This window comes from Chlamydomonas reinhardtii, chromosome 16 (genome assembly GCF_000002595.2).
Source record: "Chlamydomonas reinhardtii strain CC-503 cw92 mt+ chromosome 16, whole genome shotgun sequence".
NCBI lineage: Eukaryota > Viridiplantae > Chlorophyta > Chlorophyceae > Chlamydomonadales > Chlamydomonadaceae > Chlamydomonas > Chlamydomonas reinhardtii.
The window spans coordinates 3176334-3238588 of record NC_057019.1 but is presented as its reverse complement, the minus strand read 5'-3'; the positions used below and the strand labels follow the sequence as shown (position 1 = coordinate 3238588).

The following is a 62255-nucleotide window of genomic DNA, read 5'->3' as shown; positions in this document are numbered from 1 at the left end:
GTGGGGGTGGTTGGTGGCGGTTTTCGAGGTGTTTGTTTTCGGTTTTTCTTTTCTTCTCTTCTCTTCTTGCCCTGTCAGGGTTCTGGTCTCGGGGACCAGGCTGCTTTCAGGCAGCAGGGGGGCAGCGCGTCTGCCCCTGTTCAACCTTGTAAGGATGATTCCTCAAAAACTCATGCTGGACCCGTGCTGCCCCCCCCGCGGCGGCACCCCAGAGGCTGCACAGGCTGCGGTTGAGCGGCTGCCTGTGCAGCCTCTGGGGTGCCGCCGGCGGGAGGGCAGCACGGGTCCAGCATGAGTGCCTGCGACGACAGCAGCCATGGCCTGTGTGTGTGGGGGGGCACCGCCGCACCGCGGCCGTTGCGCCCACCCGCGCCGCCGCCGCCTACGGCCCTCATCTTAAACACCCAATCCCCACGCCAGTGCTGGTGGAACCGCCTGCTGCCTGTTGAGCGGCTGCCTGTGCAGCCTCTGGGGTGCCGCCGGTGGGGGGCAGCACGGGTCCAGCATGAGTGCCTGCGACGACAGCAGCCATGGCCTGTGTGTGTGGGGGGGCACCGCCGCACCGCGGCCGTTGCGCCCACCCGCGCCGCCGCCGCCTACGGCCCTCATCTTAAACACCCAATCCCACGCCAGTGCTGGTGGAACCGCCTGCTGCCTGTTGAGCGGCTGCCTGTGCAGCCTCTGGGGTGCCGCCGGCGGGGGGGCAGCACGGGTCCAGCATGAGTGCCTGCGACGACAGCAGCTATGGCCTGTGTGTGTGTGTGTGGGGGGGGGGGGGCACCGCCGCACCGCTGCCGTTGCGCCCACCCGCGCCGCCGCCGCCTTCGGTCCTCATCTTAAACACCCAATCCCACGCCAGTGCTGGTGGAACCGCCTGCTGCCTGTTGAGCGGCTGCCTGTGCAGCCTCTGGGGTGCCGCCGGTGGGGGGCAGCACGGGTCCAGCGTGAGCGCCGGCAGCGACAGCAGCCATGGCCTGTGGGGGGCCACCGCCGCACCGCCGCCGTTGCGCCCACCCGCGCCGCCGCCGCCTACGGCCCTCATCTTAAGCACCCAATCCCACGCCAGTGCTGGTGGACCCACCTTTTGCCTGTTGAGCGGCTGCCTGTGCAGCCGCTGGGGTGCCGCCGGCGGGGGGCAGCACGGGTCCAGCATGAGTGCCTGCGACGACAGCAGCCATGGCCTGTGGGGGGCCACCGCCGCACCGCCGCCGTTGCGCCCACCCGCGCCGCCGCCGCCTACGGCCCTCATTTTAAGTACCCAATCCCACGCCAGCGCTTGCGGAACTGCCTGCTGCGGTTGAGCGACTGCCTGTGCAGCCTCTGGGGTGCCGCCGGCGGGGGGGCAGCACGGGTCCAGCATGAGTGCCGGCGACGACAGCAGCCATGGCCTGTGTGTGTGTGTGTGGGGGGGGGGGGGCACCGCCGCACCGCTGCCATTGTGCCCACCCGCGCCGCCGCCGCCTACGGCCCTCATCTTAAGTACCCAATCCCACGCCAGCACTGGTGGAACTGGGGTCCAGTGGCAGGGGTGCGTCTGGTGGCTGAGCGGAGAGCAGCCAGGCCAAGTTAGGCAGCCGCTCAACCGCATGCAGCAGGTGATTTCACCAGCACTGGTGTTGGATTGGGTGTTTGAGATGAGGACCATAGAAGGGGCTTTAGTTTGGGGGTGGCCTGCAGGGACTTGGGGCCTGGGCCTCTGTCATCCCCAGTGGAGGGCTAGCTGTGTTTGGGTCAGGTGTGGGGTCCCGTGGGTGGCCCTGGGGGGCCAGACAGTGTTTGGTTTTCTTGTGTTTTCTGCTTCTGGTTCCAGATGGCGGTTCCTTTATTTTGCTGTTGCCTTGGGCGGGGGTTTGTTTAGTGTTTTGCAGAGTTTCTGTTTGCTTTTCCTTGTTTGGTTTGTGTGCCCCCTAGGGGCTGCTTTTGCTTGGGGCAATTCGTTTCCCTTTGCCGGATTTGGATTTGGAATGAGAGGGAGAGGTGCTTCCCAGGCGGTTCCGTGGTGGTTTTGGTGCTTGTCAGGGTGGCCTCTTCTTGAGTCCCTGCTTGGTCCCTGCTGGTGTGTTGTGCTACAGACTTCTTTTCTTCTGCTGCTGCTTTGTGTGGGCTGTGGGTGTTGAGGGTTGCCTGGTGGGTGCTTGCCTTGCTTGCCTCTCTGCAACGTCCACATCAGAAAAGAAATAGGCAGCTCATCTTGAAGCTGTGCCAAGACCGCAATGTGGCCTGCAGGCACAAAGCCAATGGAGAGGCTGGTGTCCGAGGCCCCCAGGCCCCGCAGGTACTGCAGGAGTCGCCCTCCAAACAGGTTGCTGCCAAAGGCTGCCAGCTCACATCAGGAAGGTGGTTCTGGAAGGTGGCAAGGTCAGCACCAATAGCACTGCAGGCCTCTGAGGTCAAGCACACCGCCCTGTACTCCCCATCACTGTCCCCGCACGCAGCAGAGGCCCCCACCCTGGCCAAGGACACCCCAGCCGGCGCCCCAGACAGACCACCCACTGAAGGACTTAATGGCCTTGACTTTGCCAAAGTTCTTATCCTTAACCTTACTGTAATATGCATAGCAAGTATTATAAGCGGTGGGCCTGGGTAGAATAGTGTCTGGCCAATTAGTATTTTGGTACCCTTGTTTTGGTACTCAAGGCCCCAATAATTAGGTTCCAGTACCTGTGTCAATTTTGACCCAAACGGGTAATAATAGTACTCAGTTTTGGAAACACTGGCTATCTGCCAGAGACCTATATTTACATTTACCCTGCTCACATTCACTCTCCTGAGGATCTGACTTTGCTTGGCTGCTGACTTCCCCAGGGCATCTGTAAATGCCTGGACAATCACTCAAATCCTCAACTATTAGTTTGCTCAAATTCCCAGCTGTAAGAGCTTGCCATGTCCAGCTGGTGCTGAACACTATGCAACAGGCAGGGGTCACAAGGTCTCATCATTCTCATGTCAGTGCAGTTTTGGAATGATTGCTTCATACTCTGTGACCTTGGCTGCCAGCTGCTGTGCCACACGTTGCAGGGATGCCAGGTGTACCTGAGCAAGGAATGGGAGGGGGGCAGTAGGGTGATTTCTGATTATTGCAATCACCAACATGCCCTTAGTCTCTATATACAAGCCCACAACAGCCATATGAATGCACTTTAGCCATGTGTGCAAATCTCCACAATGAGTCAGCTGGGCATACTGTAATGCAAGGCGCATGGCAATGCTCATACCGTATACTCCCCTTCCTAGTGCTACATGAGGATGGCTACACCCCATATTCACTCCTTGCCTTCCAGCTGACCCACTCACTCTAGTCTCCAACTGTTCCTCAAATTGCTGTGCACGCTCCTGGTCCAACTGTTGCTTGAGGTCTGTGAGCTGAACCCTCAATTCCTGTGCATACCAAACAAGGCACAACATGATACATACAATACATGTGCAGCTTGCACTCAACAATGTCTTAAATACTCACAACATGATGCTACATATCCAGAGCCCATCCAGCTTATAGATAGGCAGCAGCACAGAACGCATGGCAAATGGTAGGCCATCTAAACTTACAGAAGTGGTCAAATAGGGCAGGCATGCTGCAAGCTGCCTCGCCATCTGTTGCACGGCTGGAGTCATCTCATGAAGGTTCTCCACAATCCACACATGCTCCTGCAATCCAGAAGGCAGGCATAGCTTTAGCAGACGCTGTGCGCAACCTTGACAATTACAAAGGTTATGAAATATTTCGAACATATACATTCAGGAAGGGTGCCGCAAGTCATGTCTGATCCAACATACGGGACATGTGTGGACACACTGGCATGGGCCTCATGGCTGGCATGCCCCCGCCTGCCTGGCTGGCAAGTAAGCCTGCCCCGCCCAGGGATTCGTCCAAGTGGTGTGTCACGTACCCAGTGCCTACATTTCCCCCCGTCTCCAAACGCTACCATGCATGGAGTGTGCCTGCAAAACTCTGGAATGGGTGCTGGTAATCCATAGTGTTTTGGGGATGCCATAGTCAATATGGGGCAACTTTGCTATGGGCAGTGCTGTCAAAAAATTAGTTTCCCTTACCTGCGTCAATTTAGGCAAATTATTTTCTCAGTACCCTGGGTACTAGTAGCTCGGAATGTGCCAGGCTACCCCAATTTGGCCCACTTGCCCGTGCGGCTGGCCTGCATGGATTCAGAGCCTGCCTGGTTTAGTTTTGCATGCTTATATAATATTAGGATTATCCAAGGTCTGGGAAGCCAGTAAGAGGCCGATTCCCAGCCAGTCCCCAAAAATGGCCCTGCGTGCCTGCCCCCTGCGTTCTCTGCATATATATATATATTAACCTTTATGTGTAAGTGACAGCTTTGCAAGCTTAAATGGGCAAACAAGGGCCGGACTTGGTGCGCCGGATGCCACTTCAGCAAGTGCCTGGGGACTGCATGAGTCCAGGCCCCTATAGCATTGAAATGGCATCATGTGGGATACATGAAGGTCTCTGAACGGTTTCTGGACATAAATTTTAGCGAAAACTGAAGTGAAAATGTTACACGTCACGCTTGCTAGGACCCCGTCAATTTGGCTCGAAGCTAGCTAGCTTACGTCTAAGTTTGCAGATAACTTGACGGCATGAAATCCAGGAACAAAACACTGCCTATGAGAGATATGGCATGTGGGGCAGACGGACTGCAGGTTGCTTGGTCTGCGCATTTAGTATCTGTTGATGTTTGTCCTTTGGTGATTTGTGCATGCCAGAATGCGCCTGCAGACGACACACAAAACAACATGTTGAGCATTTAAGGCGCAATGTGCACTCAGAACGCTCCCAATCCTGCCCGGATGGTTGCAACAATCCTCATATGACATCTATAGGGTATCAAATTGGCAAATCGCCAGCAGGGATGACCAAAATGCCTCGCGGCCTGGTGGGCCAATTTAGGGTAGCCCCTCAGTTTTCCCCCTAAAACCTGGCAAGCAGAATCCACTCATCCAGCTTACCCTTTTGATCCCCAAGCAACCCGTGCAATAATCATATGTAGTGTACACATCAATGTTTTGTCAAGTGGCTGAGATTGTGCCTTACCTTCAAACTGCAGCTTATGCCAGTGGTGGAGCCAGCAGAATGCATGGTTGGTGCCCCAATGTCCATTGCGGGAAGATTGCCAAGCGTGGCACCTGTGATGATGTGTATGATAGTTTGATGTCCAACCAAGAAGTCTGCAATACCAAGCCAGCAGGCATATCAATGCAAAGTTCCAATCCACCCACAACATGCCCCAGGACCATCATTGCACCAACCCGCATGCATTGTGTATATTTGCAACCCACATTGGATGCTTACCGCCTGTAATGATCTTGACAAGCTCCATGGTGGTTTGCGCCAGTGTCTTGAGAGCATAGCGCAGCTGCAGCACTGGCTCAGCTAGGTGCTGGCAGGCACTACTGCCAATGACATGCTGGGTGCTGCTCATGGCCACCAGCAACCCACCTGATGCCAAATCCAATTGCTCCTGTATGTGATGATAGGCAGTTGTATGGATCAGGCAAGGCAGGCAGGCAAGGCAAGGCAGCCAAGCCATTACGGATATGTAAGTTTACAGCAACAATAGAGCATTTGTAAAGCCATCACACAGAACCACAAGCAGCATGCTTGCTAAACTCCAAATGAAGATGGGTCTTGCACTCACCTGGCCTTGCATTGCGTCTGCATAAGCCGGCAGCATGCAGGTAGTCAGTCTGCCAGGGGCATCAAACACCCCACCAGTCACTGCCATGTCTAGGGATGAGTGCAGCTCGTCCAGGTCATGCTCCGGCCCAGGCAGAGAGTCAGCATGCCCTGCAGGTGAGTATGTGGCAGCATCATTAAGTGTACTTCCTGTGATAGTGCAACTTAAGGCATGGGATGCATTGTGACCCAGGCTTGCATGTGTTTCCTATCATAACCAAAGCAACCTGCTGGCCCTTCCAACCAGCAGGTAGGAGTGCTGACCTGCTGCAGGGTATTGAGCGGCTGTTGCTGCAGCAGCCACATTGTGCTGAACTGCGCTGGTTGGGGTGCTCCAGCAGGCCATGTTCACCACCTCAGCATGTGCTGCTGTTGAAACTGCCTGCAGCTGCTTCTTGAAGTCCTGCAACCGGCGGGTGGCTGTCTGGACCTCCACTTCCAGGGCTGCTGAGCGACAGCGCTCCTCCTGTAGCTGCTGTTTTTCCTGCTCCATAGCATCATCTTGCTGCTGCCACTGATGCGCTTGCTCCCATGCTACCTGTCTGACCTGCGCCTGAGCCTGTGCAAGCTGCTGCCTCAGGCCCTCCACCTCCTGCCCTGATTCAAGCTTGATGGCTTGGCAGGTGCATTTTAGCTGCTCCAGCTGTTGTTGCAGGCTCATCAACTCCTGCTGTGATCCCTGCTTGAGGGTCTCACGCTCACCCTGCAGCTGGACCACCAGCTGCTGTAGGCCCTGCTCACGCATGTTAAACTGCTGCTGGTTAATCTCCAGCTGTGACAGGACTGCCAACAGCTGGGCCTCACACAGCCCTGTGGCATGCTGAGCATGCTGCTCACTCTCCCTTGCCTGCACCTCAGCCGCCTGTGCCGCTGCCACTGTTTTGCTGAACTGGTTGGCAGTTGCCTCCATGCGAGCCACCTCCGCCCTTGCCTCTGAGCGCTCTGCAACCAGCTCGCTCATGGCCACACGTGCCGCCTCCAGTTCATCCTGCAGCTGTTCCACATGTTCCTGTGCCTGTACCAGCTGCCACTGAAGGTTGCTCATCTGCTGGATGAGCAGCCTCTGTTCCTGGGAATTCCAGAATGGGTGCTGCTGCTGGTGGGCGGACCTGGAGCTGGCACTGTCACCATGATGGGCTGCATCACCATCAGAGGCAGTGCTGGCACCAGTGGTGTGCGGAAACAGCATCGGGCTGCAGCACTCGGCTGGCGGCTGCCACAGTTGTGCACTGTAGTGGGCAAGGACAGGACATGTGTGAGGGAGAGCATCTACCAACAAGGTATGATCATGCATACAGGAGGTTATGCATACTGTACGAAGACCAAAACCCCATTGGCAAGCACAGCATCCCTGCGGCAAGTAAGTAACCCGATGCCATGATTATATCATGCCATTACAGATGAAAAAACATGCCCGCCCACCCACCCACCAGCTTATGCCCAGCTTAGTGTTTGCCATGTCATCAGCTGTTGGTGCCTACATGTCGAGTAGTGGCAAACAAACCATTGAAAATGATGCAATTATTCGGGTTGCAAACATGTGGGTAATCAATATCCCATACGTGACATCTACTCATGTGAGTTACTTTCTCAGTACACAGAGGCACAACACAGAGGGGTAACACTGTATCATATTACCCAGTTTGGAATCACTGATGTGGAATGCTCCAGATGTGCAATGCTGTAGGTATGGATGCTCAAGTGTGCAGTGTTGGAAGTGAGCAGCCAGTAGTGCTATGGTCTTCACCAATGGGGGTGTGCAGCAGTGCCAAAATGCCCTGTTACAGCTTCCTCGCTTGCATGCCAGCAGAGGGCTTCAACTTGTACTGTAGTTGTTATGCCACCTAAGGTTAATAAATGATTTTGAGAATGCAGGCTAAGTTTGTGGTTCCAAGTAACCTGATGAGTGGCCACACACAATGTAATAGATGTTGCACAGTGAAAGGCTGTAATTAGGTACCCTATTTAGAATGCTGGTCAGGGCAGATCTGAGGGTCTAAGTAGGTGCAGTGCCATACTGGGTAGGAAATACATAAAGATGGCGGTCTGGGTGTGCTGCTATGATAAAATTCATGTGATAAAACTTGCATGATAAAATTCATTTGAATGTGGATGTTACAGAGGGGACAGTCCCAGTATTCCAAGACGCCGAGCCATCACATGGGCCCAACTTGGCTCCACAATTCATATGATACAAACTGTATAAAACAAAGTACTGTGGGCTTGCATTCAGGCCACATGGGTATGACGCCGGTCTGGGAGAGGGGTCAAATGGCAGGGGCTATAACATGTGCAGGGAATGTTGTACAAACTTCTCCTCCCAGCAACATATGCATCATACCCGTGGAGCAAGTGCGGTTTTTTGCACAACAGTTAATGCAACTGCTATGTCAGGGGGGTATTGGCGTCCGGGGGGGGGTGTTCCGCCCTGTTTGGCACGGTCCGACACATACAATCGTTGGGCTGACCTCATAAGTAGCTCAGTGCAGCGCAGGTGTTTAATGTATACTAAGTATACACTATTCACACCCAAAATATCTTGTTTGAGACCAATTTGGTGATGTCACAGTCAAAATGCTCTACAAGCTCACACAGACAGCCTGACTTGACGCCAATTTAGATTGCCGTCAACTCAAGTATACTTCATAAGATTAACTTGAGGGTCCGGGGCTTTACAGCGTGACTCTAGCAAAAGCATGCCTCATGAAATGTGGTGACAGCCACCCTCATAGCATTCTTACATGTTATATAAGGTAATTCCTGAAAGAGGGAGGCTAATCCTGTGCATGCGCGGAGAAACATGTGTGGACATGTTTTTGCCCCTCCTGAGACCGTTGTCATACCAATGTGCATTTAGGCCATTTGTAAATAATTTGTTATGGTTGCGATATTACAAAGAAGGGACAATTTGTTATGATTGCGACATTACAAAGAAGGGACAGTCCGACCAAGCAAGGGTGCCCCGCAATTTGTTATGCTGAAAACTAGGGTTGCAATTCCGACTGAGTCGGCGACCCTGGGTCCGCGCCGAAAAGATGTTTAATCAAATTCAGCGCAGTGCCGGCGAGATAGTGCCGCACGAAGAGATGTCTAGGTAGCTATTCGCAGCCCGCAGGTTCATGGCTCAAAAGATTTAGCAGAATGCGCACAGGGAAAAAAGGCGCGAGACGGGGTGTCTGAATACCGCGTCATTACTCGGCAGACCTACTGCGCTGTCATCATTGTATCATGAAAGCCCTAAATTCATTGACGCGAGCCGCGAAATATGCACAGGGAAAAAAGGTGCAACATGGGGTCCCTTGTTTCTGCACCTTTGCCCTGATCAGATACAACAATAGATGCATGATAACATGAAAGGCACAATCCTTCAATGGGGCAGCGCTAGCTCGCTTGCGGGGCAAGCGCTTTGCAAGCGCTGCATGGGCACACGATAGCCCTGCAAAGTAGTCGCGTTACACCATACCATATATATAAGGATTTTTACAGCGAAGAACGCACACAGAAGGAGGCTGATCAGCGACATGAATAAGGGACAGTTGCTTATTGGCCCCTAGCAAATATCAACGGCACATTGGTGCATAACAACAGGATCACGTAGCAATTGACGGAGCGACATCACGGCTATCTACGGCTACGACCTGCCGACAACCACCGCTTCGTCGCTGGTCGCCGGTCGCTGGTGTCGGACCCCACTCACGCTCGGACCCCACTCACCCCCGCGGCACACCTCCCCTGTCACCTCCCTCGCCACCTTCCCTCACCAGAACCGCGTCGTTGCCGCCTGAAGACGTTGCTGGATAGCTTTTCACGGCCTCAAAGGGTCAGGGCTCAAAAGCATCACATTTATGCTGCAGAGTTAATGCTCGCTTCCCCCCGCCCCCCCCCCCCCCCGCCCCTGCACGGTGGCGCATTCCGTTGCCAAGCTGCACGCCCGCTTGCAAACGTGCTGGACCCGCCACCTGTCACCATGGCTGATTACAAAGGCAAAAACAGCATCACCGGGACCGAGATAGTTTGCAAATGTCAAACACGCCATATTTACTGTCATACATATTGGCACATGTACATGTAAGCATCCCTTGACATCTGTGGAGCATTTTATATGCTTACATATGGCATCAAGACTGAATAGTGCACCTGAATCACTTGATCACTGGTCAGCACAATAGACTGGCAGGTCGCAAGGTTGATCCATGCTTCCAACTCTGTGTGATTACATAGCCCTGTGCCAGCAAGCAAGCAGACATTTTGGAGTAACAATACATCCTGCACAGTGCTGCTAAGGCCTTCTCTTTCCTAGGCTGACATATCCTGCACTAAACTGCAGCCAGCTGGTAAGCAATCCTGTCATCCTGGGATGTGTTTTGTGGCTGCTACACAGCCACCCTCCAGCAACCCTCCTGAAACCCCTCCACCAACCTAGCATTATGTGGGGTCGATGGGAACTGAGTTGTATGATTATACACGGTAATGGGACCTGCCAGCACATGGTAGTCAAGAGCAGACACATGAAAGATGACCGCGGTGCAAGCAGTAATGAGGTGTGTCTTGATTCCTCATGTAAACAGTCCTACCTACCATATTTTGGACGGGATTTGGGCTGGACTCATTAACAGATTACCCTGCGCTAGGCATGTTCCCAACTGGATTTGGACTGGGTTAGGACAGGCTCAGACAGGCCAGGGCGAGATATGGACAGCTGCAACTGTATCCAGTTCAGCTTAAGACAAGGGGGTGGTGCGCTTCACAAAGCGCGAAAAGGGCGAGGCCCCGTGGAGAGAATCGGGGCGACCCACTACCGAATCAGTTCAGCTTAAACTTTTACCATAGTGACAATAAGTACTTGCGTATAATTCACCTGGGGGAAACCAAGTGGGGGGCATGTGGGGGCTGCACTGGCCGCATGCCAAACCCACAATCGTATCTTATAAATTGAGGAGAATTGTGTGAGAGCCCATATGTTAGTGAGTGGTAGCGCTTCCCATGTTGGCTCCTCTGAAGGGGGAGGGGTGGAAGCCTTGGTGGTCACATTGAGCACCGGGAGGGGGCCCACCCAGTTATACCAGTTTCTGCACAAATGTTATTATCCCATTTGAGGCACCCTGCCCAAGATGTGATCTGCTTAAAGCACCCCTCACGGGGTCCATGAAAATACATAACTTTGTAGAAACACAAGGAAGGCGGAACTAAGACGCTAGAAGGGAAGGGATTGGAGGTTTGAGACCTGGTTGCATTTAAAGTGTGCAAGCACGCTGATCAAATTCACACTACATTTAAACCATTAATACCAAATCATGCATTTGTCAGTTGCAGACCCTCCCGAACCCTCACATGTAGTGCGATCACCAACCCGCCCCACTAGTGTCCCCCCCCCCCCAACTGTAGGTCCTGACACCAAGCCCTGTCCCCCCCCCCCCAACTGTAGGTCCTGACAACAAGCCCTGCTGCGTGTGTGGTGGTTGGTGTTGGAGGAGCAACGCTTGGGTGGGATACCGACAGCTGCAATCGGATCCAGTTCAGACTAAACTAACTACTGTGTTCACTTAGAGACTTTTCCAAATGATTAGAAAATTCAGGGCATTAAAACATGAATATATCTGTGTACGTTTGCTGCACACCCCAACAACAGCCATAAACTCACCATCAAGGGTGGGAGGAGCTGCAGCCAGTTGCTGTGCTGCTCCTGTGTGTCAGCAGCCACAGCCGCTGCGGCAGCGTCCGCCACCTGCACTGCATCAGCCTCCTGCTGCACTGCCACAGACATGGCTGCCAGCTCCCGCTCCAGCACCACTGCATGCTGCTGTTGTGTGTGACACTCACTGGCATACTCCTGGACCCGTGCATGCAGGCCAGCCATGTCAGCACTGAGGGCAGCGACTTGTGCATTTGCCTCCTCAAGCTGCTGCGCCTGCTGCTGGGCCTGCAGGGTGAACTGCGACTGCGCGCACTCCAGCTGCAGGATGTGCTCCTGGCAGCAGGTCAGCTGGGACTCCAGTTGCACTGTGTGCCACAGATGGGCCTTTGACAGGCGTGCCACCTCATGGCCACGCTGCAGGAAATACACACATCAGTAGGACCTCAGCTAGGTGTGTGATTCAAAGATTAGTACGTGTTGATGACCCTGTGCCTATTCTAGCCCTCCATCAACCCTGTCCACTAGACATACAGGCAAACACTATGCTAATGCCCCTCGCGTGCAAGCAATGACCATGCGCACCTCCTCTAGCATCGCCTGCAGCAGCTTGGTACACGCCTGTACCTCCAGCTGTGCAGCCTGGGTGCGGCCCAGTTCACCACGGAGCTGCTCATTTGCACGCGCCAAGCCGCTGTTCTCCTGCACCAGCTTGAGCAGCTGAGGAATGGCCCGCCCCACAGCATCGGCAGCTGCAATCTGGTCTGGTGCAGCTGAGATCACAGAGGCTGTGCAGGCCTCGCCACCTCCAGTAGTGGCGGCAGGCCTGCTGACAGGTGTCAGAAGCCCTAGGGTAGCTGCTGGTGGCGACCGTGTGGCTCTGTACTCATCAGAGTCTGGTGCGCCCACGGCCACCAATGCCACTGCTGCTTCAAGCATGCCTGTCAGCCACATGTGCGCCAACTCCAGGTCTGCAAGCAGGCCGCGCAAGGTCGCATCCATGCCAGCAGACGCCGGTGGCCCAGACATTGCTGACTGGGAAGTGCTCAGTTGTGCCTCTGGATCAGTGAGTATGCCGGCAGTTGCATGCCACACTTTGTGACTGATGGATTTAGCAGTGGCGCCCCACTGCCTGGCCTCATCCTGCTGAGCCACTGCAGTCCAACCTCTCTGGAGCTTGCCTAGCTTGGCAGTGCTGGCGCCAACATCATCCACATCAGCTGCTGCTAGCCCCAGACGCCGCTGTAGCTCACAAAGGCTGGGCGAACAATGGTCTGACCCCAACAAGCGGCCAAAGTGGCCAACACCCTGCTGCTGGGGGCTGCTGTCTTGCTTGCTGTGTGCAGCCACGCCGTCAACAGCCTCCGCCCCTCCACCTGCCTGCTTGTGTGGTGGGGTCACTGGTGGGCCGCCTGCTGCACTCCTGCTGTGGGCATGCATAGGGCTGGCAGTGCCAGCACGAGCAGCAATCCCAGCCAGGCTGCATCTGGTGCCAGGCACCAGTAAAGGTGTCGCAGTCAGGGCAGATGAGCCACCAGCATCCTCATCGTCCTCAAATACTGGGTTTCGTACCACCTGCAAGCATGTACAACCAGATGGTACCTGCTATGGTCAGCAGTTCTTACTTGCCTTTTTGGGCCGAATGTTTCCTGCAGTGACTCCACGTCATACCAAATGATTCAACAGCGCCCTGCTGGCCACTTGCCTGCCACTCCACCGTGCTGGCCTGGCCCACCTCCTCATCTCCCCCCACTCCCTTAATCCACACCACTTGCCTACGGCAGGGTGTATCTATTTCTATTTCGCCCTGCTGACCACTTGCCTGCCACTCCACCGTGCTGCCGGCCCATGCCATGCAGGCACAAAAACTGGTGGGTGATGCCGCCTCGCCTGCTAAAGTTCCTGCGCCATGTGCGCCAGACAGAATATGGTGGTGCCACAGGCTGCTGTCAAGACTGCTGGGGCTGCTTGCAGTCGAGATGGGCGAACTGAGCTTTCTGTCGCCATCGGGTTCATCATCACTGCCAGGCTGTGAGCCGCTCAGCACTGCTGCCTGTAGCAGACTGAGCTCGCGGCAAGCGCTGGAGTGTGATGGCCCTCTTTCTCCAGGGCCAGTCTCACCATTTCTAGCAGAGTGCTGCACCTCACACGATGGCAAGGAAAGTGCAGGCGGAAGTGGGGACCCGTTCGACAGGGTGCTGCTTGCAGCAGCACTCACAGCTGGACTGGTGCTGACTCCCCTCCGTGCAACCACTGGCAGCTGCCCTCCGCCTCCAGCTAATGGCGCCAGCCTCCTGCTGATAAGGTCAGCTTCTGAGGCCCACGACGCCCATGACATTTCGTCATTGATCAGGGCATGTGGGGACAGCAGCAGTCCTGCGTTGTCCGCTGTTGGCAGCAGCATGCTGGCCGGCTGCTGCTCGGGCCCCAGCAGTGGTGCTTGGGGAGAAGCGTCATGCGGTTGTGCACACATGCCTTGCTCCAATGAACAGGTAGCACCAGTTTTCACTGGATAAGGTGACGTGTACTGCTGCTGCAACTGCCCAAGAGCGCCGGGGTCCTGCCAGCCCTGGCGCTCACTGCGCAGGCCGGGCTTTGACATGGCTTGCCCTGCTGCCACACTAGTTATCAGCACGGGGGTGGCAGATTGTGGTGATATGCTGCTGAAGTGGCCTGTGCAGGTCGAACCTTCCCCCGGTAGTAATGTCGCTGGTGCAGCTGTTGCAGCGGTAGCAGCAGATTTGGCCATGCTACACGGCATGAAGCTGAGCTCCCGTGAGACACCCATTGGCGTGGGCATGTCGCTGGCATCAGGCGGGGCAAAGCCGAAACCACAGCCAGAACTGCCGGAGTTGGTTTTGTCCGTGGTGGCAAGCACTCCGATCCTGCTGCTGACTGGCTTTTGCTGCTGCGGCGTGCTGCCGCCAGGCGAGGGTGACTCCAGCAGCCGGCTGAGGTCTACTGATGGCGCCAATGCTGGGCTGCTGGCCGCCATGGCTTCAGCACTGGCAGCTCGCCAACCACCGCAAAGCCGCCCAGGAGGCAACAGGCTGACTACAGCCGAGGCCGCCACTGCATGCGGTGGCTGGTCCCGGGGGGCGCAGTAATGGCTGTTCTGGGTCTGCGGCTGCAGTTGCCGCAGCATCCCTTGCTGCTGCCGCTGTATGCCTCGCCAGTACCTGTTGGCGCTGGGCTGGTCTGTGAAGCCGCCTGAAGCAGTGGTTGTTGACACTGGTCGTAACAGGGCTGTGCAGCGGCTGTCCAGCCCTCCGACACCACTAACGCTGGTGCAGTGAGGCCCCATGCAAGACGCCGCCTCAGACTGTGGGGTGATGTCAACCTGGCGGCCGTCAGCACGCGTAATGCTCTCCAGCGCTGTTCGCCCCACTCCTCGCCACGAGGTGGGAGTTTCATCCATGGTCGCCACTGCGGCACAGGAGGTCACATTGTGGCCAGCCGACAACGTCCACTCTTGCATCTGTGCCATTGGCGCATCGCCAGTGACCACATTGGACTGCTGCGCGCCGTGCCCGTATGACAGCGCCTGCCTGAACTCCGTCAGAATGGCGTCAGCTTCAAGCTGCAGCTGCTGCTTGAGGACAGCAGGGCTAGCTGGCTTAAATGGCGCTGCTGCCTGCACTCGGGAGCACTTGCCGTGTGCGGCGGCCTCGGAGCCAAAGGACCGCTGGAGTTCGCGCTGGGAGCTGGGGCTCTGGTCCGGTGCCGAACACGCGTCCGTAGTAAAGCTGCCAATGCCGCCAGCCGCTGAGCACGCCTCATCGGCGTCCTGGGACAGCATCACCCGGGACACAAGCACGATTCAGTGGCCAAGTGGAAGGGTGAAACCCCGAGTTTCGCGAACAGAATTGACATACATATCCGGTTGCGACCTCACCAACAGCTGCGAAACGTCGTCAATAGCTTTCTTGTTGTAATCTGCAGACACTTGAGCCGCCGAAGAATAGTCCGCGTTCAGAGGGGAGCTGGAGAAGTAAAAGCTGGTAGAGATGCTCGCGCTCGGCGTAAAATGCTGCCCCGCCAGCGGGCTAGGAACCAGCTCAAGCGGCCAGACTTCCGCGCGTTGCATTTCTAGTCGTTGGCGCCCCTTGCGTTTGCAGTTTGGGGCGACAGCCAGGCCTATCAGACTTCTAAAACAGCAGGGATTCACTGGATATATTGTTGGCACTGACTAAACAACTTGATCGCTGGAAAACTATAATGACGATTTCACAGGCGTTTGGCGGATCCAGCCTAAATGAATGCCATCCCCACGCACAGGTGCATGCGCAAGTGCGCATAGTCGACCCGTGCATGCTTACAGACCTACTGTACTCTTGTAGTAGTATTGCTTCGATGCAGCTGAACGCGAGGCTTCATACGCAGCTAAGAGTGTCAGCAGCTCGGCGACATGCTGCACATTTTTCGCGTGCACGGTCTGTGCATGCATCGCGGGCGCCATTCTGCCCACCACTGAAGACCTCAAGCTATGATGAGGCACCAGCAGTGGAGGAACGCGTCCTAGTAAAACTGGAAAATGATGTCGAGCCAGCTGGGAATTTGAATGCGGATGCGCAGGCTACAAATCTCCAAGAAGCAGAGCGCCAGGTGCGTCAAAGCTTGGGTGCGTTGCGAGCGACGCGTGTGGGGCTGGCATGCCGGCCACGACTTGCCGGCTACGGAAGGCGCGTTGGCCCGGCATATAGGGTGGGAGAGGTGTCGGATGCTAGGGATAATTGGCAACGGGCAACGCACGGCTAACGCACCGCAAAGTGTAGGGCTACAGGGGGTTGGTACTGAAACGTCTTCGGGTTCTGACGGTTGTTTCCTGTCATCCTGGCGCGTTCCAGCACCGACACAGACACGCTTACGCCGGAAAGGGTTGCGCAAAGTGCGCTCGAGCGCCCGAAGTACAAACACAATAACACACTGGCTCTGACGCGCGTATGCCCGCGTTATCAATGATTACCCGATGACTGTATACTCCCCATCCTGTTCTCACTAAACCATCAAACGCTCGCTACCGGTATCCTCTACGGTCCCATCCAACCCCCGCCGCACTGCACAGCGCCAGGCGTTCATCATGAACGACACCTGCCGGTTCCTGGCCACGGACTTGAAGATGTTGTTTGAGAAGGGGGAGATCACGGAGGCGCGCTACAGCCCTGACATCACATTTGAGGACCCCATCACCAAATACACAAACCGGGAGGGCTACAGTAAGTGCCACTTATTAGATGCTGGCCCTGTTGAGACTATGGTGTTGTAGCAATGCGTCAGAAGTTACTGCAATATGGAAGGGAAGAAGAGGCGGGGTCCCCAGGGAGATGATGAGCGGCGGGCACCTGACCTACGGCTGAACCTCCCTGTGCTGCCCACAGTCTTCAACATTCGGCTCCTGCGCACGTTCTTCAACATCCAATTTGACCGTGAGTGCCAGGCAACAGTGCTATCATTGTGTCACTGTGCTGTGATAGCGACGTGCTGAGGTATGGTGAATCTTACACGCTAGATCCCGTACAGCAATGCTGAGCCGGGATGTGTGTGCCTGGTGTGCCGGAGTACGATGTGACGGCGCATCCAAGGGTAGGGAACTTGAAACGTGTCAGCATGCCTTGCCGTGGCGTTGTGCCGCTCGCCAGGGCCTGCAAGTGCGAGCCTGTTGCGCGCGTGGTTGGAGTGGAGTGTGTTGTGGCGAGTCTGGGGAGGCGAGGCATGTCAGCGTGCCGTGGCATGGCGCTGTGGCTCTGTGCGTGAAATCAACACGGTAGACATGCTACTCTGTTCTGCCCGCAGTCTTCAACGTCGCCGTGAGCGGCCCGGACACCGTCACGGCCACGTGGTCGATGGAGATGCTGTTCTGGCTCGTACCATGGGTGAGTGCTGCCGGAAGCACCGGGCTCCAGGCCGAAAGCACTGAGAGATTTGTCTGAATGGATGTCAACTCCATTAGCTCCGGTGCTTGGGTTCTGCTCTTAAATTAAGTCCGCGATGCCATGCGTGTAATCTGGTTTGGCTGGCTTGGGCTCATGCCTATCTCTTGTGCTTTTGCTCACCGGCACCCCTGTGCTCGGGCATGTACAACCCGGCCCCCTCTCACCCTCGCAGAAGCCAACCCTAACTTTTACTGGCCGCACCGTGTACCGGGTGAGTTGTTGTAGCCATCTGCATGCAGCTTCGGGGCCGACATGCGAGACGCCAGTCAGTTTGTCGGAGATCACGCCACCTGGTATGATGCCTGTCTTACCTTCCCTGCCTCGTCACCCCTCGTTTCCCCAATGTCCCGCAGGTGGACCCGCAGTCCGGCCTCATCCTCAGCCACACCGACTACTGGGATGCGCTGCAGGTGCGTGCGTGAGCGAGGTGGAGCCCAGAGGAAGGGGGTGAGTCGTCTCCAATTTCGAAGTAACCGAGCCCCGGGGGGGGGAGCTGCATGCGTTCTGAATGTTCGTCTCCCTGGCCGGTACCGAAGTATTGTAGCTTGGTGCTGTTGCGGCTTTCTGTCTCTCTGCTGTTCGTGTTTCACCGCACATGAACCCACGATGTGCCCCCCCCCCCTGAATCGAGGTGCAGCGTGTCCTATCATGCATCCTCGTGCCTCTACTTCCGCTCTGGTTCTTGGTCTATTTGGGGAGGAAATAAGCTAACCTGCCCTCTCCGGCTGTGTGCAGCGGAATGGGTTCCTGAGCCTGGAGGGACTGCAGCACGTGCTGCGGCAGTTCCTGCAGCTGCAGGTCACGCCGGGCATTGAAACGCCCAAGTACACGGTGCTCAAGCGCTTCAAAGACTACGAGATCCGCGCCTACGAGCCCTACACCGTGGCGGAGACGTCCATGGGCAGCGGCGCGGGGCCAGCGTCGGGTGGGTGAGGGAATGGAGGTGGGGTGGGGTCACTTGCCGGAGCCCACCGCTCGGGACCCAACGCGTCATGATACCGTCACTTATCGGGGTGGGGGTGGATACCCAGCCTACTGCAGGTGTGCGTCAGGCATGTAACCCGCACGGCCGCAAGAGCTTCGCCTTTGAATGCTTGCCAACGTATTGAACCTCGCCCTTGCTTTCCTTGCTGTCCACTTAAATCACTCCAGGCGCCGGCTTCTCGGACCTGGCCCGCTACCTGTTCGGAGGCAACACTGCGCAGCTGGCCATGGAGATGACAACACCGGTGGGTCCCTTAAGGATGGTAGTAGGCTTGAGTATTGTATGGGGAGTGGCGTGCGCGCTGCTTGGGACCAGGGTGGGAAGCTCAAGACATGACCTAAAGGTGGTGCCGTTGAAGGAGTCGAGCGTGCAGGGCGCCACACCTTCCCAAGGAACACGGTCTCCACGGTGGATGGTGGCTGCATTGCCCCTGTGCCTCATTGTTAGGCTCTGGCAGACATTACAATGAACTACCCTCTCCCCTGCCACCCCTGCCGCCCTTGCAGGTGTTCCAGAACATCGAACCGTCCTCCAATAGCAGCACCGCCATGCAGTTCGTGATGGAGAAGCGCTACGCCGACCTGGCGGCACTGCCCGCGCCCTCCGACCCCCGCATCGCCCGTAAGCGCGAGGAGGCCAGGTGAGCACCCTCAGGGGGCCGCTTTTGTGAGAGGGGTCCCGATTATGGCTGGCTTTGTATGCGGCGGGCTTCCTACGCACACTGGCCGGGTAAGTCAGTTACCGGATGCCCGGGCCGCACCCCCACTCCACCTCTTCAGTCAGACGCTTGCAACGCTGCCAACTTAGGGCATTCAAAACAATTAACTCCCCGATGGTCGACTACCCGTGGCGACTACCCCTCTGACAACACAGATACGCAGCTGCCATTCGCTTTGCCGGCTGGCCGCTGGACTTCGAGGTGCGTGCCATAGTAGGATGGAACTGCTAGTGTCGTGAGTCTTGGCCGCCGGCACTTGCCCCTGCTGCATGTCGTGCGGGTCTTGCGTACTGGCACCTTCTGCGCGCACCGAAGCGGGTGAGTGAAATGAAACTATGTTATGCCATCCTGCAAGGTGGTGAGCAACGAGCGGCAGCTGCGTGACATGCTCATTCGGGACGGGTACAAGCCGGCGGTGGGCTACCAGCTGGCGCGCTACAACGGTAAGCCTGGGCCTGTTCGGACCACGCCTGGGTTGCCGCAAGCCCATGAATGCCATCCCTGCTAACTACACTTGGCAGCGGCTATATATGACAAATTACATGCGTGCTCTCCGCCCCTTGTAGACCCGTCCACCCCGCCCGGCATTCGGCGGAACGAGGTGCTCATCCGCCTGGATGGGTTTGTGTGGCCTGAGTCGGAGGCCACCAGCCCTGCCAAGCTGCCCTAGATGTAGCGGGTGGCACGGTGCAGTTGGCGGTACTGCAAGAAGAAGTGCAGCATCAGCATTAAGAAGTGGGGCCTGGTGGAGGTCGTTGACCTGTGCGACAGCAACTGAGCGGGAGCGGAAGAGGGCGGAAGTCTACGCAACGGCAAGCATGCGCGACCTCGAGTGTTGAGTTGAAGCTTTGATGGGGGTGCCGCCGTCCTGGAGTTGCATATTATGTGCAGGATAAGTGTCACGACAAGCGTAGGTCTTGCTGGGCAGTAACAATCATGTTGATCGCATGTGATGATGTCTTTCTTGGACGGGTATTGCGAGTCAGTGCACGCTGCTCTTTGCGCCCTAGCGCTTGTGTAGTAGCTCCAGTTGAGTGCGACTGTCGATCCAGTCGAACAGTGAGGCATGCTCAGCGGTAAGGATGCAGCCACCTCCCCTGGATGCAGCCAAGCCAAAGGTGTGCCTGCTCTCGTCGTTTCTTTCACTTATGCGCAGCAGCGCAAAGTAACTCAAGTGGACTGGTATTCCCTTGCCATGTGCCCTGTGAGGATTGATAACTGCGCCGAGTGTGTGCAGTGTGTGCGGCGGGCGCATGATACTACATGAACTCACATGAGGAGTCCCGGTCGTGATATGGGTGCCTGTGCCCCTGGAGCTACTCCTCCGCGCCTCCGCCTTGCTTCTTTTTGCCAGGGGGATGGAGTAGTTTCGACTGGGAAAGGCCCCATGTTCTAAAACGGAAGAGCTTGACGAGAGTATTCCGAATCCACTTTCAGAGGTTCAATCAGGGTAGTAACTGCAGTACAATGAATGCGACATTACCAGAAGGGACAGTGCGACCAAGCAAGGGTGCCCAGCACCCAGGTCAGGGAAGTATTTATGGGCAAGCACAACGGTGCAGTGCTTAGGTTAAGGAGAAAGCTCTGCTTTTTGGTTACCGTGCATTGTCTTGCCCATCGCACAGCGCTAGAGGCGGGTGGTGACCTGACGCTGGCGCAGGAGTTGGACCTGGAGGAGCTGGGCTGGGGGTTCTGAAGGTATACGTGGCTGTACGTGGTGGCGGAAGGGAAGCGCACGTAACAAGACTGAGGCAGCTATCCAATGGGGCTGGGAATGTACATACAGGAGTAGCTGGGGGCAAGCGCTCCTGGCGCGCAGGAGATTTTAGGGCCCCCGCAGGGGGCCCTTCCTGGCAGCGCCAGGAAGGGGATCGGGGCGTACTTCATACATGGCAGGGGTTGTTAGAAAGCCCGCTAGCAGGGCGTGGGGCTGAGGGTGCACGTGTCGATTGGCGGCGAGTGACGTGACTAGTTTGTTAGCTGCGGGTTAGCACGGACTGTGCACCCCACCCAACCGGCCACGTCCGGATTTGCGGGGATGCCAAAGGCCCCCAACATAGAGGCGTGTGCTTAGTAGGCGCCCGCGTCAAGGTGGCTGGGTTGATAACGACCCGGGAGGGGAGGGCTCAGCCCTTTTCCTGCCTCCCTAAGGCAGCCACCTCCTTGTTAGAAAGCCCGTGTAACCCTGGAGGGAACTCCGGCCCGAAGGGAAACCGCCCTCCCCCCAGAAGGCTGCCGACCTTCGCCAAACCGTGCATTGTTTCTGCGCACATAGCGTGTCTCAGCTGCTACACCGTCACCAGTCGAAGCCAAGCCGAAGCCCGCCAGAGCCCCACAACCGTGCAGCAAACCATGTCGGCGCACGATGGCAATTAAGGTGGTCTTTCTAGAAGCTCCGGTCGAGCAATCACCTAAGTACTGCACCACACCACTGGCCTTGAAACCTACAGTACGGGCTACGGCTCCACAGAGGCGCCCGTGCCCCAGAGCACCGTGACACAACTCGGTCACGAGCAGCCACCAGTGCAGCTACCCGCAAGCCACGCAACCCCCACGCCCTCAGGCGCATACGTACCGTTGCACCCTCTGCAAACCTGCCAACAGCTAACCGCCAATCGGACTCTCCGGCCACGCAAGCCGGGTCCATACTGCCGTGGTGCCTCATTTCACGGCGTCTCATCGTCCAATAACCTTAACACCGTGTTAGCACACACCGTTCTCGATGAACTTTGCTTACAATAACCTGGAGCTACACACCAAATGTTAACTTTTAACGCTCCCACATCAAGGCAAATGAGGCTATGCGGCCGCCGCACCTGGTGGCTGTACCAAAGCCTAAGCCAGCATGCCGCATGCAGCGCAGGCCTCACAGCATAGTGAAATGGGCCTTAAGCTGTTTAAGCAGCTCGTGCGACTCGGTGTGCTCCGGATAGGCTTCGAGCGCTTTGTTGACCTGAGGGTTAGCCACAGGGCCAATCGTCAATGCCAAGAACCTTGTGGGCTGCTACGCTGCAACACGCCGCTTCCCCGGCACAGCCCTGGATTTGGGACTCCCAGGCTGCTTCAGGCACACGGGGGTGCATGCCCTTCCCGCACACGCACCAGGTCGAAGCTGACTTGGAAGTCTCCCGCCTTGAAAGCCAGCAGCGCGCCGTTGAAGAACACCTCAAACACGTGGCTGCCCTCGCGCTGGCCAGACCTGGCGGGATGGGGTGAAGGCATACCGAGGGCAGCGTCATGCAAAGCGATCACGTCGTTATGGGGCGCCATGCAGACGTGTCGGAGCGCAAAAACATGAACACAAAATGCAGTAATGTTCCCCATCTGGCTTCCGCTTGCCCTCGCAATGCTACCTGAACAGCGACGCGGCCGAGTCGTCATTGCCTTTGCGGTACTCAAGCACGCCCAGGTTGTTGAGTGCCTCGGCGTGGTTGGGGTTGATGCTGATGGCGATCTGGGGACGTGAGGATGGGGCGTGAATATTACACTACATTCAGCTACTTGTCTTCGTTGCCTCCGAGAGCCAAAGATGTCCGCCGAACAGCCGCGCTACCCCAAGCGACAGCGCACGGAGCCCGCGCGGCTGCAGCGCATTGCACAGCTGTGGTATCGAACGAAGGGGACGATGCAGCAGGGTGCGCAGGCCGGAGACACTGCACAATCGATAAGGCTTCGAGGAAGGAGGCATCCCCTACCACTCCTTGTTCCCATCATCACTTGCGGCATCTCCCGGCCCTACCTTGAAGGCCTGATAGGCCAGCGCCAGGTCGCCAATGCCCACCGCCACCTGGCCGATGTTGTACCAGATGTCGGGCAGCGCATTGTCGTCCGCCAGAGCCAGCGCACGGTCGAAGCAGCCCAGGCACATGTCGTACTGCGTTTCGAGGGGGGGGGGGAGGAGAACATCGGCATAGTGCCTCGTGTGGGCACTTCAAATACAGCCTGCGACATCGGCCACTGACATGGCAGGTTGGTATCTGTGCGCAAGCTAGCGCATGCAGTTATAACATGAGAGGCCATCACATCTAACCTACCTGTGATGCGTAGAAGCAGCACAGCCCCAGGTTGTTCCACAGCTCCGAGTTGGTCACGCCCATCTGCAGCAGCCGCCGGTAGTACCTGCCAGGTGCAGAGCCGGTTTGCAAAGCAGCGTGGCAAGAGAGTCAGGGAGCGGGACGCAGCAAGAGGCACGAACACAATGTGCTGTGTACAGCCACCTCAGTTGCCAAACGCTTCCTACGCTAGGTATTCTGCTCCCGCGTCTACCCTGCCTGCTAGTAACGTGTAATCCTGTCCCCCCCACCACAATTCAGCTCCAGCCCCTGACCCCACTTTGATCGGCTCGAAATAAGCCCAGCCCGCCCGGCCCAACGGCTCACCGCAGCGCGATCTCCGGCTGGTCAGTGTAGAAATGGTGTGCCGCCAGGCAAGCGATGGCCTCGACGTTGCTGGCATCGTGGAAGAGCACGTTCTTGTAGAACGCCACCGCCTTCTCCGCGTCCCCAAGTGCGTCGTACACGCGTGCCACCCCCAGCAAAAGTGAGGAGTCGCCGGGGTGCGCGCCCAGCGCTGACGTGTAGTGCTCCAGCGCCGTGTTGGGCTGACGGTGTAAAGGGCGAGGGAGGCAGGGGGCAGGCAGGGGGGACACGGGGCAGGCAGGTGGACGCGCTGATGGCTAGGTGTGCTGCGCTGCTAATGGGCCCCTGACGCACCCAGACCAGTCGCACCCCCAATTAAACGCAAGGCCGCCGCACCTGGTCCATGCGCAGGTAAATCTTGCACAGCTCGAGCACACAGCTGATCATCACCGCACCACCATTTAGCCCGTTGCTGCCGGGGCCTGACGGCCCGCCGCTGCCGCCCCCCACCACACCAGCTGCAGCTGCAGCTGCCGCGCCCTGCCCCTGCCCCAGGGAGCTCTTGAACTGCCGCTCGGCGTCACGCAACAGCCCCAGCTGGTAGTAGCATTTGCCCAGACGAGCCTTCCACCACCAGTCCTGTCGACATGTGCGGCGCACAGCTCAGCATCTTCAATGGACGCATTAATCACCGTACGACGGATTACCAATTTACCAGTCTTAGCTCAAGCCAAATGAGACATAGGACTACGTGTCCTAGGCCACCCGAGAGACGCCTGCTTGCTCCCACCTGGTACTCGGCCACCTGTGTGGCCAGCGCGCACAGCTCCAGCGCCTTCTTCATATTGTGCTCAGTGTAAATGAGGTAGTCACACAGCGCGCGGGCGAGCAGTGGCCGCGCGGCGTACCTGCGTTGAGACAACATGCAGGTGGAGGCGCTCAGCCAGGTAGCCGTTAGCCCTTGGCAGACCACCTGATGCCCCCGCCGCTGCAACGACCTTATGATACGACCAGTACTCCCGTCCAGCCTGCCACCGTATCCTAAGGTTGAGCTGCCGCTATCACCCTCCCAACAGCGCCTCCAGGAACAGCTGCCCTGCCCCTTCTTGTAATCCCGGTTCCACGACAGTCGCTCCGCTGCAAGGCGTTCGGCCCCGGTAACCTTGCGCCCCTTTCCAGCCCATTTCCGCGTCCTGACTCACTTGCGCAGGTCCAGCCGCTCCACGTTGATGAACGGGCCTCCCGGTTCGGACGCCAGGCTGGCGGTGCCCAGCCGCACGAAGCGCCCCGATGTAGTCACCGGCCGCGCCGTGCCCGGCTTGGCGCCTTTGAGCGCCTGCTGCAGGCTAGCAGTGCCCACCCGGCCGTTCGCGCTTGTCGTAGGACGCTGTGAGCCAGTGCCTGGCCGCGCGAAGCCCGTCAGCGGCCGCCCGCTGTTAGTCATGGGCCGCACGGCCTGGCTGGGTGCTCCCTGTGTAGCAGCGGGGGCAGGTGTCTTCAAACAATACGCCCTGTATGCAGCCCCAGACGGTCCCGTGGTCACATGTGGCCCAGCAGGTGTCACATATAGCTCTCGCGCCGCAGCGTCACCTACCGACCCAGAGGCGCTTGTGAGGGGTCGTGATAAGGAGGTGCCGGGCCGTGGCACCTGAGCCACCTGGTGCTCATCCAGGAGCACGTCTGCGACCCCCTGTGTGCACACACGGGTCGTGGTATGTCAGTGTGCTCACCAACCTGCGGCAACCCCCATCGCCTTTTTCCTTTCACCCTCCCCCGGCACTCTGCCTATGACCCGGGCCGCTTGCACGCCTCACCTCCTCTTCAATCTCCAGATCGTCGAGCCAATTTTTCAGCGTGAGTGCGCGCGTCTTCAGGTACCATACTGCCTACGGGGGCATGTCGCGAAGTTAAGCCAGTTTAACCAGCAACCCATGACCTTCACAAGGCTTGTGTCCGCACCTGGTCATATGGGTTTTTTTCTAGGATTCCAGTGCAGACTTCGATACATTCATCAAACTTCCTCCGCCTCAGCCGGCTTTGCGCCAGCCAGACCGGGTTGACTTGCGAGGCATGATTTTGCTGCTGCTGCTGTTGTTGTTGTGCTTGCTGTGGCTGCTGCATTCGCGGGACAGCGCGCGGACTCGACAATTGAAGAGTAGGCCCCAAATCTACTGCAGCAATGAACTAAGCATATGGTAGAGGCATCATCAACTATAATATCACGCAAAGCATACTTCCGTTGTGGCAACTCCAAGCAGCGAAATAAGCTTGTATCGTCTACACAATTACGTGACTGTTTCAAAGATACGATAATGTTCAATGCCATGTGAGTCTTCAGTGGTCAACAGCTGTGGAATGGACCAAAGCTGGCACAGCGTGCCTGGCCCCTCCACCCGCTTCCCCCGCAAGCCCCGCACCGCCACCCCAGAACTGCACTCCTGCCACTCCCTTTGCACCGCGTCGTGCCCCATTGTGTCGCCCCAACTGCCCTACTGCCGTGCCCACGCCAACTCGTGCTGTCGAACCGTGGGAATGAAACAAGAATAGAGCTCGCCTCTTGCGCACTCTTTATGGCTGACCTGAGTCTCATGGGCACAAGCGATGACGTCAAGAGCGGGCAATGACGCCGTCGTTATAATAATCAAACTGAACGATTAACGATTCTGCATATTCAATTATCCCTTCAATTAACCTGCAAAACAGATTCTGACGTCGACCTCAGCGCCTGCACAGGCGCCTGCATACGCACTTATCGCAACTTAGAGGCTTGTGGTGAACACCCTCTTAGACAATTAAGCTACGTACGAACACCGGCTTTGCGGAAAAAGAGCGCGGCGACTCGGCGGTGTTGCCATGCACCTTTAGAGATGCCGCTGCCAGCCAACTGGGTTGTTGCGGGGCGAGGAATTGGGAGCGGGCTTGCTAACAGGTGAGGAGGGCGCGCGGCGTGCGGTGGCAACGGCCGTTGGGCAGGGCTCCCTCAACAGCGAGCGTTGGCTAATCAACCGAGAGTGTAGTCAGTTTTCACTGAGTCAAGTGAGTCGTTGGAATCATTTCATGAAACCACGCGATGTAGGCGAGCAGCCTGGCACTCGTAAGGTCGTTTTGGCTGAGCGCTGGCGGACCGTTGTCAACGCGCTGTTGCCGCGCTCGTGGCATTGCTCAGTTTCATCACAGCGCTAAGATGTGCGCCCGGACGGAAAGGAACGCCGGCCGTTCGCCTGTGCCCGCTTGCACAGCCCTAGGGGTAGCAATTTGCGGGCGCTTTGTTTAGCCATATTCCATTGTGCATTGTTGCATTACTTGCTGCTGCAATTCTGTCCAGGTGCCACAGACGAGGTGAAGTCACGTCGACGTGGACGTCTTCAGCGCCCTTTTTTCGGTCGCGGCTTAGCGTGCTGGGCCAATACAAGCCGCAGCAGGCATCGCTCTCAACATCTCGAGGTAAGGAAACGTCAGCCGCTGGGTGTACAGCGGCGGGGCCAGAACGCATGCGATCGGGCGGGGCCTCCGGCACTGGCGCCGCTGAAGCATTTTGATGGCGCAAGATCCGTGTCAAGAGACAGAAGGTGCAAGAACCGTCCAATGGCGGGCGGAGGCGGGCGGCTGCGGGCAGCGCCGGTAAACAGGCCGACAACACGAGGCGCCCGTGCTTATTGGCCCAACACCCCACCCCACCCTACCCCCCAACATCCTGTCCTGCAACTCGTGCCTTTCGACAGGCAAATCAGCGCCACTCCAACCTCCTTCAACACCTGCTGCTCTGGGAGGTTCAAGGGAAAGCATGGGATCCGGTCGCGGCCCAGAGAGCAAGCAGGCGGTAGCCGCACCGTCGGCTGCCGCCGCTGCAATCGAAGGGCGCGGCTCGCTTCTGCAGCAAATCGCGCAGCAGCAGCAGCAGCGCCAGGTGTCGGGCACCGGACCGGTGTCACCCTCGGCTATCCATCTGACCGTGGCGTCAGGCGCGGTGGTGGCGCCAGAGCTTGAGTACACGGTGGGTGAAGGCACTAGCGATGGGTTGGTCCAGGTGACTGCCATTTCATTATGGTTGGGCAAGTGATGAAGCGTCTTCTACCTGTTGGGCGTGGAAACCGCGATATGAAGCAAGACTTGCTGCCGACACGGGGCTGGAGGCAGGTTAGGCATGTGAGCAGCCGGGCGATGGTTTGAGACGGCGCAAAAGCGCGCGTTGACCTAACAACGGCCGATGGCAGTGTTGTAAGCCCCGGCATCTCCCTGACCGTCCCGCTTCACAGGTGGTGTTGGACATGCTGCACAAAAACGCAGTGGCTAATGTGGAGGCCTCGATGCGCGGTGGTGTGGTGCTGGGGCTCACCAGCCCTGCGGGCCCTACTGCCACGCTGGACGTGGTCATCGGGCAGGTGAGGAGCGAGCACGGCAGGGCCAGGGTAGGACCAGCAGGGAAGCGAGTCGCTACCCTGATGGAAGGTGCGGCCTGCGGCGACAGTATGGTACGGAGCTAGCTTGCCGGAAAGGGTAGGGGCAGGCCTTCCGGAAGATGGGTGTCCGCAATTACAACGAATCAAAACCAAAACAGGAGCGTTTCATGTGAACTGTTGTGCCTTCATTGCAACACCACAGCTGAACTTCAAGCGGCTGCTGGCCTGTGCACGCAACAAGCTGTGGTGGATGACGCCCGAGTGGCGCGGTGACACGTGGGCGCTGCCGCCGGAGACACAGTTCCTGCTGGCGGAGATGCGGGAGGGAGGGCCATATGCCATCCTGCTGCCGCTGATTGATGGAGACTTCCGGGCCACATTGCGAGCACCCGCCAAGTGAGTTGGGACGAGGGTAGGGAGGGTTGGGAGGGTTGGGAGGGGATGGCATTGACTCCTTACATGAGAGGTCGCTGCAAGTCGATCTCTTAGTGGAGGTTGAGGGTTGATGCGCATATGGCCTTGGGCCGACATTGCAGGGGCGGCAGAGTATATTCATGACCTACACATACATGCCACGTGCGTTCGGATTCCGCCCAGACCAATCACTGGAGGCATGTGCACCGCATCACCACCGCCTTCGCTCTGCATTACCGCCGCGTTAGCACTGTGTCTGCTTCTGGAAGTTCTCCACCGTGAGGTTAGCGGTCAGTGCCGGAATACAGTTGAACTTGCGGACAAATGTGTCCACCTCGCGCGACAGCCGGTCGCGTGTGAATGCATTTGGCACTAGTTCCATGCGGCCACCACTGTACCTGTACATATAGAAGGGGAGGGAAAGGGGGGTCATGCCGTGGCCTGGGACTTGCTGGTGACGGGAGTAGAGCACGGGGCTGCATTGGCGCAAGGGAGGGTGCTGACCTGAACACCAGCAGTGCAGCCGGGTCATCTGCATGCTGGGGCTTGAGTATGAACGTTGTGGGCGCTCCGGCAGCGTCGGCCGCAGTGGTGGCCTCAGCCGTCATGTCCACGCGGTACCCAAACAGGCTGTAGCACGCCTCACTGTGAGGGGTATGTGCACGGGATGTCAGGGGGTTGGTTATAGCCAGGGCGGAGCGTGGGCACATGCAGTAACATCATACCGCTTGGTGCTGCTGCACTCACCGGAACACCGTAATCCGCTCCTTAAACACGGCCTTGAGCCTGTGCATGGCCTTCTCACACTCTTCAACCTTACGCCGGAGCACTGTAATCTCCGCGTCCTTCACTGCCATGGCCACACCGCCACCCAGCGCCGGTGCCGGAATTGGGGGAATAGTGTCGCTCTCAGAGGCCATCGGCTGCGCGGCGTCCACGCCTGCAGATTGCATGCAATTGTACTATCAGCACAGCAAGTACACACTACTGCAGACACAGTTGTCAAGCAGCCTGGCCTAGCGAATGGCGGTGCCCGGCGCAGGTGCACACCTGGTGCAGCGCCAGCCATCGTCTGCAGAGCCGCCACTGCAGCCTCCAGCTCCGCCACCTGCAGCCGCAGCGCCTCGTTCTCAGCACCCAGCTGTGTCACAGCTGCCTCCCGTGCTGCCTGCTTGGCTTCCGCCTCCGGGTTGTGGCGGAGGTGCAGCACGCGGACACCACCTCCACGGATCAGCTCGCCACGGCCCAGCCGCTCCTGCAGCTGTGCCACCTCGGCTGCCAACCCATCAGCCTCCCGCTCCAGTTGCTTGATGCGTTGCTCTGCTGCCTCCGCGCGTGTTGTAGAGGTGCGTGCTGCCATGGTCTGTGCCTCTGCCGCCGAGGCGCTGGCCGCCACCTCGGCCTGCAGCGCCGCCACCTGCTTCTGTAGGTCCTCATTCAGTGCGTGCAGCTGTGTCACGGCGGCCGCCTGCTCGGCCGCAAGCAGCTGCCCACTGAGCGAGCCTGGCAGCACAGCTCCTGCGCTGGTGCTGGAGGCGGCAGTAGAGGCGGCGCCAAGCGCAGCCCGGAGCGCATCGCGCTCCTGGGCAATGGCTGCTGCCCGCCGCTCCGCCACACGCTCCGCTGTCAGCGCCTTCTCCAACCGGCTGCGCGAATCAGACAGCTGGGCCTGCAGCTCAGTGGCGTAGGCCTCTGAGCCACTCGCCTGGAAGCATGAGGACAGCTGCGGGTTAGACAGCTGCAAATGGAGTGCAGAAAGCCACAGTGTTCAGAGGCATACGAGGCAGGCGAAGCAGCAGTCTGCAGCAGCCCTCACCGCGGCACGCAGCTGCATCAGGGTCTCGTCCTTGGCCTTGACTGCGGCACGGAGGTCCATCACCTCCTCCCCCAAGGCGGCAGCAGAGCGCCAGGCCTCCGCCGCCTGGGCCGCAACCGGCAGCCCCTGGGGAACTGAGAGTGCACGGGTGATTGCAGCCCATGCGGTCTGCAGGGGCTCGGGCAGCTCGGTCTCACCAGCTGCGCCAACGCCCCCTGTGCTGGCGGCTCCAACACCTGCAGTGCTTGGCGCTGCGGCGGCCTGCACATGTAGGCGGTCCGCAAAGCTGCTGTCCACCATGACGCCCCGGCCCGCAGCTGACCCCGCAGCTATGTCACTAGGCTTCAGCAGCCCTGCCTGCGATACAGCCAGTGCGTCACGCGCCGCCCTCAGTTCCTCCTCCAGCAGCTGCAGCCGCACGTGCTGTGCGGAGGTCCGCAGCGCCGTCAGCTCTGCCTCGTGGCGTGTTGCACGCTGCCGGGCTGACTCCAGCTCCGCCTGCAGGTCAGCTGAGCTGGCACGCAGCTCGTCCAGCTGCACCATCGCCACCTGCAAGCAGACGCGTTACATACATCAGTTACCCGCGCTTCTCTCAGCACAGAGCGCCAGCTAAGCGGACCTGCCTGCAAACAGTGCGTGTGTAGGTTGCGAGCATGCCAGATAGCTGCGTTGACCCGCACCTTAAGCACCTCCTGCTCCGCCTCCACGCGTTTGGCTGCCATGCGCTCCACCAGCTCCACCTTTTGGGCTGCGACTTTGGCCTCGGCACGTGCCGCGTCCAACTCAAGCCGCAGCCGCGCAGTGGCAGCCTCCGCTTCTGCTGCCAGGCATGCCTGCTCCGCCTTGTGCTCTGCCAATGCGGCCTCGGCCGAGGAAAGCCGTTGCACAGAGATCGCCTGCACCACGCGACACCCCAAAGCCGTCAAGACTGGCTGGCTGCGAAAAGCTTGCAGCCGTTTGGGGGCCTGCCTCACCTCACGCTGCTTCGAAGCTGCTAAATCCTGCTCTAGGAGCATGGTTGCGTGCAGCTGCTCGTCCAACTGGCGGTTCACGTGCTGTAGCGCAGTCGATGAGCCTGAGATGGAGCTGGCGGAGGTGCTTTTGAGGGCCTGCGGAGTGCGGGCGTGGAGGGCCGCGAACGCTCGGCACGCTGCACCACCGCCCTGCCGAAACCCATCGCCTACCTTATTTTCCTCTGTCAGGACAGCCACAGCCTCATTTTTTGCTGCGAGTTCCATCTGCAACTTATCAGCTCGCGCCCGCGCTTGCGCCAGCTCGTCTTCGAGCTCCTTAATCTGTGGAGGTCACTGATATGAGTGCACCGATCCTTGCATCTGGCGACCTGCAAATGTATTTTACCTTGCCCCCGCGTCCACGCAAGTAATCCAGTAAGCCGTCGCCCGAAGGGAGTGCATTCAGCCTTCACGCAAACAACCCGACGGTCAGAGCTTGCCAGCGGCTTCCTGAGCGGCTCTAACTGTGTATACCTGTCTACAGTAGAAGGTGGCACGAGGCTGCCTGAAGGCGTTGTGAGCCCGAGAGAACTAACAGTCGGCAGACCTCCTGGGGTCTGGAGCACAGCCAGTCGCGGCCGTTTCGAGGGCTCGCCGGCCCCAGTATTGCCCTTCATGTTGAAACTATTAAAAGGATACGCCTAGTCCCGCGAGAAGAAGAGCTGAGGTGCCAGCACTTCGCAGGGCAATTCGTCTTTGCAAGTAAGGAATGAACAACTAAGGCCTTTGAATAAATACATGGCTTTAACAAATAACTATGTATGTGGACAGGCGATGCAAGCAATGACCGATGCCATTACATGCCCCGCGCAGGCGTGCCGAGGGTGCCAACGGCGAGGTCGTCCTGCGTCTGGAGAGCGGCTCTCCCGATGTCACAGGCACCCGTTGGCCGTCTGCCATGTACGTGGGCGCTTCATGGGACCCGTACGAGCTCATCGACCGCGGCGTCGCAGCCGCGGCGGCTATGTCGGGTGGCGCCCGCCCACGCTCCACGAAGCAGGTGTGCCGGTACCCACAATTAGCGGGCACACATTCAATACGCCCAGCATTTGGACGTTACCGCAGCTGTGTATCTCGTCTCTTATAGACTGCCCTTCCGATCGCCCTGATGGATTTCTGCAGATGCCGCCGTCACTGGACGGCTTCGGCTGGTGCACCTGGGACGCGTTCTACTCCACCGTGTCAGCACGCGGGCTGGCCGAGGGCCTGGCGGCGCTGGAGGCGGGCGGCGTCAGTCCGCAGCTACTCATCATCGATGATGGCTGGCAGGTGGGAGGAGGTGTTGCACAGTGCTGCAATTGCCATCCCGCGGCCGTTTGCGCAAGTAGTGAAGCCATGGTCTCAAGCTCACAGGCATCGTGATTGCAATGTAAGATTCTCCTCCTGATAAGCTCTCTACTGACATTGCCATGCTTTTGTTTTGCTTGCCCTGCCCCGCGGTATCCCAATCAGATGACGGACGTGGACCCGCCCATGCGAAAGACGCCTGCCGCCGACCTGGCGGACAAGCTGCATGTGGAGGGCGAGCCGCGGCGACTGCTGGAGGCCACACAGGACGAGTTCTTTTATGAGAGCCAGGAGGTCATGGCGGACGCAGCCGCACACATGCCGCAGGCCGCCGGCACCACACTGGGTAAGGACTCGGTGAAATGGTGTGCACCTTACATGACTTCGAGGGATTTGGCTAAGCGGTGTACGGCCGCAACACGTTCCAAACACGCTTGACTTTGCCCCGGACCTGACGCTCGTGCTCCTGCATGCTAACCCATCACGCCACCCCACTCATCCCCAGGCACGGTCATGCCCACACTCGCCAACCTGGGGCCGCAGCACAACGCGCCGCTGCACTCCCACAGCGGCAGCGTGGCCAGCCTGGACACGCTCGACCTGACCAACAACAACACCATCGCCAGCCAGAGTCAGGACAACACTGGTACGAGGCCAACCGGTGGCCAGCGCCAGCAGCAGGACCGGCCGGCGGCTCCCAGCTCCACCGCGGGGATGGCCACACGCGCGCAGCACGCCGGCGCTAGCGCCGTGGAGTCCAGCGGCGTCGGTGTGAGCATAACGGAGGCGGTGCGTGCGCGCGAGGCAGCCGGCGCCAGCACCACTACTCAAGAGCCCGCAGTTCCGCCGGTTGCTCCCGCGCCTGCGCAGCTGGCAGTCAGGCCCGCGACAGCGGAGTCGGAGCTTGCAGCCAAGAACGCGGCGACTGCGTTCTGGCTGGTGCGCGCTAGCCAGAAGGTGGCGGGCTGGTTCATGGGCATCGCCACCGCCGGCTTCCTCATCTTCTACCAATGGGTGGTGGAGCCGGCTCCGCCCAACAGCCTGGCGGTCAGGGCCTTCGCGGCGGCGGCCAAGGGTGAGCCAGGCTTGTTGACGCTGATGCCGTCATGCGGCATATCACCCAAGGGGACAACTCATGACAATACATGTTGCTTAGAATACCGAATACACGACTTGAGACACACGGGTGCAGTAACACGAGCGGCGCCCTGCACACCACATCGCCACTCCCGCCCCACATGCAGGCCTCCTGAAGCCCGCCATGCTGTCCTTCTACGCGACTGCCTCTGACTTCACGCGCCGCCTCACCAGCGTGCGCGCCAACGGCAAGTTCTCCCACCCCGACGCCGGCCCCGACACCGATTGGGCGGGAGTGCCCGAGGCGCTGGGCACAGTCGTGGCGCACATCAAGCGCAAGTGAGAACTGAGCCTTGGTCATGCCTGTCTTCGGCGTGTTGATGCCTTGGATGGGCATTTGCTAAAGTTGGTAACGCCTGTGCAGGTTCGGCGTGCGCTACATCTATTGCTGGCATGGCCTGCCGGGCTACTGGGCGGGCGTGATGCCCACCGACCACGACGAGCTGGGCGGTGGCGCCGGCATCCCGGGCCTGGAGAGCCACATCCGCTTCGCCAGCCCCACACAGGGCGTGCTGGAGATTGAGCCTTCCATGGCCTGGAACCCCGCCGTGCTGGCAGGTGGGCTTGTTAGCATCCGGAGGGGTGCTTGCTTGCGTCGGGGCGTTGACAAGTGCGCTTAGCGGGTTACCGTAACTAACCCCTTTACCGTATTCCATACTCCACCCCACAACAGGCATCGGTGTTGTGGCTGACCCCAACCGCCTGTACAACGCCATGCACCGCTACCTGCACGACAGCGGCGTGGACGGCGTCAAGGTGGACTGCCAGGCCGGTGTGGGCCTAATCGGTGAGCGGGCGGTCGCTTTGGGTTTGTCGGAAGCTTTTGGTTGTGAGAGATCGCTGCGCCCGGCATGTCACAGACGCCCATAGTGAATACTCTGTTGTTGGTAACAACGCATGGTTGCATCTACAAGTCGCATTGACACCCCAGCGCCGCATTTGCAGGCTCTGCGATGGGCGGAGGCGCGGCCCTGAGCGCCATGTACCAGGGCGCGCTGGAGGCCAGCGTGGCGCACCACTTCGTCGGCAACCACGTCATCAACTGCATGTGCCACTCGACCGAGAACCTGTACAGGTGCGGGGACTTTGGCGCTGCCATAGCACAGTTGTAGTCCCTGGGCGCTTGTCACGCCGCGCACACAGCTACTACGCGTTTACCTAGGGCAGCTCACGGTGATGCCCTGACCATGACGTTGCTGCATTGTCCTCCCTGCACCCGTGTCGTCACAGGATGACCGCCACGGCGGTGGCCCGCGCCTCGGACGACTTCTACCCGCGCGACCCCGCCTCCTCCCACCCGCACATCGCGGCCTGCGCCTACAACAGCCTGTTCCTGGGGGCGCTGCTGCAGCCGGACTGGGACATGTTCCACTCCAAGCACCCCGCGGCCAAGCTGCATGCTGCGGCGCGGTGAGGCTCGGCACCAATCGCTTTGGAAGCTACCTTTGGTGTTTTCGTGCCACAGGCTCCTGCGGTGCGCAATCCTGTCGTGTGTGTGCACTTCAGGAACTTATCACGCATGTCCTGTTCTTGCTGGTCCACTTGCGTGCCCTCACAGCGCCGTGTCGGGCGGGCCGGTGTACGTGTCTGACAAGCCCGGCGAGCATGACTTCGCGCTGCTGCACAGCCTGGTGCTGCCGGACGGCTCCGTGCTGCGCGCCAGTCTGCCGGGCCGCCCCACGCGTGACTGCCTGTTCGTGGACGTGCTGCGCGACGGCAAGAGCCTGCTCAAGGTAGGCCTAGGTGGTGGCAGACAGCTGCACGAGCGTGTCATGAGAGCTGCGCCTTGCTAAGGAGACTGAGCTTCACGCCATCTGACATCGCCGCGCCCTTGCCTTCCACTCGGTCTCTCGGCCATGTGCTGCTGCAGGTCTGGAACGCCAACTCGGTGACTGGCGTGGTGGGCGTGTTCCACCTGCAGGGCAGCAGCTGGGACCGCGTGCGCCGCAAGTTCCACGTGCACGACAAGGCGCCGCGGCGGCTGAGCACCGAGGTGCGCCCCTACGACGTGGACGCCTTCCGGCCGCCCTCAAACGGCTCTGCTGCCGCCGAGGCCGCGGTGGCCGCGTCGGAGCAGTTCGCGGTGTACAGCCGGGCCGGCGGTGTCCTGAGCCTGCTGCACGGCAACGAGGGCGTCAAGGTGGGTCGTGGGCTTGTGGGGTCCATGGGCGCACCACCCTATTGGGCTGCCATTGATTGGGCGACTGTAGGGTCTGTGTGAGGGTTACCTGCAAGAGCAACGGACGGCAGTGAGCAACCCTTTGACATCTTAAGTGTCTTGTAAACTGCGTGCAGGTGTCGCTGCCCAGTGCGGAGGCGGACGTGCTCACCGTGTCCCGCGTGACCCGTGTGGGCGGCAATGCCTTTGCGCCGCTGGGCCTAACCAACATGGTCAACGGCGGGGGCGCCGTGCGGGCGGTCTCCCACACCTTCGGACTGCCGGCGCCCGCCAGCTCCGTCAGTGGCGGCGCCAGCAACGGCAACGGCCGCCACGGCGGTGTTGTCGCCACCCGGGAGTGTGTCTTCACCATGACGGTAAGCCGCCCGCTTGATATCCAACCACAGCGCCGACAACCTTTTTTTGTGGCACGGTGTCCTCGGCGTCCTGATGTATCTGCATGGTGAACGCTGCCATACTGTCTTGCACGCACATCCGCAGCTGCTCTCCTTGTCCGCCACTGTCACCGCATGGCCCGACCCCATGCGCCTCGACCCAATTCGCCTTGCTCGCCTGCTCACACCCTGCCGCCGTGTTCCCTTATGGCATCACAGGTGCGCGGCTACGGCGAGCTGGTGTCATACTGCGGCCGTGAGCCCGACCTGGTGCTGCTCAACGGCGCCCGCCTGCAGCCCGAGGTCAGCTACACCTACAGCCCCGGCGTCGTGGCGGCCGGCAGCGGCGCGGCGGCAGAGGGTGGGCGGCTGCGTGTGGACCTGCCGCGCGTGTCAGACCTGGAGAACGAGGTGCAGGTGGTGTTCCGCAGCTTCGAGTAAGGGACCGAGTTTGTCTCTCGGGCCTGCATAATATGTTTCTGGACCTGTGTACTGTACAGGCAGCCGAGGGGCCTGAGGTTTTTTCTGAGTCCGGGTGCTTGCATTGCAGTAGTGCAGGCAGGAGTGCGAAGGTCTTAGATGAGCTGGTGCAAGAATGTTTCTGGCTCCACAAAAGAGGGAGGAGGGCAACTCGAGCATACTATGATGCCGGAGCTCTGTAGACGCGGTTGGTTGCGTTCGGCAATAATCCACATTCTTTGGGGCGATAACATGCTCAGCCGCATTACTCAACTCCATACGGGAGCATAGGAGTAGGAACGTGCTGCCGCGGTGTTGACGTTGTGTGGCGGCGGCTGGAGGCGTGGCAGTGCCCAAAACGACGTCCTGGGCATGCCTCCAGCGCTGGCACACAACCGCACACGCTTTGCACCGCCCCCACGCGATGGCGCAAGCCGCCGCGGTGTTGGGTTGTGCGGCGGCGGCTGGAGGCGTCGCAGGGCCCAGCCTGAAAGTTAAGCCTGAAATTACCCAGATGAACGGATTTGTTGTATGTAAGAAAGAGGATGCTCGCTGCGCTGATAGACGTTGCAGTGCACGTGCAAGCGCGGGTTGCGACATACGTAAGGGTAGAGCGCGGGAATAACCGTGCGTGCAGTGTGCTGTACTGTGAAGAGATACTACCGGAGGCCCCGGAGGGAAGATGCAAGCACAAGCTGTGCAAATGCACGGACGCTACTGTTTGGAGAGTTGCAAAGGAAGGCACGCCAGCATAAAGGCTGAATCAGGCTGAATGCGCATATCAACCGTTGAAGCATACCCAGGCACGAACGGGAGGGTGCGGTACTGGCACTGAGTCAGGCCGGCACAGCGTGTCATCAGAGTAAGACAAGTGACGTTTTTTGCCGAGAGGCGCGCCCTGCCATGGGTAGGCCAGGGGAGGGTTAGGCCTTTGGACTAGGTGGGTGCCTCTCGCACCGGAACCACCACATTTGCGCACGCAGCACCAGCGCGGCTGTACACCGCAAAACGCAACAGCGTAGAACTCTGTTGCGCCTACTGAGAAAGGCACGGCTGTTGTGTCCTTGCGCGGTTTTGACGCGTTGTACGTTATGGCTGGGAGGGCGGTAACCCACCAGGAAATGCCGGAAGGCGGGAAGGGCAGCTCCGTGTGGGCCAAGATGGTCCTTCAGAGGAGTGGCTCTTCAGCCTTCAGGCGTGCCTGACTCCCCCCTTCCCAGGCTAGTGCGTTTCGGGCTAGTGCGTAGTGGGCAGGGGGGGGGGACGAACAAACATTTTGGATACCTGCCCAAAGCATGCCATGGAAGCTTATGAAGGCAGGGGAACGTCAGGACCCTACCAAAAGACGAAGGGCTACCGTCCGTCAACATGTGTTGGGTTGGGAGCTTGGGATGTTGGGGTGCGACACGTCTCGCCTGGCCAGAAGGTGCCACAAGTCGCGGACCGGTGCTGGCGCGCCGGAAGAAAACGCATGTTTATGTCCCAGGCGGCAAATCTTTAGGCGTGCTTTACTTGGGTGCATCTGGACGGGCCTGGGACGGTCGCAAGATGTCCACAACATGTTGACAACGTGCTGTGGTCAAGACGTGCCCTGCGAACTCCCCATGCTTGCATGTAAGTAGGGCTCGCTGAAAGCAGTCGTTTGCCGCCATCTTGATAGAAACAGAGGGGTTTGAGGGGATGTACGGCACTGCACGGCACGGTCAGGGGGGGGGGGTCGATAGGTTTTGCAGGGTGGGGTCTGGAACTAATGTTCGTAACCCCCCCCCCTTGCATCAGCCTTTACAATGACGGATGACCTGCCGACGGCCATCGTGTCTGCTGACCTTCGCCCCTCCAAGCTGAAAATTCTGAAGCAGTCTGGACGGTTGGCAACCACGGTCGGAGCGTGTTCCGGGCGACGCTGGCGGCGGGCCCACACCCCGGTTGGTCGTGTCACACACGCAGCCGATCTCCTCCCCTGCCGCCCCGTGCCGGCGGGATCCCAGTCCACCGTGGGCACGGCCGCCCCCAGCGCCGGGCCGGCGGGCTCCCACCGCACGGTAGGCACGCGCGTGGGCGACCGTCAGTCGCCGGAGTACCGTGAGCACGGCCGTGTGCAGCACTCAGCCCGGGAGCTCGCTTTTGGCACGTGCGTCTGGTCGGGGGGCAGCGCTGCTCAGCTGTAGCTACCCGCCGTGATGCACCACGCCGGCGGCACCCAGCGGCCGCACCAAGCATCCCTCTATCGCATCAGAGACGGCACAGGCCACCGCTCAGGCGGGGTCGTGGACGGTGGCGGTGCGGGTGGGCGCAAAGACGGCGCTTCGGTGGTGGCCCCCAACAGGCCACGGCTGCCGTCGTCGCCGGCGCTCACGCTGGACCCGTGCTGCCCCCCGCCGGCGGCACCCCAGCGGCTGCACAGGCAGCCGCTCAACCGCAGCAGGCAGTTCCACCAGCGCTGGCGTGGGATTGGGTGTTTAAGATGAGGGCCGTAGGCGGCGGCAGCGCGGGTGGGCGCAACGGCGGCGTCTCAGCACTGGGCCCCCACAGGCCATGGCTGCTGTCGTCGCCGGCGCTCACGCTGGGCCCGCGCTACCCCTGGCCGGCGGCATCCCACCGGCTGAACTGGCAGCCGCTCAATCGCAGCAGGCAGTTCCACCAGCACTGGCGTGGGATTGGGAATTTCCACCTCGGGGCCGCGGGCAGTGGCGGCACGGCAGGGTGCAATGGCGGCATGGCGGCAGTGCCCCCCCACCAGGCCGCGGCTGCTGTCGTCATTGGCGCCCACGCTGGACCCGTCCTGCCTCCGCCGGTGACACCCCTTTACCGCGCCAGGCGGTGCCGCCCGTGGCGTGAGGCTGTAATACCTCGAGGCGGCCCGCAAGGGCTGTAGTTGGGTAGGGCGCCGCGGGGGCTTGGGGCAGGGGTATCTGTCGTCCCCGGCGGAGGGTATGCCGTCAAAAGCACAAACGCAGCGTGGGAGGTCCATGTGCGCGTCCTGACGTGGAAAGAGTCGACACACATGCGCATGGACATGGCGAGACCCTCAAGCGCTGATGCGCGTTGCTCAGGCAAAACAAGGGGTGCTGACTGCTGATACACGCTGTCCATGAACCCATGACGGGGTGTGGAACGGGATTCTTGGCAGTGACTGACTTGAAGGAGAGCGGAGCCTGGCTGCACGGGTCCCACCAACCCACCCGCGCTGAGGCTGAGGGGGGTCTTGCCTACTGAGGTGACAAGTGTTCCCCGGTCACGGGAAAAGGGGCTGAGCCCCTCCACAGTCTGAGGCCGAACAACCTCATCGCCCGGACATAGCCGGGGTCGGTTTCCACAGGCACATAGCCAAACCAGGTGCCTATCTAGTAGTCGCGATGCCACAGCAGAGCCAACCGCAGCCAGACGCAGCACAGTTGTCAACAGCCGCACTGCTTGTCATGCCGCTACGGATGCCCTGCCAGCCCCACCGCGGACCGCTACCTAGACACCGCCGGCCGGCTCCTCAGCCTGCGCGCTTGCGCCGCTTCTTGGGCGGCGCTGCGCTCTCCTCCTCCACGTGGCCTTTCCCGCCCCCTCCGCTACCAAGATGCGCGCACGCGCCCCCGCTGCTGCCGCCGCCGCCGCCGCTGCCGCCGCCGCCGCTGCCGCCGCCACTGCCGCCGCTGCCGCCGCCGCCGCTGCCGCCGCCGCCGCTGCCACCTCCGCCGCCGCCGCCGCCGCCAGTCTGCAGCGATGCAGGTCGCTTGTGCCCCAGCAGCATCTCCACCAGCGCGTGCCGGATGTTGGTTGCGGAGTTGACGTCACGTCCCTGCACCGTCGGGAGGATAGAGTGAGTGAGTCACACTGAGCCCATGACTGATGAGCCGTCACCCAGCCATCACCCACTGAGCCCCACTGAGACGCCACCCAGCGACCCATCCATCGCCCAGCCAGCCGCCCGCCCACAAAGTGGACTCACCCACACCGTCCCGCAGTGGTTGCACACTTGGACTTGGTGAGCACGTAAGCCCCCCCATGGTACGACCGCCTGCAGGCAGCGCTGCCCGTTGCCGAGTAAGCGCCGCCCGCACTTCGCACACACCTGGGGAGGGAGGGGGCAGGAGTACAGTGTGAACCTTGATGGCTACCCAGCTACCTGTACCGTACACGAGCCCCATCTTGTCCACCCGACCACCTGTCTACTCATTCCAACCCGTCTGCTCTCATCTTGCCTGCGATGTGTAGAACTCGTCCACGTACACCACCAGGTGCGCGTACTTGTCCACCAGCAGGCGGAGCAGTGCCCGGTTTGGGCCCCGCCCCAACCTGCTGATGCAACCGCCATAGCCAGTGTTGGCGTTGCCCCAGCCAACAATGACCTCCTCCTTGGGCCTTCCACCAGCCAGCTGCTGCGCCGTGTGCTCCAGCACCTGTACCCGTGGCATTGGTGTAGCGTCAGCGCAGTGCAGTTGGTGTGGGTGCATCTGCTGGTCCCTCCCCTCTGAAAACATCACCCTCTCATTGCCACCCTGGCACGGGCCACACCATATCTGCGCGTGCTGTTATGTACCTGCACAACTCACACCGAGTCAGGCGTTGCCCATGCGGATCTTGGCCGGGTGGCCGAGGCGGGGGCGGGCCAGCTCCAGCGCGGACATCGAGGTTCGGGAGTTTCGAGGCAGCGTGCCTAGGGATGGTGTCGCCTATCGTATTATGATCTGGAGTTTACAGACGGACGTGGCGTAGGAGTAGGATGAGAATCGGCCATCCCGCAATCGGTCATCCCGGTCGGTCAGGTGCGGAAAGGTGCCGGCTGCTGGCGCGCCCGGGAGCGCGGCTGGCACGTCCACAAACACCGCAACCACCTCAACCACAGCTCGGGGGCTAGCGGCGGTGGGGGCATCGGGCGCATCTGCGGACCCGCCCTGTCATGCGCAAGGCCACGGGCGGCAGGGGCAGGGGCAGGGACAGACAGATACGGATACGGACTACTCGCGCTCACCGCGCAAAACGTCACGAACGGCATCTCAGCGGCGGCAGGGCGATGATCTGGACCCGCGTATCCGCATACCCTTTCAAGGGGTGTGGCTGCTGTGTTGCCCTCAGGGGGGTGGGGCTGGTTGCGCTTGCTTCGACGTGCAGGTTTGGCCCTGCCTCCAAGTGACCAAGCCCACACCAACGCCCACGCACATTGTCCTGGCACAATTACCAGTGTCAACAAACGTCGTTTTAATGCTCAGTCCGCTTTGCTAAATAGGGTCAGCAAGCAGCTTGTGATAGTGATGCACTATGCTGTCGATGCTCGGGCTGCACACGTGCTGTTCGCAACCCCCAAACTGCCGGAGCTATACGGAAGTCCTGCGTCCTGACATCCGTGCAGAGGTCAAGCTGCTGTTTATGCTGCACTGCGGGGGCTGCACCAAGAGTTCACAGCCCCTCACCCCTCCCGCCCGATCGCTGATGCCCTATCCCAAATGTCCAGCAGCCCTCCACCAGCAGCCATGCAGCTTGCTGTTGGACTACCGTAATGTCGCCCACGCTGATCGCCCACACTGAGTGGCGCTGAATGGTGGCGCCAGCGTATGAACGCCAGCACCGGTAAAGCAGCGGGTGCTGTCAGTTCCCCCCTTCTGCTCCCGCCCCAACCCACGACCCGGCCCCCAAGAGCGTGAACACGTCCCAGCTCCGCAACTGCCGTTACAGCCAACGGATACCATAGGAACCTGGTCCACTGTCTGCGCTGCGGGGCCTCGCGGCACCCACCAGCGAGGTTGGGCTCCGACATCCGAGCCTCCAGAACTGTCAGGCCCTCTTCACCACGACTAAAGCTCCTGCTTGTCGCTCCCCGCAATCTCCAAATGCTACGCCGCTCCTGCTCTGCTGTGCGCCCCGCGAGGCCAGAACCGCCGCCGATGCAGCGGCTGCAGGGCTACTCTGAACTCCACGACAAGGCGCTAATAAGTCCTGTAGAGCCCATAGCTGCCACGCCGATACGCCAGAGTGTCGCCTCTACAACTGGCCGCGTCCGCTTAGGCGGGGTTGGAGTTGGGACCGCGCTTCTTGCCGAAGCCCACCACTGCAATTGCAAGGGCAGAACATGAGTCAGACAGAAGAAAGACAATGTTTGGTGAAGACAGTGGCTCCGACTTTGGCCATCCAGCCCTGGCTGAAAGTCTGCGCAGCTGCCAAAGAAGTCCGCAGAATTTGCAGCCTGCCAATCCAAACAATTCCTGGACAATGGCTCACACCGCCGCCTGCTAACACGACTGCTTGCCAGCCTGCCGGCGGCAAGATGCACGTCCGCCTTTGTGGTCTCCTCGCGAGCCCAGCGCCACTAAATGCAGTCATCGCCGCTGCTGCTGATCCCAGCCTCCAAATAGGCGGCTTCCGCTGCGCAAATCACCGGTCGGCTGCAGAAATGTGCGCTCACCGACGTTGACGAAGCGGCGGTTGTACTTCATGCGCTTCATGGCACGGCCCCGCGGGCGCTTCTTCTTCTCCTGCTTGGGGACCTTGGGGGTCTGGCCGCGCACCTTACCGGCACGGGCGAGGGAACCGTGGACCTTGCCTGCAAGAAACAAGCGAACGTATACTCAGCGACAACACAGAAAAATATTTCAATCCATATGCTTACCCATTTTGATGCGTGTTGAAGAAGAGAGAGTGTTGTGGGGCGACGGGCAGAGTGTTGAGCGACCGCTCTGAGTTCCCCTTGGGATGGGCGCCCCATGGTGGCTCGAGACTGGAAACAGAGTCTCGCCCACCGCAACCCTTCAAATTAAATGCTATCAGTGGATGAACTATCTCCACTTAACGCTGAATTTCATCGACACTGTAGGGAGCCGGGTTGTTGCTTGCGCCCGTCACCAGCAGGGCCAGTTGTGCAAAGACCACACGTATTCCCACGCGAGTCAATTACGTTTGACTACAAATAGCTCATATAAGCTGTAACAATTAAGTCGCGCGTGAGAGGCGGCACATACGAGGCGCGGCGACAGAATGCCTGTAGCTCGGTGAAACCGGCCTGAGGAGCTGAGCGCTAAGACGGTGCCCCATCCACGGCATCGTCATGAGCTTTATATGTAAAGTTCTACGAAGTGCTTTGTTGCTACTTCTGCTCGCTGGGGTAAGTTTTCCGGGCTGCGGTCAGCTCTGACTGGTCTCTTTCTCCGCACGACTGCCTGCCGCGAGCTTAGCACGTTAACTCTCGTCACATATTCAGCCTGGGATGAGGCTCCTGGGAACAGGCAACGGGTGACAGCCGGGGCATGCCAAACCGTCAGCTGCGTGGGCTTTTGCAACGGGAGTTGTGTTAAGAATTAGTAATTCGAATTGAACAACAGCTGATTTGATCTGCGAGGCGAGAGCTCTTGTGCACCATTCGCTGGCCCTAACACCTCGCAGAGCTTGCTTGACGCCGCTTGGGCCCAGCCGGCGGCGTCCCCGCCTCCGGGAGGGGGCTGGCCCCTGTCAGCGCCACCGCCGCAGTCAGTCTCGGATGTTGCAAAGACGCCAGAGACCATCATGCAGCTGCGGGGGCTGACCGGCATACGCTCCTGCGCGGAGCTGCAGCCGATGTTCCTGGAGCTGCTGGACAGCGGCAACATATTCTCTCGCAACCAGCTCTGCTACGTCGGCCGGGAGGTGTTGACAGACGGAAGCGAGGACCTGAGCGACCCCGGACTGCAGCAGCTATCTCCGCCGTCGCTGCCGCTATCGCTGACTGCGCCCAGTCCGCCGTCGCTGTCGTCTTTCGTACTGTCCGCTGTCCTGCCGTCACTCGAAATGGCGCAGCGTGCGATTGCGAGCCTTGGTACGGACACGGGCGCAGACGTGAGCACCTTCATGCAGGTGGCGGGCATGCCATGCGGCGGTGCACTCCTGGCCACCACGCTGACGGAGGACCAGGACACCGCCACTGTGTACACCTTCAGCTGCGACGGCACGCTGTCAGTGCCGGGCAGCGTGGCGTCGCTGGTGCTGCCGGCCATGTGCTGCGCCACCAACGTGCCGCGGCCGCCCAAACGCCACACGCCACCACGGCCGCCGCCGGTGCTTCCGCCGTGGCGCGCGCTGCCGGACCCGCCCTCGCCGGAACCACCCTCGCCGCAGCCGCATCCACAGCTCCCCACCCGCCCGCCTCGGCCGCCGACGCGCCGCTACCCGCCACCAGCAGCAGTGCCGGGCGCGCCGCAGCTAACTCTCTTCGTAATGGCAGACCCGCAGCGCCTGCTCTGCGCCAAGCTGCTGGCGGCGTGCGAGACGCTGGCGCAGCCGTATGGCCTGCTGAACGGCAAGTACGGCTGCTACGCCAGCAACGAGCTCTCCTCCTCAGGCAGCACCACGCCTATGCCACGCTACGGCTCCGCTGCGCCACTGCCTAGTGCGTACACCGCCTCGAACGAGTCCCTGGCAGTGAACGGCACAGGCGCAAACAGCACGGATCTGGTACTTGCGGTTCCGTACATGATCGTGACAGCGACGTGGCCGGCACGGCTGTACAGCCGGTCATTTCGGCGCATGCAGGCGGCGCTGCCCAGCAGCGTGGAGGTGTTTGCCAGCCTGGGTGCCGTGCCCTGCAACACGGAGGTGAGGGCGGTGCTGCTGAGCACTACCGGCATGGTGCACCGGGAGGAGGCGTACGGCTGCAGCAATGCGCTACCTGCGGTGTATACAGCGCTGCTGGAGCAGGATGGGCTCAAGGTGGTGCCCAGGGTGCTGCTGTGCTGCCGGCCCCCGCCAGCACCAGTGCCTCCCAACGCGCCGCCACCGGGCGGTCCGGCACTGCCGCCGCCAGTGCACCCACCCCCGGGACCCTTCACGCCGCCCAGCCCGCCAGGCGCGCCGCCGCCGGGGCTGATAATTGAGCTGGCGCCGCCGCCGCAACCGCCGAGTCCACCGCGCTCCCCTTCACCCCCGCCTCCACCACCGCCTCCGCCTCCACCGCCCCCGCCGTTTCCCGGCTATGAGGATCACGTAAGCACCCATCCGCGGCCGCCACCTGGGCGCGTCCAGAACGGCCAAGAGTGGTTCCCACCGCCGCCTCCTAGCATCTCTTACAGTAAGTTTAGCGTGCTTTGCGCGAAATGTTACGTTGATCCCAGTATCCTGTTACTACCATTCTGGTTTCCGTCCTGACACAACTTTACCTATTCCTTCTGCCCGCCCGTAGCCTCTGCAAATTTATCAACGGGTGCCATCGTGGTCATAGCGGCGCTAGCTTCGGCGGCGTTCGTGTCTACGCTGGTCGTAGTGTTTGTCCTGTACCGCCGCCGCAGCCTTGGCGGAGCTGGCGCCAACAAGAGCGGCCCCGCGCCGGGCCCTGGTCCAGCGCCTGCCGCACCGGCAAGCTCAGAGGGGTACCAGGCGCAGCACGAGTCCGGTGCCGCTGCTGACACCGCCTGGGTCGGCATCTCGCTTACGGACGGTGACAGCACCTACCACCAACTGGCACACCCGCTGCAGCAGCAGGACAAGCAGCACGTGGAGCAGCTGCTGCAGCAGGCGCAGAAGAAGCAGCTGAGCACGAAGCGGGCCGACGGCGGACTGCTGGCCTACCAGTCCTCGCTGGAATCGCAGGTGTCCGTGGCGGGCACGGGCGTGGCGCTGGGGGGTACCACCAGCATTGGCACGGAGGCGGCGGCTAGCGGTGGTGTGGCCTCGCCGCAGTGGGTGGTGCTATACCCGGGCGGCGGCGAGGCTGGGCTTGACCCGCACCGCGTGTCAGTGCTGTTGCCTGAGGGCGACAGCGTGGCTGTGATTCGCGCATCGCCACATCGTGCGCTGCCTGCCCCTGTGTGGCAGCAGCAAGAGGCAGCAGCTGTGGAGGGAGGCGTTGCAGGGGACACGCTAGCGGCCGCGGCTGCGGCGCTGGAGGGTTGCGGTGGGGACAGGGCCCCGGGCGCGAGCAGCTTCGGTGTAATGGATGTGTTCCGGGAAGCGGCGCAGAACATCTGCCTGTCAAACGCAACCAGCGCCGCACCATCTGCAGCTGGCCTGCTTGCAGCAAACGGGCTCAGCGCCGTCCCGTCCAGCCTCCCGCCACTTTCACCCGGCGCGCTACACGGCGCTGCAGCTAGCGCTTCCCGGCAGCCCACAGGTGTCGCCGCGACGCCGTTCCAGCGTACACCCAGAGTGGGCGGCGTTAGCGCGGGGAGCGGCTGCCCACAGCCCGCTGCTTTGGTTGGACCGGTGCAACCGATGGCGTCTCGGGCCTTTTCCAGCGGCTCCCCCGGCACACCCGGGTCCGTACCACCTGCTACCAGCGCCTTTGCGCCCTCACCGGCCCGGCACCCGGCGTCATCTTCCATGCGCCGTCGTGAAGCGCCTTGCGAGCTGACGCTGCAGGACCTGTTTATGCAGTCGCCGCTCACTGGCGCCTACTTGGCCACGCCACCTACCAGCAGCGGTGGCGCGCCGCCCAGCCCGCCGCGGCACGCAGCCTCCGAGCCGCAGACGCCGCAGCGGCCGGTCCCTGCTGCCGCCGCGCCAACCGCAACGCTTGAGCGGCTGTCTGTGCAGCTGGCCATGAACATAGCGCGGCTCTCCAGAGCAACGCCGAGCGGCGACTTAGGTATGCGGTCAAGCGCACTCAGTGGTCTGCCAACGGTGGCGCACGGCGGCTCTCAGGCATCGTCGGTTGCGCGCCTGCAGCGGTGGCGCACATACACGGAGGGCCTCGGCCGCGGTGTGGCAGCAGCGCTGAGCGGCCTGGCGTGTGGCTCGGCAGCGCTGCACGACGTAGTCAGCGGCGGCGATGGCGCCCCAGAGCAGCGGGAGGACGGGCTGGCAAACGTGAATCACAGCAGTGCCGGCCGACGCAACTACAGCAGTGGGTCGCAGCCGGTGTCGGACTCCGCCTCAGGGGCACCCTCGGGGTTAGAATCAGGCAGCATATCGGGTAACGGCACGACGCTGTCGATGCGGTCGTCGCAAGGCACGGCGGGTGCAGTAGCGGTCTTGTCAGATGCAGAGGGCGCCGCTGGCCACCCGCCTGCCAAAACAGGCGGGGTCGCCGGTTTGTCACCCACCCACGACAGCGCTTTGCCACCACTACCGCCGACGCGCTCGCGCGGAATACCAGCGGCAGCGGACACAAGCGCGAGTGCAGCGACAGCGACCACGGCCGGGGCAGCTGGCAGCAGCGGGCAAGCTGTGCTGCTGCCGGCCCCCGCTGACCCCCACTTGGACCTGGACATCAGCCCGCGCGACCTCAAGCTGCAGGCCGACGGGCTGCTGGTAAGCCTCCTGTCTGCATATGGCCGTATTGTGTGCCTGCGGGCTGCCGACCAGGCTTGGGCTTCACAGCAAGGCATGAGTAGACCTGATCAAAGCTGTGTGTGCTACTGTGTATCCACAGGGCGCCGGCGCGTTCGGCTCAGTGTACCGTGGCCGTTTCCGGGACCAGCCCGTGGCGATCAAGGTGCTGCACCATCTGCACCTGCAGCAGCCCATGCCGGGTGGCTCGCCGGGTGGGCCTGGCGGCGCACTGCCGTACAAGGACAAGGAAGTGGAGTCGTTCCGGCAAGAGATCGCCATCCTGGCATCACTGCGGGTGAGCGCATGACCTGCTTGTGCTGCAAGTCGCCGGGAAGCTATGCGTACCGTGTAGGGCGGGCCAGTTCGCCTGTGAATCTGCACGAATGCTAGATTAGAGATGTCGCCTTTTCCCCTCATCGCAGCACCAAAATATCGTGCGCGTGCTGGGCGGCTGCGCGCACGCCGGGCGGCCCTTTTTGGTGATGGAGTTGCTGCCGCGCTGCCTGCACAATGTCATCCATGGCGCCAACAGCCGCCTGCCACTCAGCGAGGTGCTGCGGATTGCCACGGACGTGGCGCGCGGCCTGCGCTACCTGCACCCCGCCATCGTGCACCGCGATTGTGAGCCTGAAGCTTGTCCCGCTTGCGCACCTTGTTCCGTGCACTTGTGTTGCACTGTGGTCACGATTAGCAAAGTATGACATGGGTGGAACTCGTGATGATGAAGTCTGCCCATCGCCCCTGCCTGCATGCAGTGAAACCGGCCAACATCCTGCTTGATGCCACCGGCACTGCCAAGATTAGTGACTTCGGGCTGGCGCGCTACCACCTCAAGCCCTACATCAGCACGCAGCAGCCAGACGCGGGCAGCGTCGCTTACACCGCGCCCGAGGGCTTTGACCCTGCCATTGGCCGTTTGTCTTCGAAGTGCGATGTCTACTCCTTCGGCGTGCTCCTCTGGGGTAAGCACCAGTACAGTGCGGCTACAAGTCCATGCACTTGAATGTGGGTGCTGAGCGTTTCAAAGTGCACAGTTGAAATTCGTGCAATGGTCAGCCTCTATGGGACAAGCATTTCTGACCTGCTGCGCCCACCCGCTACCCTTCCACAGAAATGATCACTCAGGAGCACCCCTGGAGTGGCGATTCCAACGTGGCCATCATTTACCGTGTGGCCGTGCACCGCATGCGCCTGCCCGTGCCCGCCGACCTGGCCGTGTGCCCGCCCCGCCTGGCGACGCTGCTGGAGGCTTGCATGGCGTACCGCCCGGCGGACCGGCCCGACATGCGACACGTGCTGGGCGAGCTGGAGGCTATGAGCACGGTGGCGGTGCGCCACTGAACTGATGCGTGCGGTGCGCGGGGGTTTGCACTTGGCACGATTGATTATTGGGTGGGAGTGGGCGCTGTGTGGACAGCAGAAATAAATGGTTACAGCATGTGCAGTATGTATTGAAGCGGGCCTTGACTGTGACCTTGTTTCGGTTGCGAGACAGAACGTGCCTCTAATGGTAGGGCTCTGACGACTGTGGGGAAAGTTGTGCAATAGTCTGTGGTTCAACAGTCCTTAGCCGCGGCACCCTGTGATTCGGGGACGCTAGCACGTACCGATTGCAACCTTCCTCGTGTGTGACCCGCAACCGATTCGTGTTGATCCCTGTGACCTTCGACCAGGACAGTGACACCAATAGTCTCGTGCCTTCTGTTGTGGGGCTTAGCTCACGGCATATACAATTTATTGTGGAGCTGCATTAGATTCCTTCTTGTCATTGATTTGTGGCGAGGGGCGCATGACTTACTGAGTGTAGACCGCCAGCCGCCTGGCTATGTGTGGATGTGTGCAAGGATTCATGTGCTTGGGGGGAATTAGACACAGTTCTACACAGGCTAGTGTAAATGTTGCAGTTGGTTCGTGCGCAAGCCAGTTATGAATGCAATTGATCGTTCATATGGTTATGGCAACGACGCGATGTGGTGACTAGCCATCTTTGCCCTAGTACACCATGGGGGCATGTCACACCCGTGGAGGGCACTGTAACACGGCGGGCGGCCGGTTGCAGTACGTGTGAGTTCGAGTTTGAGGGCAGAGTTTTACCCCTATCCAAAAGCCTTTGCATTTGAATACGCGCTGACAGCCCAGCATGTCTTGGGATGCCCGTGATGTTCGGACCTGTTCCTTGCACAGCGTGTTTTCCCACGTGTAACCATTCAAGAATACGTACTAGTACGCGCCAGTACGTACTACGGACTGTGCAATGGGTTCAATTGCCTCCACAGCGGGTCTAAACTAAGGAAGCCCGGGCATGCTGCGGGGCCTGTTTATCGAAGATGCTCTAAGGAAACGAGTTACGGTACACACGATGCCAGAGGAGGTCGTCGGAGCCAGCAAGCAAGGGGAGAAACCAGCCAGTCAGTAGCGCAAAATGCGAGTCCACATGTTACCTCCAAAACGGACGCTGAGGCTGACATGAGCCCAGTGCTCGTATCTTCCTTCTTTTCGACAGAAATTTGCTCCAAAATGCCTCCGGCGGAAGAATTTTTTTATTCTTGCCGCCAAAAATCTGTGGAAACGCTTCAGGTTTTGAGGGGTCTTTCTGAGATTCGCAGAAGACATTTTAGGGCGCTTCTGTAACTTGTCCGGGCCCAAGGCAAGGGTGACTGAGGTTCCCCAGGAAACTCTATCTACGGCCGTGTCCTGCTGGCACCGTGGGGGCACACCAAGATAGGGCAGCCTTCCACTAGGGGAGTCATGACGTGGGTGGGTGAGCGTGATGTATGAGCGTGGGAGAGGGCGCTGGGGTTTGGCGTGGGGATGGGCCACGTTGTGCCATGGAGCCATAGAGCCGGTGCTTTTTCAGCAACGAAGGCAACAGACCGCACGCTGTAACAGGGGCACATCCCGTGCGGTGGAATATTTTGCTGTGCCGGAGCCGAAACGTGGGCTGAGGGCAACAGCAACCTCACCCTGCACGCTGTGACAGCGGCACATGCGGTGCGGCGGAATATTTTGCTGTGCCGGAGCCGGAATGTGGGCTGGGGGCAACTGCAGCCGCATTTGGCACGCTGCAACAGGACAAGCTTGTTTGCCATTGCACCAGATGCCCAGTACCAGCCATGTGTACAAAGCTGTGTGTTTGTGTGGAGCGAGTTTCTGTTTTGAGATGGATGCACGGCACGAATGGGAGATTGAGAGATTGCTGACACGGCCTGCCACCCCCCTGGCTTGACACGAACCGTGCATAGGTCGGGGGCGGAGCCCCCGGAAAATTTTTGGATGAAAGATGCGGCGGCAGCGGTTTTCTGAAAATTAAAGATGCCCTATTTCGGAAATCTGTCACTGGCGCCGCACCTGCCTTCTTAAGATACGAGCACTGCATGAGCCGCCGGTCGCAGACTGTGAGGAGGCATCCGGATGTGCTGGCTGGGCTAACGGACTCTGCCAGGTGGGTGCCGGAGGCAACGGAATATTCCGCGCCACGCAGAACCAACCTGGAGACACCCTGTTTACGGTATAACGTTGGGGCGGGGGAGTCAGGACCTTGGTCAGGACGCCAGGTTTGTGCTAGGGCTTGCGTCTTCGGGGAGCAGCAAGGTACGGGTCCCAATGCAGCCTCTTAAGCGAACAAGATTGGGCATTACCGGGGTGCATTCTCGCCGCGTGAGGCTGTATACGGTGATTACGGTCCCTGAATCTCGCCAACTACCCCTTCCCCGGGGGGGGGTAACTTTGAACCAATCCCGTAAGGAAACAGTCGCGCTGCAAGGGGGGGGGTTAAGGAGCGGAGTCCCCCCAAACACTAAAAGCTAGGTGTTTGGGGGCCCCTGGATGCCGTGGGCGAGAACGTGGTCAGGGCCCGTCTCGCCAGCGGCGGCGGCCTACCCCTAAAAGATGCGAGCCCTGGTTTGGGCCGACGGCAGGTGGGCATCAGCGGGGCATCCAACCGGCCGCGTGTCTGCCACAGGACGATGCCAGCCCTATGACAAATTGACAACCGAACCATGTCAAACATTGCAGCAGGCTGACAGCGTGGGGTAGGTTTAGGGAAGCTCATTCAAGGGGGGGGGGAAACAATGATTTTGGACCCCATGAGGCCATGACCCAAAACCTCCCGAGCCCCCATCCGGACCGACCGACCGCCCCTACCCACCGTGCACCCCCTCAAAACCCACTCAAACCCCTTTCGTTTCTAGCCAGGTCGGTGTCAATCGACTTCTCTCGGCGAGCTCTACAATGGTATACCTCCAGTTCAGCGGGAGGCAAGTTCTTGACCGGCAGCCATGCCACACATGTCCATGTGTCCATGGCCGATCACTGACCCTACTGCGGGACTAACACTCTAACAGGGCGTATGCTTAAGCTTGCATTTGCGCTCGTCCATACGATGTTCGGAATTGTGTGCCGGAAGAGATGGGTCACGTTTCTCCCGGGATCTTGTGAAGCATCCCGGGATCGATGTGACGTGGTCGCCAGCATTGATTGCCGGCAGCCTTGTCGTCACGACCCACACCAAGCCTTGGCCGTTACGGATCAGCGTCAGCTCACATAGTCTCCATGACATCAGTGAGAGACGCTCAGGTGGAGCTCTGCTGAGCTCTGCGTGACTTGGATGCCGATGCAGACGGACAAGCCGCCGCATTCCAGGGGCCAAACGTTCTGCAAATACTCCAGTATGTGCTTGCTTGTGTGTGCTAGTGCTTGTGCTATTGGGCGGAGCGTTTAGATGGGCATTCTGAGCGCGAGACGAAACCTAGCAGTCCACACGCTGCGTGACGAAACCTTGGGACACAGAAGACCGAGGACCGACACTGAACTTTGGGAGCCCATAACTTTGCGACAACTACCCTGATTGAAACTCTGAAAGCAAATTCTAAACGCTCCCTCTAAGCTCTTTCCATTTGAATCATGGGGATAAATTCCGGCGGAGTTACCCGCCCCCCCCCCCCCCCTTGCCAGCCTGGACAGGACGTGGCATGGGGGGGGAGTAGGGAAACCATGGAGCCGTCTACCTGCGCGGCCCCGGTCGGCCAGACTATTTGTCCTTTTCGCCGACATAAAATAATCTGCGCTAGCAACAATGACCGGCTACAACGCTTGAGGGCGACTGTCGCAAATGGCTGCAACAGCCGTGACAGCCGTGACATTACAGTCGTTACAACAACACTAGTACTTCAATGTTGACATCAAGCCCTAGTTCTGCGTTATGGAATAGGGACGGGTCAGCTGCAGCAGCTTCCGCGACAGAAATGAACTCGCGATTATGGCTCGGTCTCCTGGTCGCAGTCATATGTAAGTGTTGCAGACAAATATGATCTGATTTACTTTCACCCTTGGACGCGGCTTGTGAAGCAAAGATGTCATGTCATCGTCAACCAGTTTATCGCTTTCACAAGCATACTACCGCATAAGGGGAAGCAAGCGCGCAGATTACTTCTGGGTTGGGACTCGCATCCTGACGAGGTCCCGACAGGGCGCGGCACCCGAAAGCCCCTTACCTTGCTGGCAACTGCCCCACTCCCTTTTGTGCAGATGGGGCTGTGGCTGTGGCGGCAAACTTCGTGAATAAATACGCGGTGCTGGTGTTCCCACTGCCCACGGCCATTTTGCTCATGCAAACGGTGACGGCCATGGTCCTACTGCGTGTGGCGGCTGCGTTGGGCTTCACGACCGTACCTCGCCTGGGCAAGATTCGGGTGTGGATGCTGTTGCCCCTCACAATCTGCTACGCAGCCCACGCTGTGCTCGTGCTTTACTCGCTGTAAGATATGCACTTGGACTGCCGTGTGATGAACCATTGTTGTGGGCGTGAAGGGTTTCCAGTAGGTAGGCGTTGTTACCAGGCACTCCCACTCAAGCTACTGAACATCGTGTCCTTGTCACGTGCAGGGCGTTCTTGTCGGTGCCCATGTACAACACGCTTAAGCGCTTGACACCAGTTATTGTACTGGTGATGAAGGTGGGTGTTAGCGACGGGGTCTGGGCTACTTACTACTAAGCAGCCCCTCACGCATCGCCCCTCGCCCCATCGTGATCGCCCCTCACCCCTCGCTATCAAAGCGCATGTGCACCATGTGTCTTCACAATTGCTTTACCGCTGGTTTTGCACGATGCCGCAGGGGGTCATGGACCAGCGCATGCCGGACATGGCTACAACGCTGTCTGTGCTGCTGATTGTCGGTAAGCATGAAGAGCTGTGGCATCGCTTAGGCGGTTGGGCTATTCGGGCGTCCCAGCGTGCAAGTACCCTAACACCAGGAACTGTTGTGGCGGCACACCTTCAGGTGGCTGCCTGGTAGCTGGTGCTGGGGATCTTTCCTTCGATGGGAACGTAAGTTGTGGTTGGGCAGTGCCATGAACTGTAGTACATTGTATGGCAATATTGTTGCTTATGTGGAGTTGACACCTTGCACCTGGCCTCACAGTATGATCCCAATGGTTGCTTGTAACAGGGCTACTCCCTAACGGCGTTGTGCGCGCTTATGCAAGCCACCTATATCCTACTTGCGGAGCGCCTTGGTAGTGGTGGTAGTACTAGCAGTAGCCGCAGCGGCAGTGCACATGGGCCGGCGCATACTGCTCGGGCGCACAAACAGCGGGAGGTGGCGTCAGCAGGAGGCCCAGGCTCTGACGTTGATAGCGCGGAGGCCGGGGGCTCGCACGGGCACACGCAGTCGCATCATCACCATCACGGCGCAGGTGGGCTATTGTTTGAGGCGGACGTCGCACACAGCACGGGCGTGGAGCTGCATGCCAATGCACATCTGCACAGTACGCCGCACACACACGGGCCTGCCTGCCACCATGCGCACGGACGCGCAAGCCCCCTGGCACACATGACGAACGTCGCATCGGGACCTCCAGGGTTCGAAGAAGACGGCGGAAGCAAAGGTCCGCTGGGACCTATCGAGCTGCTCTACAGCATTTGCGTCATCGCCACGGTGCCGCTGATTGTTGCGTCGCTCATATCAGGCGACGCCGCGGCCGCCCCTACGCTGCTGAAAGAGCTGCATGAGAGCATGGGCTACGTGGGGTTCATGACATGGCTCGTGGTGACGGCCGTGATGGAGGGCCTGCTGACGGGTATGGTCATTCTGTGCACGCAGCTAAACAGCGCGCTGACGACCTCAGTGGTGGGCGTGCTCAAGGGCGTCGTGAGCAGTGTGCTGGGGTTCTTCCTGTTGGGGGGCGTCAAGTTCCACATTGTAAATGTTGCGGGCATGGCCATGAACATGGCGGGTGGCGTCTGGTACTCATTTGCGCAGGTGCTGAAGGGCAAATCCGCCAGCTAGCGCAGAAGATACTGGGCCATGTGTACTACTTGCCTTGGTGTGGCTTCTGTGCCTGCTTACGTGCCGCATGTTTTGGGTTACGGGCACTTTGAGATGCGTCAACACGCGCCCTAGCTCGGAATGTGCCATATTTGGCCCACTTTTGGCCCAGACCGCTACAGGGCTTCCTAGGCGCCCACGCTTGCCTAAATATTGATGTAAGCACTATATAAGATTATTGCACGGGTTGGGGGTCAAAAGGGCGCGGTGGGCGAGTGGATTCTGGGGGCCGGGTTCTGGGGGGAAAACTGAGGGGCGACCCCAAATTGGCCCACCGGGCCGCGAGGCGTTTTGGTCATCCCTGCTGGCGATTTGCCGATTTCGATACCCTATAGATGTCATATGAGGATTGTTGCAACCGTCCGGGCAGGATTGGGAGTGTTCTGGATGCACATTGCGCCTTAAATGCTCAGCATGTTGTTTTGTTTGTCGTCTGCAGGCGCATTCTGGCTTGCACAAATCACTAAAGGACAAACATCATAAGATATTAAATGCGCAGACCAGGCAACCTGCAGTCCGTCTGCTCCACATGCCATATCTCGCTTAGGCGGTCTTTTGTTCCTGGATTTCATGCTGTCGAGTTATCTGCACACTTAGATGTAAGCTAGATAGCTTCGAGGCGAATTGGCTGGGTCCTAGCGAGCGCGACATTTGACATTTTGACTTCTGTTTTCGCTAAAATTTAAGTCCAGAAACCGTCCAGAGACCTTTACGTATGTCACATGATGCTTTTTCGATGCTATAGGGGCCTGGAATCATGCAGTCCCCAGGCAGTGCAGTGGCACTTGCCGGAGTGGCACCCGCCGCACCGAGCCCGGCAGGGCCAGCCCTAGTTTACCCATTTAAGCTTGCTAAGCTATCACTTACATGTAAATGATAATATATATGCAGAGAACTGGGCGGTCAGGCAGGCTTTTGAAGACCAGGGCGTGGGCTCTGGCGAGTGGGCCAAATAATCGGGCGGGCGCACAGGGCCGTTTTCGGGGACTGCTCGGGAATCGGCCTCTTACTGGCCTCCCAGTCCTTGGATAATCCTTATATAATATAACCATGCAATATTAAATCAGGCAGGCTCTGAATCCGTGCGGGCCAGCCGCACGGGCAAGTGGGCCAAATTGGGGTAGGCGGGCAATTAGGCACATTCCGAGCTAGTGGCTTGCATTGTGTCGGGGTGCGCCACTGTCTGCTAGCCAAATATTGGTTGGACGCACGTAGCCAGCGAACGTGTGTTAAGATGCACGTTTGGAACACGGTTGGGTTATCCAGCATATATCAGGGTCGATGAACGGCTCACGCCGGGGTAGGGGCACGCCAATTTGCCCACGCCCGGGGTAGGGGCCATGGCATGGGTGAATTCGCGACTATGGCAATTTGCGCTAATTCGGGAATTAGTGCGCAACTTTGTTAGGCTGTCTTGGACGCCCAGCATAATTACATTTATGCGACCGGACGCTTCTTTACTTGTTGTCAGTGTTAGAGCCTGTCCGCGGCACAAGTTCGGCCAGCACGACCGTCAAATCCCTTTGTAGCGCTCTAATGACCCCAAGCAAGGTTGCAGCAAACTTAGGAGTCAATATAGAGATGGTAGTAGGCGGTATCTGGGGCTGAAAGCCGTGGAATGCGCGGCTGCACAAATTTGCCAAGTTGCGTTCTTCGCCGACAAGGCTTCGCTCTATGGATCGGCAGCGCACTATTGAATTATTGCCAATGTGGTATCGTTTTCAAGTGCTCGCGGCACGAAACACTGATGTTAATACTGCTGTGTTGTTTTCCATTAACTATGGGGGGTTCCGGGGGCGTAGCCCCCGGGAAAAATTTTGGAAATCCCTGGCACAAAACGCTTGATTTTTGACGTTGGTAAGGAGGGCACGGCGTGCTCCGCCGGGGTCACAACTGCTGGGGGCAGCCGTGGGCACGACACGCGGTCAGGTAGCCCGGCCTGCCATGCTTCTACTTGCTGGGCGTGGGCGCTACACCTCCTCTGCCTCGGACACTCATGTGTGGCCCTACCGGGCAAGGATAGCAGTGTTGGGCCGGACAGATACATCTCCTGCAGCGTGGTAAAGGTGGCTGCTGGTCGCCGCCACACCACGCCGCTGGACCCCTTGCCCTCGCCCTCGCTCCCCTGCCCCCTGTCTACGCACTGCGTAAATAATAAATTAAATTATGAGCTGCAGTGGCTGCTGTATCGTGGGCCACCGCTCCTATCCACTGCATAATTGACCCAAGCTGGGCGTGGGGCGACAGGGGCAGCAAGGTGGGTACTCGTACTCGCTGGGTACGCGCCTAACTTCTGCGCAATTTGCGCGGCCTTCGGCCGCGCAAGTTCCCCCAACCCCATTTCAGCATAATAACGGCCTCTGGATCACCCCATAATTCCCGCAATTTGCCCAGCCCGACGAGTTAGGTGTGCGATGGGACAGTCTTAAGGCAGGTTGGTGAAGTCCCGTGGGGTGCAGCAGATGGCAAACAATTTGACGGCGGTGCATGAGCGCGCGACTGGTCGAACGCCGGAGTTACTGTACCGACAAGTTGCTGGCTGTACGGAAGTTTGCTGACGCACATTCCTCACGGTCCGGGCGCCCGGCCAGGCGACAGCACCACACAGACACACCGCAACGCCACCAGGGCTTGCATCTTCCAGGGGTGGGCCGCCGCCGCAGGCGAGAAGGGCCCTCACCACGTTCTCGCCCACAGCATCCAGGGGCCCCAACAGTGCTCGTATCTTCCTTTTCGACAGAAATTTGCCCCAAAACGCCTCCGGCGGAAGAAATTTTCAGGTTTGGAGGGGTCTTTCTGAGATTCGCAGAAGACATTTTAGGGCGTTTCTGTAACTTGTCCGGGCCCAAGGCAAGGGTGACTAAGGTTCCCCAGGAAACTCTATCTACGGCCGTGTCCTGCTGGCACCCATGTGGGCACACCACGATAGGCCAGCCTTCTGCCAGGGGAGTCATGCCGTAGGTGAGCGAGGATGATGAGCGTGGGTGTGGGCGCTGGGGTTTGGCGTGGGGATGGGCCACGATTTGCCATGGAGCCATGGAGCCGGTGCCGAACAGCCGAAGTCAGCAACATAGTGATTACGTGGTAACAGCAACCTCACGCCGCACGCACGCTGTAACAGCGGCACATCCCGTGCGGCGGAATACTTTGCTGTGCCGGAGCCGAAATGTGGGCTGGGGGCAACAGCAACCTCACCCCGCATGCTGTGACAGCGGCACATGCGGTGCGGCGGAATATTTTGCTGTGCCAGAGCCGGAACGTGGGATGGGGGCAACAGCAACCTCACCCCGCATGCTGTGACAGGGGCACATCCGGTGCGGCGGAATATTTTGCTGTGCCGGAGCCGAAACGTGGGCTGGGGGCAACTGCAGCCGCATTTGGCACGCTGCAATAGGACAACCTTGTTTGGCATTACACAGGATGCTCAGTACCAGCCATGGCATGCCTCTGGCCACTCCCCTGGCCTGACACGAACCGTGCATAGGTCGGGGGCGGAGCCCCCGGAAAAATTCTGGGGATGAAAGATGCGGCGGCAGCGGGTTTCTGAAAATTAAAGATGCCATTTTCCGGAAATCTGTCACTGGCGCCGCACCTGCCTCCTTAAGATACGAGCACTGGGCCCCAAAACGCCTAATTTTTAGCGTTGGGGGTGGGGGGGGGGGCTCCGCCCCCCCAAACCCCCCTGGGAAGGGGGAGTTGGCGAGATTTGGAGACCGTATGCAGCCCCACGCGGCGAGAATGCACCCCCGGAGGTGCCCAATCTTTCTAGCCCGAGGGCCTGCATTGGGGCCCGCTTCTTGCCGCTCCCCGACGATGCAAGCCCTTAAGCCACGCTCGCGAAGCAGAGTCGCAGCGCACCTGCAGGAAGGTGACCAGCGTTTACGGATGAGCACCAGACGCAAACGCAGAGAAATTGCAGACAGAATGCAGCATAGCAATGGCTGGGCGACAGTATGACAAGCAGGGGCAGAAACAGGGCGAGGCAAGGCAGACAAGGGGTGTCAGCTTTGTACAGCTGGAAAATGGGCTGAGCCCCATGTAGCGCAAGGGGATGTGACGATGGGCACCGGCGACATGAACAGCACCCTTGCAAGCCCATCCAGCGGGACTGGCCACTATGCCAACGCCGTGCCGAGGCACCGACATGCCCTGTCCCCGCCACGCCACGCCACCTTACCCACGCCACTTCACGGTCCATGATATCCCAAATGCACCTCACCCACATCCCACTCAAGCACCGCAAACGGCTAGCCGGGCTCGGGCGCGGGATCCCGGGCCGCGACACATGTAAGGCTCGGGGACGCATGGTTTGGCTGTTGCAAACAATTTCGACATTCTTGCCCCAAAGCGTTCGTCGACATGTTTTGATACATGGATGTAAGATATTTAGGGGCCGAGAGCTATACTCGCGAACTGAAGAAAGTCAAGATGTCCATGGACTCACGAGGTCGCTTCTCGCTCCGGCCGAGTTTTCCCTGCCGTCTATTTTTCTACAATAGGTAATTGCAATTAATAATACGTGGCACTCGCGGTTTGTGCCAGTATGGTACTTTTTGTCGACACAGGCACACACGCACGCACGCACGGACAGGGGCAATCCTGGGGGGCTTCGCCCCCCCTGGATCGCTTCGCTCAGGGGGCTCAGCCCAAAAAGGGAGCCCGAGTGTTCGGATGAGTGGCGGGCGAGTCGATTGCGAGTGCGAGACAAACACAACCGGAGTGTGAGGAAGCGCCGCGGGTTGGAATTGGGAATGGCGCGGCTGATGTTTGGAGTGCGGAGAAACTGATGCACAGGTATGGGCCTTCGCGACAAGGGTGGCACCAGAGGCACTGAAGCAGTAGGTACCAATTTACCTCATACTGTATCTGCATTACTCACTGGCACACTTGCACAGCTCTGGCACGTTCCCTCTGTGCCGGCTATTTGTATCATTCTGCTCCTGTTGCTCTCCGTCTTCCCCGTCTCAGACACACGTACCTGAACACTTTCCCTCTCCCACTTGGCTCACACCCACCAATACACTCCTCTACATGAAACGATGCCCATCATCAACACTTCCCCTCACAACGTCGCAATGACCATGTCCGGTCGCCGGCGTTACCGGGACGTCACTTTTGTTTAGGGTTTGCCAGACTGTTCTGTAACACACGGTCAGGCGCTTTTAAGTTGCCCAATGTGAGGCACTCGTGGATGCCAGTCACAGTGAAGGGCTTGACGCAGCCCCACGTATAGTCCCGCTGCGTCATCAGTCAGTGGGCTAACACAGCCCCAAAAGTCGGTGCACAATGGAAACCAAACATACCCCACATGTCTGTCTTTGTCTAAGAGTAAGAGATCGTCATTATTCGCCATCTCAACCGCAAGGCGGCCCGCGCATTTCAAGGAATAACATGAGGCCACACTGACAAACAGCAGGCTCCTGGACTGACAGCTCAGCCGTCTAGCTGACCGTGCGGCCGTAGGCAATGCCCGCGATGTACAGGTTCTTCGCCCACTTCTCCTTCACGTGCGAGCTTGGGAATGCTGACGTGCGCAGCGTCTCCTGCGTCTCATCCATTGGCCGCCGGCGCGGCACGCTGAGCACGAACGCTGACTGGTCCGGTGTCGCGGCGCAGGCGGTGATGCGGAAGCCGGCGTCCCATCGGCGGTGGATGCCCTCCGACGGATACTGGAAGTCGAGCTCCACGCACTGGTCAGCGAAGCCGGCGTTGCGCGACATCACCACAGCCCACCTGTGGTAAGGTGAGGGAAGGGCAAAAGACTTCGTGACCGAACAGGCGTGACAAAACAAAGTCATGAGCAGGTTCCAGCACAAGCAAAGCATACGATAGCTCAATACGGTACTGCAACATTTCGCTCAGCAGCTATGGCGCACTCACCGCGTGTGTGACGTGGCCATGGAAGTGACGTAAAAGCCCTCCTTCCACTTCTTGTTGATCCACTTGAAGGGGAAGGAGTCGCTGACCTTGTACGACTGCTGCGTGTAGGGCGTCCCCTTTGACATGACCACCAGGCTGCTGCCCGACATGGAGCCCGCCATCGCGGTGATGTAGTAGCCCTCTTCCCACTTCTCCATGATCCACTCCTTGGGCAGGAAGTGCTGGCTCAGGTTGTACACCTGTGCCGTGAAGCCGGTGCCGGCGTCCATGATGAGTGCCCACAGCTCCTGGCAGCACGCCACGGACGAGATGTACAACCCGTCGTCGTTGCCCTTCTCCACGTGCTGCTCCACGCGCGTGTTGGCCACGTTGTAGTGATACCTGCGGGTTGGGGACAGAACAATGATGAATACATGATGGCGCTGCGTCCGACAGCCTCGGGTAAAAACGATCGACAACAAGCTGCACGTGTACGACCCGCGCTTCGCCAGGTTCCCGAGCCAGGCACCCACCGCTGCTTCATTGGCCGGTGCGCGTTGTAGACTGTGATCCATTGCGTTGCCGGCAGGCCTAGGCGGACCTTCTTTTTCGGCCCCGCGTCCTCCAGCTGCTCGTCCGCATCGCGCTGGCGCTTCTGGCCGACCTATGAAGCAAACCCCGATGCGCGAGCCAACAAGTGACGAGAGCGACAATCACAGCCAGCAAGCAAGTTCTTAACATACGTTGATCACCAGGCAGTAAGCAGTTAAGTGGAAGCGCTCGCCCGAACCAGTGGACTAACCTTGGCCCCGCCCTCCACCAGAATCGGCCGTGACGGTGCCGGGCCGCACAGCGGCTCAAACAGCTTCATGTACGCCTCGTACTTGGGCTCCTCATCAAACTTCAGGTTCACCACCGCCTCCGTGAACTGCACCGAGGCAAGACACAGCCCGCATCCAGGTCGTTGGGTGCGTTTGCCAGGACCATACGGGGCAGCGTGATATGCAGAAACTGCTCTAAAACTGACGGCCTCAACAACAACAGCGTACGACGCACCTGGCGGAATGCCGGCGGCGTGTACCGACAAAGCATCTCCGCGGACGTGGCCATCTTCTTCTTGCACACCAGGTAGCCCTTGTTGTCACCCTGTCCCCGACGCCACGTACACACAGTCGTTCGTCAGGCACTAGGACCACGGGCTATGCTGTTGCAAACCCACACATGTGGCTGCGCATCCACTTCGCTCCATCTGAAGTGAACCCACCTGGTAGCCCTGCCACGGCAACCGGCCCTTGAGCAGGAACAGCAACGTGTACGCCAGCGACTCCAGGTCGTCACGCCGGCTGGCTGTCCGCCCTAAGTGCGCGTGCACGCTAGCGTAACGCACTGTCCCCCTGCAGCCACACGGGTGATACGCACGAACTTCAGTTCCCTGCTTCCGACTGGCTTTCAAG

General features: G+C 59.6%; 10 protein-coding genes across 13 annotated transcripts in view; 4 read left to right on the top strand and 6 right to left on the bottom strand.

The window, feature by feature from the left end:
• Nucleotides 1-2191: 2191 nt before the first annotated feature.
• CHLRE_16g666576v5 (uncharacterized protein) lies at nucleotides 2192-15503 on the bottom strand. The gene is made up of 13 exons (XM_001701408.3): nucleotides 15220-15503; nucleotides 15100-15111; nucleotides 13147-15028; nucleotides 11910-12899; nucleotides 11334-11741; nucleotides 7123-7169; nucleotides 5957-6921; nucleotides 5655-5803; nucleotides 5309-5477; nucleotides 5051-5142; nucleotides 3547-3645; nucleotides 3295-3378; nucleotides 2192-3033 (listed from the first exon to the last, which is right to left on the bottom strand). The coding sequence occupies exons 2-13, from the start codon at nucleotides 15102-15104 to the stop codon at nucleotides 2947-2949; spliced, it is 4977 nt and encodes a 1658-aa protein (XP_001701460.2). The 5' UTR covers nucleotides 15105-15111; nucleotides 15220-15503; the 3' UTR covers nucleotides 2192-2946.
• A 147-nt stretch (nucleotides 15504-15650) lies between these two features.
• CHLRE_16g666550v5 (uncharacterized protein) lies at nucleotides 15651-21155 on the top strand. Its single transcript, XM_001701380.2, has 12 exons — nucleotides 15651-15929; nucleotides 16390-16540; nucleotides 16703-16750; nucleotides 17118-17197; nucleotides 17430-17468; nucleotides 17611-17667; nucleotides 17993-18182; nucleotides 18410-18486; nucleotides 18749-18882; nucleotides 19116-19161; nucleotides 19316-19403; nucleotides 19527-21155. The coding sequence occupies exons 1-12, from the start codon at nucleotides 15678-15680 to the stop codon at nucleotides 19628-19630; spliced, it is 1266 nt and encodes a 421-aa protein (XP_001701432.1). The 5' UTR covers nucleotides 15651-15677; the 3' UTR covers nucleotides 19631-21155.
• Nucleotides 21156-21209: 54 nt separating this feature from the next.
• CHLRE_16g666500v5 (uncharacterized protein) lies at nucleotides 21210-25633 on the bottom strand. Its single transcript, XM_043071071.1, has 12 exons — nucleotides 25278-25633; nucleotides 25133-25204; nucleotides 24913-25008; nucleotides 24521-24789; nucleotides 24109-24226; nucleotides 23715-23957; nucleotides 23340-23560; nucleotides 22995-23079; nucleotides 22700-22834; nucleotides 22314-22414; nucleotides 22063-22159; nucleotides 21210-21913 (listed from the first exon to the last, which is right to left on the bottom strand). Exons 1-12 carry the CDS (start codon nucleotides 25437-25439, stop codon nucleotides 21827-21829), a joined length of 1686 nt encoding a protein of 561 aa, XP_042915712.1. The 5' UTR covers nucleotides 25440-25633; the 3' UTR covers nucleotides 21210-21826.
• Nucleotides 25634-25903: 270 nt separating this feature from the next.
• On the top strand, nucleotides 25904-38027 carry CHLRE_16g666334v5 (uncharacterized protein). 3 transcript variants are annotated; one of them, XM_043071068.1, is made up of 18 exons: nucleotides 25904-26247; nucleotides 26644-26762; nucleotides 27041-27312; nucleotides 27575-27700; nucleotides 27921-28114; nucleotides 31775-31961; nucleotides 32084-32230; nucleotides 32414-32594; nucleotides 32754-33323; nucleotides 33493-33664; nucleotides 33750-33943; nucleotides 34059-34172; nucleotides 34331-34460; nucleotides 34616-34795; nucleotides 34944-35118; nucleotides 35256-35525; nucleotides 35681-35920; nucleotides 36158-38027. In XM_043071068.1, exons 1-18 carry the CDS (start codon nucleotides 26186-26188, stop codon nucleotides 36377-36379), a joined length of 3555 nt encoding a protein of 1184 aa, XP_042915710.1. In that variant the 5' UTR covers nucleotides 25904-26185; the 3' UTR covers nucleotides 36380-38027. The 3 variants fall into 3 exon arrangements, with proteins under 3 accessions (XP_042915710.1, XP_042915711.1, XP_001701433.2); XM_001701381.2 differs by lacking the exons at nucleotides 25904-26247; nucleotides 26644-26762; nucleotides 27041-27312; nucleotides 27575-27700; nucleotides 27921-28114 and adding an exon at nucleotides 31594-31732; XM_043071069.1 differs by lacking the exons at nucleotides 31775-31961; nucleotides 32084-32230; nucleotides 32414-32594; ... (8 more) ...; nucleotides 35681-35920; nucleotides 36158-38027 and adding an exon at nucleotides 28255-28309.
• On the bottom strand, nucleotides 28312-31493 carry CHLRE_16g666400v5 (uncharacterized protein). The gene is made up of 8 exons (XM_043071070.1): nucleotides 31133-31493; nucleotides 30923-31057; nucleotides 30629-30844; nucleotides 29949-30497; nucleotides 29183-29870; nucleotides 28880-29055; nucleotides 28637-28777; nucleotides 28312-28530 (listed from the first exon to the last, which is right to left on the bottom strand). The coding sequence occupies exons 1-6, from the start codon at nucleotides 31184-31186 to the stop codon at nucleotides 29042-29044; spliced, it is 1656 nt and encodes a 551-aa protein (XP_042915709.1). The 5' UTR covers nucleotides 31187-31493; the 3' UTR covers nucleotides 28312-28530; nucleotides 28637-28777; nucleotides 28880-29041.
• Nucleotides 38028-39601: 1574 nt separating the features above from the next.
• On the bottom strand, nucleotides 39602-41682 carry CHLRE_16g666302v5 (uncharacterized protein). Its single transcript, XM_043071067.1, has 3 exons — nucleotides 41361-41682; nucleotides 40591-40788; nucleotides 39602-40187 (listed from the first exon to the last, which is right to left on the bottom strand). The coding sequence occupies exons 1-3, from the start codon at nucleotides 41382-41384 to the stop codon at nucleotides 39882-39884; spliced, it is 528 nt and encodes a 175-aa protein (XP_042915708.1). The 5' UTR covers nucleotides 41385-41682; the 3' UTR covers nucleotides 39602-39881.
• A 357-nt stretch (nucleotides 41683-42039) lies between these two features.
• Nucleotides 42040-43153, bottom strand: CHLRE_16g666301v5 (ribosomal protein S30). The gene is made up of 3 exons (XM_001701412.2): nucleotides 42993-43153; nucleotides 42789-42926; nucleotides 42040-42434 (listed from the first exon to the last, which is right to left on the bottom strand). The coding sequence occupies exons 1-3, from the start codon at nucleotides 42994-42996 to the stop codon at nucleotides 42388-42390; spliced, it is 189 nt and encodes a 62-aa protein (XP_001701464.1). The 5' UTR covers nucleotides 42997-43153; the 3' UTR covers nucleotides 42040-42387.
• A 100-nt stretch (nucleotides 43154-43253) lies between these two features.
• On the top strand, nucleotides 43254-49832 carry CHLRE_16g666300v5 (uncharacterized protein). Its single transcript, XM_043071066.1, has 7 exons — nucleotides 43254-43484; nucleotides 43763-45419; nucleotides 45531-47596; nucleotides 47718-47912; nucleotides 48040-48238; nucleotides 48373-48579; nucleotides 48729-49832. Exons 1-7 carry the CDS (start codon nucleotides 43428-43430, stop codon nucleotides 48956-48958), a joined length of 4611 nt encoding a protein of 1536 aa, XP_042915707.1. The 5' UTR covers nucleotides 43254-43427; the 3' UTR covers nucleotides 48959-49832.
• A 2839-nt stretch (nucleotides 49833-52671) lies between these two features.
• Nucleotides 52672-56929, top strand: CHLRE_16g666250v5 (uncharacterized protein). Of its 2 annotated transcripts, XM_043071065.1 has the most exons (7): nucleotides 52672-52903; nucleotides 53144-53372; nucleotides 53501-53570; nucleotides 53731-53791; nucleotides 53896-53942; nucleotides 54064-54310; nucleotides 54476-56929. In XM_043071065.1, the coding sequence occupies exons 1-7, from the start codon at nucleotides 52861-52863 to the stop codon at nucleotides 54901-54903; spliced, it is 1125 nt and encodes a 374-aa protein (XP_042915705.1). In that variant the 5' UTR covers nucleotides 52672-52860; the 3' UTR covers nucleotides 54904-56929. The 2 variants fall into 2 exon arrangements, with proteins under 2 accessions (XP_042915705.1, XP_042915706.1); XM_043071064.1 differs by having other exon boundaries at nucleotides 54064-56929.
• Nucleotides 56930-59779: 2850 nt separating this feature from the next.
• CHLRE_16g666200v5 (uncharacterized protein) overlaps nucleotides 59780-62255 on the bottom strand; it is a 4424-nt gene continuing 1948 nt past the window's right edge. Inside the window, exons 8-13 of the mRNA XM_001701413.2 lie at nucleotides 62066-62195; nucleotides 61858-61947; nucleotides 61604-61729; nucleotides 61335-61465; nucleotides 60823-61203; nucleotides 59780-60675 (exon numbers count right to left, since the gene is read on the bottom strand). Of these exons, the coding sequence (XP_001701465.1) occupies nucleotides 60384-60675; nucleotides 60823-61203; nucleotides 61335-61465; nucleotides 61604-61729; nucleotides 61858-61947; nucleotides 62066-62195 (1150 nt within the window). The 3' untranslated portion in view covers nucleotides 59780-60383. The remainder of the gene's footprint in view (nucleotides 60676-60822; nucleotides 61204-61334; nucleotides 61466-61603; nucleotides 61730-61857; nucleotides 61948-62065; nucleotides 62196-62255) is intronic.

Bases quoted from the DNA above. Each gene is read 5' to 3' on its own strand.
- CHLRE_16g666576v5 (XM_001701408.3), bottom strand. The intron at 3,646-5,050 runs GTAAGGCACAAT...TCTGGATTGCAG, and splicing joins GCATAAGCTGCAGTTTGAAG to GAGCATGTGTGGATTGTGGA. The intron at 3,034-3,294 runs GTGAGTGGGTCA...TTCCTTGCTCAG, and splicing joins AGGAACAGTTGGAGACTAGA to GTACACCTGGCATCCCTGCA.
- CHLRE_16g666550v5 (XM_001701380.2), top strand. From the start codon at position 15,678: ATGCAGCTGAACGCGAGGCTTCATACGCAGCTAAGAGTGTCAGCAGCT. The intron at 18,883-19,115 runs GTGAGCACCCTC...CTGACAACACAG, and splicing joins CGTAAGCGCGAGGAGGCCAG to ATACGCAGCTGCCATTCGCT. The intron at 19,404-19,526 runs GTAAGCCTGGGC...CGCCCCTTGTAG, and splicing joins CCAGCTGGCGCGCTACAACG to ACCCGTCCACCCCGCCCGGC.
- CHLRE_16g666500v5 (XM_043071071.1), bottom strand. From the start codon at position 25,439: ATGCAGCAGCCACAGCAAGCACAACAACAACAGCAGCAGCAGCAAAAT. The intron at 24,227-24,520 runs GTGAGTCAGGAC...GTCTCAACGCAG, and splicing joins GAGCGGCTGGACCTGCGCAA to GTACGCCGCGCGGCCACTGC. The intron at 23,080-23,339 runs GTGAGCCGTTGG...TGCACCTGGCAG, and splicing joins CAGCCGGAGATCGCGCTGCG to GTACTACCGGCGGCTGCTGC.
- CHLRE_16g666334v5 (XM_043071068.1), top strand. From the start codon at position 26,186: ATGCCGCTGCCAGCCAACTGGGTTGTTGCGGGGCGAGGAATTGGGAGC. The intron at 28,115-31,774 runs GTGAGTTGGGAC...TGCCCCGCGCAG, and splicing joins ACATTGCGAGCACCCGCCAA to GCGTGCCGAGGGTGCCAACG. The intron at 32,231-32,413 runs GTGGGAGGAGGT...TATCCCAATCAG, and splicing joins TCATCGATGATGGCTGGCAG to ATGACGGACGTGGACCCGCC.
- CHLRE_16g666400v5 (XM_043071070.1), bottom strand. From the start codon at position 31,186: ATGGAACTCGCAGCAAAAAATGAGGCTGTGGCTGTCCTGACAGAGGAA. The intron at 31,058-31,132 runs GTAGGCGATGGG...CGCACTCCGCAG, and splicing joins TCCTGACAGAGGAAAATAAG to GCCCTCAAAAGCACCTCCGC. The intron at 30,845-30,922 runs GTGAGGCAGGCC...CGCGTGGTGCAG, and splicing joins CAGCTTCGAAGCAGCGTGAG to GCGATCTCTGTGCAACGGCT.
- CHLRE_16g666302v5 (XM_043071067.1), bottom strand. From the start codon at position 41,384: ATGCCGTTCGTGACGTTTTGCGCG. The intron at 40,789-41,360 runs GTGAGCGCGAGT...CCACGGGTACAG, and splicing joins CGTTCGTGACGTTTTGCGCG to GTGCTGGAGCACACGGCGCA. The intron at 40,188-40,590 runs GCAAGATGAGAG...CCGACGGTGCAG, and splicing joins ACGAGTTCTACACATCGCAG to GGACGTGACGTCAACTCCGC.
- CHLRE_16g666301v5 (XM_001701412.2), bottom strand. The intron at 42,435-42,788 runs GTGAGCGCACAT...TTGCAATTGCAG, and splicing joins CCGCCGCTTCGTCAACGTCG to TGGTGGGCTTCGGCAAGAAG.
- CHLRE_16g666300v5 (XM_043071066.1), top strand. From the start codon at position 43,428: ATGAGCTTTATATGTAAAGTTCTACGAAGTGCTTTGTTGCTACTTCTG. The intron at 45,420-45,530 runs GTAAGTTTAGCG...GCCCGCCCGTAG, and splicing joins GCCTCCTAGCATCTCTTACA to CCTCTGCAAATTTATCAACG. The intron at 47,913-48,039 runs GTGAGCGCATGA...CCCTCATCGCAG, and splicing joins CCATCCTGGCATCACTGCGG to CACCAAAATATCGTGCGCGT.
- CHLRE_16g666250v5 (XM_043071064.1), top strand. From the start codon at position 52,861: ATGAACTCGCGATTATGGCTCGGTCTCCTGGTCGCAGTCATAT. The intron at 52,904-53,143 runs GTAAGTGTTGCA...CCTTTTGTGCAG, and splicing joins TCTCCTGGTCGCAGTCATAT to ATGGGGCTGTGGCTGTGGCG. The intron at 53,943-54,063 runs GTAAGTTGTGGT...TGCTTGTAACAG, and splicing joins ATCTTTCCTTCGATGGGAAC to GGCTACTCCCTAACGGCGTT.